The sequence below is a fragment of the Bidens hawaiensis genome, unplaced genomic scaffold (assembly GCF_021521415.1).
Source record: "Bidens hawaiensis isolate Kalapana, Puna unplaced genomic scaffold, B.hawaiensis_p1.1 tig00005195_1, whole genome shotgun sequence".
Lineage (NCBI taxonomy): Eukaryota > Viridiplantae > Streptophyta > Magnoliopsida > Asterales > Asteraceae > Bidens > Bidens hawaiensis.
In genome coordinates, this window is record NW_027491335.1 from 1,851,275 (window position 1) to 1,923,363 (window position 72,089).

At 39.0% G+C, this 72,089-nt stretch overlaps 5 protein-coding genes, 1 long non-coding RNA gene and 1 pseudogene across 8 annotated transcripts; 3 read left to right on the forward strand and 4 right to left on the reverse strand.

Annotated features, from left to right (window-relative positions):
- Positions 1–15,921: 15,921 nt before the first annotated feature.
- LOC143629391 (root phototropism protein 3-like) lies at positions 15,922–18,219 on the reverse strand. The gene is made up of 4 exons (XM_077098677.1): positions 18,134–18,219; positions 17,963–18,032; positions 16,709–17,869; positions 15,922–16,440 (listed from the first exon to the last, which is right to left on the reverse strand). The coding sequence occupies exons 1-4, from the start codon at positions 18,217–18,219 to the stop codon at positions 15,922–15,924; spliced, it is 1,836 nt and encodes a 611-aa protein (XP_076954792.1).
- A 5,822-nt stretch (positions 18,220–24,041) lies between these two features.
- LOC143629441 (2-oxoglutarate-dependent dioxygenase 19-like) lies at positions 24,042–26,277 on the reverse strand. Its single transcript, XM_077098713.1, has 4 exons — positions 25,945–26,277; positions 25,613–25,848; positions 24,571–24,901; positions 24,042–24,454 (listed from the first exon to the last, which is right to left on the reverse strand). The coding sequence occupies exons 1-4, from the start codon at positions 26,158–26,160 to the stop codon at positions 24,209–24,211; spliced, it is 1,029 nt and encodes a 342-aa protein (XP_076954828.1). The 5' UTR covers positions 26,161–26,277; the 3' UTR covers positions 24,042–24,208.
- Positions 26,278–28,352: 2,075 nt separating this feature from the next.
- Positions 28,353–32,688, reverse strand: LOC143629392 (2-oxoglutarate-dependent dioxygenase 19-like; annotated as a pseudogene). The gene is made up of 5 exons (XR_013152940.1): positions 32,669–32,688; positions 30,904–30,997; positions 30,574–30,807; positions 28,756–29,092; positions 28,353–28,651 (listed from the first exon to the last, which is right to left on the reverse strand). The product of XR_013152940.1 is annotated as a 2-oxoglutarate-dependent dioxygenase 19-like (transcript).
- Positions 32,689–34,413: 1,725 nt separating this feature from the next.
- Positions 34,414–36,154, reverse strand: LOC143629502 (uncharacterized). The gene has a single exon (XM_077098771.1). The coding sequence runs from the start codon at positions 35,924–35,926 to the stop codon at positions 34,847–34,849; it is 1,080 nt and encodes a 359-aa protein (XP_076954886.1). The 5' UTR covers positions 35,927–36,154; the 3' UTR covers positions 34,414–34,846.
- Positions 36,155–49,345: 13,191 nt separating this feature from the next.
- Positions 49,346–51,408, forward strand: LOC143629442 (uncharacterized). Its single transcript, XR_013152953.1, has 4 exons — positions 49,346–49,781; positions 49,887–49,955; positions 50,564–50,953; positions 51,345–51,408. It is a non-coding gene; the product is annotated as an uncharacterized LOC143629442 (long non-coding RNA).
- Positions 51,409–52,240: 832 nt separating this feature from the next.
- LOC143629443 (limonoid 21-O-acetyltransferse-like) lies at positions 52,241–53,728 on the forward strand. Of its 2 annotated transcripts, XM_077098715.1 has the most exons (2): positions 52,241–52,734; positions 52,768–53,728. In XM_077098715.1, the coding sequence occupies exons 1-2, from the start codon at positions 52,403–52,405 to the stop codon at positions 53,666–53,668; spliced, it is 1,233 nt and encodes a 410-aa protein (XP_076954830.1). In that variant the 5' UTR covers positions 52,241–52,402; the 3' UTR covers positions 53,669–53,728. The 2 variants fall into 2 exon arrangements, with proteins under 2 accessions (XP_076954830.1, XP_076954829.1); XM_077098714.1 differs by having other exon boundaries at positions 52,241–53,728.
- A 1,772-nt stretch (positions 53,729–55,500) lies between these two features.
- Positions 55,501–56,775, forward strand: LOC143629393 (limonoid 21-O-acetyltransferse-like). Its single transcript, XM_077098679.1, has one exon. It carries the CDS (start codon positions 55,510–55,512, stop codon positions 56,773–56,775), a length of 1,266 nt encoding a protein of 421 aa, XP_076954794.1. The 5' UTR covers positions 55,501–55,509.
- The last annotated feature ends 15,314 nt before the right edge of the window (positions 56,776–72,089 follow it).

A 72,089-nucleotide genomic window follows, 5' to 3' on the forward strand; every position in this document is an offset into this window, starting at 1 on the left:
TTATATCTGTAATTATTTTTTTTAATATTTGCTTAGAATAATTACAAACGTTACTATCCTCTATATATAACCTCTCCCTAACATACCATTTCTTCAACAATTTCATTCCAAAATGGCTTCAACCACCCTCATAATCTTCACCCTTCTCGCCGCTCTCTTTGTGTCAGGTGACCTCCAAACCGCCTCGGCACGACGTCTCTTGACCCCCTCACTACCACTACCACTACCACTACCACCATTGCCTCCGTTTATCCCCACAATTCCCAACTTTCCTTTTCCCATTGGCACCCCTTCCGGACCCTCCACCATACCGCCTTTCATCAGGATATTCTCTCCTCCCGTAGCTGGAACCGTTCATCCTTGAAGCTACCTACGTATGTAGGCTACATTTATGATCCATCTTGCTATAATGTACTTTCATTATGTAATGTTTTGAGTGTTATGATAATTGTGTATTGGAACACGTATGTTGAATTTCTTTGTTTTATTTGTTATGACGTAACATGTAGATTCTAAGTTATTGTTTACGTACCTTTTATTCCTTTTTAATTGTAATTTGATCAGCCCATTACAATGTTTAACGGGTAATGATTTTATTAGTTATTAAATTATATGTAATGTTATACGTAGCTAACAAAATTGTAACTTGATCTACATTTATGTTTTTATGCATCTTAGGCCAGCTATGAGTTACGGTGGGTGAGATATGAAAATTAGAGTGACATCACATAGGCATCATGTGTGCAAAAGTTTTTGACTTTTTTCACTATTCTTTAGGAGCATTCTCATCACTTATCGTATCTCAAAATCTAAGGGGGTGTTTGGGATTGCTTATTTTCATTAACTTATAACTTATTAACTTTTTAAAAAATAATAAGGTTTTGAGATTGCTTAATTGTGAGAGGAAAAGTTTTATAAGTTACAATATTGTAACTTATTAACTTAATAAAAAGTTATTAGGGAGTAAAATAAGGAATCCCAAACACCCCCTAAAATTACACTCATATAAATTACAATCTCTCTCCTACTAACTTACACTTACCGTAATGATAAAATTACACTCAAATAAATTACAATTTCTCTCATTCACTCACAATCATTTTTTAAAATATATTAAAACTTTCACAATTACTTTTCAAATATAAAAAAAATCGTTGTATTTTATCTTTCATTCACTCACAACACCCTAAATTACTCCCTATATTATAAAAACCTCCTCATTCATTGTATTTGATGAACGAATTGTGAATGCTCCTGGGTACGTTGTGGGAATACGAAAAGCTAGGGGTGTGCTGAGTAATATAAAAATGAAAAGAAATGACGAGCTGAAACGAAAAGATTAATTAACTACTATATCAGTTATTAATTAAAAATAAATAAATTGAACAATAGAGCCCCCACCCCAAAAGGATCACGACATCTTGCCCATCCGACAACTAACCATTAACTTTTTAGTTTCTTGACAAAACCATTAACTTTTTAGTTTATTGCTGTCACTACAAAGCAAAATTAAATGAACAAGAAAAAGTTTTTAACTAAAATGGGTTGGATGGAAAAAGTATTAAATAAGTTATTATAAATAAGTTACTAAAAAAAATAAGTACAATTTACTAAAATAAGTTATTATAAAAAAAATAAGTACAATTTATACACCATCTTAATAAATAAATACAATTTATATTATAATTTTTTACTAAAATAATATAAGTTATATTATACACCATCTTAATAAATAAGTTATTTACTAAAATAGGTTATTTTCTCTCTCTTATACACCATCTTTAAATAAGTACAATTTATATTATAATTTTTTGAATACAATATAAAATTTCGTCGCAACAAAATTTATATTGTAATGTCAAAGCAAAAAAATATGCTTGTGAAATCTATAAAAAGGAATTTGGTATTGGTTCAACCGACACAGGTACCAATGTTGTTCATTTGGAATTTGCTCAGATTGCCATGGTATCGTTACATTGCCGTTACAGCGCCGACACTCATATAGCTCACGATACCAAAAGTAATACTCAAATGTTTTTTTTTTCAAATTAACAAACGTAAGTCATCTTTGCGGTATTAAAATATAAGGATGCAACTAAGATTAAAAAAAAAAGCAAAGAAAACTATAAAGATCGTGATTCTAACTTTTAGTGTTTTTACTTCATTTCGTTCTTTTAAGTTCATGTGTTTTGTTTTGATAATATTTTCAAATCAAATTTTAAACATCCCTAATATATATTTAAAAAAAAATAATACATGGAGTAGAAAAATACAACAGTGACAAAAAATAATAATAACAATAACAACAACAACAACAATAATAATAATAATAATAATAATAAAACTAAAATATGATCGTATAAAACTCGTAACTTCACTAACTTTTACACAAAAATGTCAATTTTATTACTTTTCAATATATATTTTTCTATATTGTACTTGAGTCAAAATATATAATATAAATTATTCTTATTCATTAATATTAGAAGTGAGAAAATAAGAAAAGACAAATTTAAAAGAAGAAAGATAAAAAAACCCTATTTTAGTAAGCACTTTTCAAATCACCCATTCTAATAAATACTTTTTTTACCCAACTTATTTTAATAAAAAAAACTCCCCAAATAAGCCCATAGATGATGAGCTCCTACACGAGTCATGTTAGCAATATTCCAACTCAAGACGGACATAATGCAAACCCTAGCAATATTCCAACTCAAGACGGACATAATGCAAACCCGTTTAACCCAAGTTGTTTTAAATTATTGTTTTACATTCATGTATTAATATTTTAAAACTATAACTTTAAAATAAAAAAATTCAAATGTGTAAAATTCGTTCACATTTTTATAATAAAATTTATATCAATTTCTCATATAAATTTTATGTTCGTGTGTTGTGTTAAAAATTCACAACCAAATTTGGGCCCTCATGAAAGACAAATTACCATCTAAAGACTTAAAATAGTTATAAATATTATACAAGCATGCATCATCCAAAGCACTACTACACTAGCACTTCATAAACTCAAAAAGATTAGCATGGTCATTAAGATCTTATGCTACCTACGCTTGATCCCACCCCTTCATTATAATCTTTGACCCTGCACAAAGTCAACACACCTTGTATAACCCTATCAAACACAACACACCAAAACATACACAAGGAACACACATATCGAAGCAGTATATCATATACTTCCATAGCATAGATATTGTTTAATAACTTACCAAAAGCATTCTTGAACTACCTATTCTTTGTTAAAAAAGGGACTGTTTGACCTGCAAAAGTCAACAAACTCTTCTTAAATATGTGTTTTCAAAGTACTTATCAATCATCAGAATCACACAATCAGTTGATTTAACTAAAAATAGTTCGGTAATTTTACATGCATTTATCTTGACTCTAAATAATCAAAACAGACCCGGCTCCGAGAACGGTTAAAAATTTTTGGGCCGAAGGAGAAAACTTTTTGGTCCTCAATAAAAATAAGTATTTTGTTTGACTTAAACAATTTAATTTTTAAATAAGCGTTAGTTTTTTAGGCCTTATGATTTGGTGGTGTAAAAAACTACTTTTTTAATAAAAATAGGGTTAAAATGTCTCAAGCGGGGTTAAAACTCACAACTTTTTGGTTGAAAGTCACACCCATTTGCCACTAAACCAAGCAAAACCAGTGGTTGTGTAATTAGGCTAAGGGTAATGGGGCTTGGTTGAGCCCCAAGTTATCCAATCAAAACCCGACAAGTAGGCGATGACATGGCCTTGGATTAAGCCCCTGGAGCAAGCCCCATAGAGTGTGGTGGGGCTTGATTGATCACCCCCAAGTATTTAATTCGCCCCATGTTCAAAGGCTTGTTCAAGCCCAGTGGTCCGGACCACTTGGGCCATCCGCGCCCCTGATCACTTGAGGGGTGTAGTGATGTGCGCGAGCCACCTCACCCGCCACCTGGATCGCGACCCTCCCTTCACCCCCATTACCCACAGCCTTAAGTTTAAACATTATATATGTATATTGTTTTTCATAAAAAAATATATATAATTTTTTAAAAAAAAAATTCCGGGCCTATCCTTGTGTCGGGCCAGGGTCCGGGGTCCGTCAATCACCCGGCCCTCCCTTATAGCCGGCATTTATCTAAACCATGCGCTTATAAACAAACTGATCATTTAGTAAAACGTTCGTGGACAAATTTGTTTATTCAATAAAAAACGATTTTAGTTAAATTAACAAACGCAACACATGTCCTGTTTGTTTATTAGCTTGATTTCGTTCGTTTACTTTCATCTACATATTTATTTAAAATTTAACAATAGCAGATATAGCCTACATATAGCCTACGCTAAGGGATGACCCGCTATCCCTCAACTTTCTTGGTGATGTAGTTTCTTGGTGAACTACATCACCAATGTATTTTTTTTCCTTTCATTTTATATATCAGCTACCACTAAACAAAACTTTTTTAACCTACCACTAAACAAAACTTTTTTAACTGAACCAAAAAAAAAAGGTTGATATGTCCTACACTCCTACCTTCCAACGTTTCCTCTATTTTCTCTAAATCTGTCACTAGTTAGTTAAGGATTAAAAAAACATAATACCTTATTTGTCGGATTAGACCCAAACACCATCCTTTCATTCTTGATGAAGTCTCAACATGTTAAACGAGAAAGCAGTCTTTTCACCCAACTTCTCAAAATGCACCAAGTACTCATCCGAGTCCATTTTCTTAATAATCTTTCCAACCCACCATCCATCATTATCAAAAGCGTCAACAACCTCGGACAAACGGAAGTCAATGACGTTAAACTCCCTTGTTTGTGGTCGGATTACATCAGTGGATAAGATCTCTCTCAAGGGCCCAGAGTTGTCGTCTTCAATAAGGGTCCTGTACTGGACAATGTACTCGTTGCTAGAGATCCGAGAGATGATGTTTGCTGGTGAAGAGGTAGGTCCCAGCAGAGCCCAGTTGGACCCGCAACACTCACCTTGAAGAGGGACGTCTGCGCAAAGACCAACTGGTTCCGCAGGACCCACCATGCTCAGAGAGATGAAGACCTTACGCGCAGTACGCAAGTTGTTCCCGCAGGAAAAGCCTCCCAATGGTGAAGTACCCCGCCTGTTCCCGCAGCTGCGGATACAAGCCATCAGGGAAGGCTACCCGCACTAATAGCAAGGCTGCACGCACAAGGCACTAACTCTCAATAATTCAGTAATGTCACCTGAAGAAGGAATGAGCAAGGCGGGAATACTCCCGCCCAAATGAGCCAGTCTGTACGCTTCTGGAGGATCTTTTGTACTATACCCGCCAAGGTATGGACAAAATAGACAAGATCTGACCAAAGCAGCCCATGAACCAATCACAGGGTGACAGCTCACTGACAACAGTACGACGAGCAGCACGCTCTAGTACTTAATGTCACTATCAGCCGCTGCCTACTCACCAACCCTCATCGTGGCACGTACATAGCCTGCAGTTGGTGGAAAAGGAATAGTACACAGCCGGCCATGTCACTATCAGCCGCTGCCTACCCACCAACCACCAGCATGGCACGTGCGTAGCCCACAGTTGGTAGAAAAGGAATATTATACAGCTGGCTGTACCTGCTTGGAAACCTACCTTCGGCTATAAATACTCCAACACCTTGGAACGGTATCATGATCTTATCATATACTATCTTATACCATCACATATCTTATCTGCTCTAGCTATTTCTCTTAATATACATTTATATTCAGAGCAATCTAGTCTGATTCTCACGCCGGAGGGTGGTCACAAGGAGGTACCCCCCCTTCTCAGTGACGAGCTCACGGTGTCTGTTTTGCAGGTCATCAGAAGAATAACCATCTTTGCCGGACCTAACCCTCGTGGGAAACATCTACTTGACCCTAAGATTATCCGTAATCTGCCGGGGTCACTTAGTGTTTCTTCATTGGCGCCATCCGTGCATAAAAGCTAGAACTAATTCTTTTTCAGTTTTTTCAAAACCTCTGGAAAGATGGTTAAGGTTACTCCGGTGCCAAAGCCAACGAGTGACCAAGAAACTCCGGTAACCACAACCCCAGCTACTGGGGGGAACACCGGCGAGTACACAATATTTATGAACACTACCCCGGTTACCCAAGCCGGGGCAAGTGCAGTAAATAATCCTCCCCTGGGATTCACCGATACCCAGTTGGAGAGACAACAGACGAGGCTCCCCCGCCAAACACTTGATCAAGTTAAAGCGTGGGCGGAAGCACGTCAGAAGGAATTCCAAGCTGAGTTGGATGAACGCTTACGTTCACTCCAACAGGCTGACGAAATCGGAAGCACTCGACAACAGCTCAACATGAGTAATGAGTGCGAGTATGATAAAGATTGGGAAGAATCTGACAGTAACGCAAACCCGCGCCATAGGGCGAAAGGGAAGCGTAAACAAGCAGATTTCCACAGAAGAAATTTTGGAGAAACCTTTAAACCAAAAAACGCGGGTGGAAACCCACGTGACTTCTCTAAAACCTTCAGACCAACTGTTGCAAATGCGGGAACGTCCAAATTTGCAAGGGACATTGCGGAAGCAATTGCCCCGAAAAGTGCCAAACAAATGTCCAACATAGGCACATATGATGGTATATCTGACCCAGACGATCATTTGAACAGATTCATAGCGGGGGCAACCGTCAGCAATTGGACGGAACCCACGTGGTGTTACATGTTCCAAATGAGGCTTGTTGGGGCACCTAGAGCGTGGTTCGACCGTCTACCGGTCCACCACATCTACGATTGGGCAGACTTCCAGCAAAAGTTCAGCCAACACTTCAGTCAACAAAGAAAGTATACCGAAGAGCAATGGACGATCCTCAACTGCATCCGAGAGGAATATGAGTCTTTACTAGACTTCATCACGCGCTTCAATTCAAAGAAGCTAAGTCTGGGCACTATTAGCGAAGATCTTGTCCGCGCTGCTTTCATCCAGGGCGCGGAATACCCAAAGCTCATCCGCACCTTAACGGGTAAAGATGGCATGCCATCCACGTGGGATGCCATCATGACAGCAGCTAAATGCTTCGCGGAAACGGAAAAGCAACTGGGTAGAGATCTTCCCCAGAGTACAAACCTCTACACTCAAAAAACAAGAGAAAACAACGTCCTTACCGCCCGACAAAACAAAAAGAGGAAGCTTGGTATTTGGCAGTCAAGGGTAAACTTTCGCACCTCATCCGGCTCGCACCCTCGGTTAGGCGGAAAGGATAACATGTAGTCGTCGAACCGGAACTCCAGACGGACGCCACTCACCAAAAGCGTCACCGAGATATTTGCCACCGAGAGGCTCCCATGGCCAGAGGCTCCAATAATCCGACAGCGGCCAAACGCTGATCAAAGCAAATCCTGACTTCCACAGGACAAAAGGCCACACCACGGAGGAATGCGTAGCCTTGAAGGACGTCGTCGAAGCATTCGTCAGAAATGGGAAACTCACTCACCTCGTGGCGTAATGGACGCTAAGCAGGCTACTGCGTATAGAACCCCAGTTGGGGAAAACACGGATGAAACTGCAGCTTCAATGTTGGAGACTACATACTGCGTAAACAACGAGATTCCGAACCAGGTGCATATCGGCTCGAAAGGCTCGATGACACCCCCATCCCAAGAACATGGAAGGGAGCTCAATTACACAGGCTGCATGTAGATAAATTCCAAACTTGTAAAGAAAAGGCCTAGAGCCACTTCTAATGGAAATGATTCTCCAAATCACATTGACGCTGATAGTCTTACATTTATACTTATGAACTTTTCAGATTGATATGCCGGTATTCACCGCATAAATAAGTGGGGAAGTAAGTCGTTGCGTGTGGAAGGCGAAAAAACCCGCATAAACACAAAACGGCAAAAATTTATAAGGAAAACCTTCACGCAGGTCAGTTATAGGTGAAGTTTGGTCATCCCACTAAATGAAAGTGACGGTCCTACCCGCACAACCATGATAGAGGAAACTGAACATTAACCTATTGACAACCGCGCATCGAAAGGTTAACTTATTCAAAACACTGATATGCCGGTATTCACCGCATAAATAAGTGGGGAAGTAAGTCGTTGCGTGTGGAAGGCGGCAAAACCCGCATAAACACAAAACGGCAAAAATTTCTAAGGAAAAGATGAGGAAAACCTTCACGCAGGTCAGTTATAGGTGAAGTTTGGTCATCCCACTAAATGAAAGTGACGGTCCTACCCGCACAACCATGATAGAGGAAACTGAACATTAACCTATTGACAACCGCGCGTCGAAAGGTTAACTTATTCAAAACACTGACATGCCGGTATTCACCGCATAAATAAGTGGGGAAGTAAGTCGTTGCGTGTGGAAGGCGGCAAAACCCGCATAAACACAAAACGGCAAAAATTTCTAAGGAAAAGATGAGGAAAACCTTCACGCAGGTCAGTTATAGGTGAAGATTGGTCATCCCACTAAATGAAAGTGACGGTCCTACCCGCACAATCATGATAGAGGAAACTGAACACTAACCTATTGACAACCACGCGTCGAAAGGTTAACTTATCCAAAACACTTGGAAAATTGTTAAGTTAAACTAAAGTATGCACGAGCGAATCATATATTGTTTATGAGGCAAAACAAGTGCCAAATTAAACTATAATATGCATGAGCAAGTCATATAACGTTTATAAAGCAAGTCAAAAAGATTCAAAAAGATTCAAAGATTCAAAAATAAGAGGGAATATACCCCCTTACCTTGGTAACCAAGAAACCGTAAGACAAGTGCGGGTACAGTGTCAAGGCGAAACCCTTCACATACTTAGCACCTGCAGGGAATTGAAGCCAAGAATGCCTTGGTAACCAAGAAACCGTAAGACAAGTGCGGGTACAGTGTCAAGGCGAAACCCTTCACATACTTAGCACCTGCAGGGAATTGAGGCCAAGAATACCTTGGAAGTCAAGTAACTATAAGACGAGTGCGGGTACAGTGTTAAGGCGAAACCCTTCACATACTTAGCACTTACAGAGAATTAAAACCAAGAAAGATCTTCTGGGCCATGCTTGTGGAAAGGGAAATAACATCCCCGCATAGCGGGAACGTTGAGAACTAGATTGTTTAAAGCTCCAAGATGGAATTGGTTGTTTAACATAATTGATCACTATGTCTAAAACTACCAAAACCTCGTGGAGAATCTATATAAGTGAAACTCAACGCTCCTGACTTGCGAGGAGGTTACACACCTACCCGCATCATACCCAAAGATCAATCAGAAAAGTCGGGAATTTCTGCACGTGACATTAGGAAAACCGCGGGAAGAATCACCACGGAAAACCTTAAAACTAAAAACCCTTTTCAAAACCCTTTGCTTAAGTCCAAAAGTTCACCTCACTTATTAACAATTCATGAGAAGAACACTGGACTGGGGGGACTTGAAGAGGTAGGTCCCAGTAGAGCCCAGTTGGACCCGCAACACTCATCTTGAAGAGGGACGTCTGCGCAAAGACCAACTGGTTCTGCAGGACCCACCATGCTCAGAGAGATGAAGACCTTACGCGCAGTACGCAAGCTGTTCCCGCAGGAAAAACCTCCCAATGGTGAAGTACCCCGCCTGTTCCCGCAGCTGCGGATACAAGCCATCAGGGAAGGCTACCCGCACTAATAGCAAGGCTACACGCACAAGGCACTAACTCTCAATAATTCAGTAATGTCACCTGAAGAAGGAATGAGCAAGGCGGGAATACTCCCGCCCAAATGAGCCAGTCCGTACGCTTCTGGAGGATCTTTTGTACTATACCCGCCAAGGTATTGACAAAATAGACAAGATCTAACCAAAGCAGCTCATGAACCAATCACAGGGTGACATCTCACTGACAACAGTACGACGAGCAGCACGCTCTAGTACTTAATGTCACTATCAGCCGCTGCCTACTCACCAACCCTCATCGTGGCACGTACATAGCCTGCAGTTGGTGGAAAAGGAATAGTACACAGCCGGCCATGTCACTATCAGCCGCTGCCTACCCACCAACCACCAGCATGGCACGTGCGTAGCCCACAGTTGGTAGAAAAGAGACTCGTTTAGTTAACCTACTTGAATTCCACGCTATTATTAGATCGATCGCAAACATTTCTGGAACCTCTAGCAAAAGAACAAATAGTCAATTTTGAAAGAACTTATTGTCAACCTCTTTCAGATATGAATCCATCTGCAGGGGCGGCTCTAGAGGTGTGCGAGCCGCACCCTCGTCCGGGGCACTATTTCGGTAGAGGGCACAAAATTTTTAAGAATATATTAGTTTTTTTAAACATTAACAAGTGAAATTAAGCAAATGGCTTGTGAAATAATAAGAAAAAGAGAAGGAAAAAAAGACTAAACAAAGAAAAAGAAACATTGCCGGAAAATTTTCCTGTGGGTTTTGATGTTGCAACCAGAAGTTGGAGATGAAAGCATGAGTAACAGTATTATTTTATTATTATTTTGTACTGTACTTTTTCAAAATGGGCCTTTTCCTCCTTTTTTTTTTCTTTTTTAAATAATCAAAGTTAAAGTAATTTGTCAATTTTACTTGAGTTAGTGACATAGTTTGTGATTATACTCCATAATTCATCTTAAAATTATTAGATTTTAATCTGTTTAAAGTTATTCGGGCATTTTTTTTCGTACTCTATTTAGTAATGATTAGGTAGAGCACTCACTTTACTAGTGAAAGATAGGGGTTCAAACCTCACTACCACCAATTTATATGGGAGATATGAGGGATGACTCTGGCTTGCCATGGTTCGAGTCTTGATCTCACTCGGTTTTACCGGCTCCTCGCTGTCGTGCCGTTTGGCGGGCGTGTGGTCGGGTTTTATCCGGTGAATCCCTCAACAGGTGGACCGCTAGGGGCTCCGTCCGTCTGGACTAGTGGCCAGCTTGGGCTACCTTTAGCCAATGGGGGCCGCGTACGGAGTACCGGTGTTACTTAGTTGGCCGTTCAAAAAAAAAAAGTAAAGATTAGGTTATTGGGCACAAACCAAAAGCTATCTGGCAAAGAATGTTGGGAGATCTTTACGAATAACCGGTTAGGCGTTAGCTACTAATGTGCTTGATTTAATTACTTTATTTTTTATATTTACTGGTATAACTTTATTTTCGTTTAATAAAATTAGTTTATATATTCATTACTCGTTAGGGCATACGGGCCTTTTTGATTTCAACTCGGCCGAGGTACATAATTTCTCGGAGACGCTCCTGTCTATATGATTCATAAGGGAAGAACTTGCATTAGCATCTCAATTTCAATTCAAACATGGGTTTGATTCACACTTCATGTTCTGAGAAATCTTTACCATCCGAAAAGAGGAAAAAACAGAGTCTTTGTCTAAATAAATGCGTTGAGAAATTACAAATGTATAGAACTTTTCAACGAGATAACGCTTATTTAATTATTGGTTTTCTCATGATGATAAATGACTTACTTGACTCAACTGTTAGAGTATTGCTTTATGGCGAATTTTCGATTATGTATGTACTAGATTGTTAAAAGCAATGTTGTAAAAGTAGGAAGACCGAGTACTCTTCGAGTACTAGCTACAAGGTATGTCATCGAGACGAGTTTATGTAAAATCCGCCTAGTTACTAAGAATCGGTCAAATATGGTCAACCTTAGCCAGAACCACATCTTATCGGTGAACTTGAACCGATTTTGACTAAAAAAAATAAAAAATGATTCGTAATTCAATAATATTAACGAACAAATGCCATTTTTAATTAATTATTGGTAACTTTTAGAATATTTTATTATTTAAAATGTATTTCTTTTATTTATATTGATATTCAACTATTTTGTTATAAATATCAGTAAAATTATGATATTTGATATATATAACATCCGAAAATTAATTTCCTAAATATTTACCATGTCCGAGTACTCCCCGAGTAATCCGAGTACACCCAACTCCCCACTCGGCCGCCTAGCGACTTTTACAACATTGGTTAAAAGTTTAGTTTATTTTTAATTTAGCACTTTTTATGTTGATTTTTCAATTATGTGTGTACTAGACTGTTAAAAAGTGTAGGATTTTTTTCCCTCCTCATTCGTATAAATAGAATAAGTTGAATTCAACTTGAATTAGAATAAGGCATTGGAATTGGTTTATTTAAATTCAGTTTACAAATTTCGTGATTTTCTTATAACCTAAAATTCAATATATTCGACTCCATGAACATCCTAAACTCATTTCAAGCTTCACTTTCATCTATTTGACATTCACCTTGGCTTGCTTCTTCTCTGTGACGACTCACACTTCCCCGCTAACCAAAGTTAAATGGCATATAACATATTTATGTTTTGGTACTTATTTAAATGTGTATACATCAAGAATTCAAGATCCACGTTTGAAGACAATTTATTTAAGGTAAAAATATCTAATTTTTAGAGAGAGATTCCAAATATATCCCTCTAAATTCAGTCTTCGCCTCTACGTTAGAAAATCGAGACATCATGTTTCTTGACCTGTCGCCTCCGTGATCTTAGCTCGATACCCATGGTGGGGAGGCGACGAGTTTTGAGCTAACATAGTGGGGAGACAACGAGTTTTTAGCTAATATGGCAGGGAGATAGCGAGATAAGAAACACATCTTCTCAATTTTCTAACATATAAACGAAGACGAGTTGTAAATGAACAAATAAAACATTTGAATTTTAAATGAACATAAATGAAGAATTTTCGCAATTTTCCCCATATTCAAATAAAATAATATACTAAATGAACACTTTTCAATTTTCATTAATATCATTTTATTTTATTGCCAAGGCCTATTCCTAGTCTGTCCAACTTCCAGCCCTACATGCATGGTAGAGTAGAGTAATCTCGATACCAGGTACAGTTCTAGACCCAGCGCCGCCCATCTCGATAAGGCTGAGGCCTGAGGGGTGTGGGGGCTTTAATGGGGGCTCCAATCAATAATATTATGACGTGTGGCAGAGAGAGAAACTAGATAAGGGGGGTGTTGGAGCCCCCGTTGGAGCCCCTGGCCCTGGTGTGGAGGGGCTCCAGCCTCCAGCGAATTTTTTTTTATTTTTTTATAAATATATTCAAACAACGTATTATCCGTCCGTTGCAAGTTGTTTTTTCGGTGGACACGTCTTTTTGGTCCCGTAGCTTCACCGTGTGATTCTTGTGTCTCCGGAACAACAAAGTTAGGAGACGGTTGTGTGTTGGATGGTTGAAAGCCGGATGATTATTGCGGCTCCGAATAAAACATCGGTTGGTACGGTGACGACCATAAATCGTCGTCAATATAATCTGAATCAAGGTTTGGGTACCAATTTCCAGCCATTTTTTTTAAAAAAAGTTGAGAAGATGAATTGATTTTTTGGTGAAGGTTTGAAGTTGTGGTATAAAAATGGGTGAAATGAGGTATTATTTAGGATTTTTTTTTTTTTAATTTAATAAGAGCCCAACGGCTCTTTTTCTAAAATTCAACAAGCTCCTCTCTCTCTTCTCCCGCTAACAGGCTCACGCCTGCATGGGTTTTCGCGTTAGCGCCCCGGTGGTGTGGTGTTAGCGCCTGGGGGCGCGAGCGGAGGGGCTCTAGCGCCTCCGTTGAAGCCCCACACCCCTCAGCCTAAGAGGGTATGTTGCCACTTTTGGCATGTCAGGAGTTTTTCCATAAATAAGTAAAATATTTAGTTTCAGATGAATTTTATTAATATGGTGGTATTCTATTACTAATCGTAATAGGGTGGTGTTGGTTTCTTTTGGTATGTCTAGCTCCTTGCTAGTTGTTGCTAGTCGAGGGTGTATGTTGATTTCTATTCACGTTATATTATATTGCTTTTGTTGGTCGTTAAAACAAAAGATGAATTTTATTAAAATGGATGTATTTATTTACTTTTAACAAAAGTTGCAAAAGTCGTTAGGTGGCCGACTGAGGAGTTGGGTGTATTCGAAGTACTCGAGGGTACTCAGACATGGTAAATATAAAGAAAATTAGTTTTTAGTTATTATATATATGTCAAATATCATAAATTTACTAATATTTATAACAATATACGTGAATATCAATATAAATAAAAAAAAATACACTTTTAAATAATAAAATATTCTAAATATTACTATTAATTAATTAAAATAATGATATTTGTTCTTTAATATTACTGAAATACGAATTATGTTTTATTTTTTTAAGTCAAAATCGGTCCAAGTTCACCGATAAGATATGGTTCCGGCTGAGGTTGACCACATTTGACCGATTCTTAGTAAATAGGCGGATTTACAGAAACTCGCCTCAGCGACATACCTTGTAGCGAGTACTCGAAGAGTACTCAGCCTTATAATCCTACTTTTACAACATTGAAGTTTTAACAAATACAATAGTTTTTTTCCCTTACGATATTATTGGATAATGCAATTTATTTTCGTTCAAAATGTTTTTTAACTAGAATTGCAAAGAATCGTTAAACCGTATCGAAAATAGGCATAAATATAGGGATGACAAGGGGTCGGGTTTAGGTATTCTCAAACTCATAGACGGTTATTAAAGTCTGCACCAAACCCGTTGGGTTTTAATCGGGTAATTACCCGTCGGGTTTCGGTTTTTCTCATTGGGTTTCCTATCGGGTTTTGATAAAATACTCGTCGGGTATATCCGGCCGAGTTTTGACAAAATATAGCTAATCGATTACATATATTGTTACCATAAAATTAAAATATCTCAAATAATTGACATAAACAAATTTCAACAAATAATATATTTGGAATATAGTATATATATAATATAATAAGCTATATCGGGTACAACATGTATATAATCGGATAAATGGGTTAATGTTATCGAGTAATCAGGTATATTAGAATTCCCAAACCCGTCCCAAACTGCGAAAAAATTCAAAACTACTCCCAAATCTGTCCCAAACCTTAAGGGGTCGAGTATTATCCGTCTCATTTATGTCAGGTTCGGGTTTTCCGATCGGGTTTTGGTTTCATTGCCATCCCTACCTGAATAGCTTGAACCAATGACGCACGTTAAGTCGCAAAAATTAAAACGAAACATAAAACACGAAAAATAATACGTAAAACATATAATAGAATAACTAACGTAGATCAATAATACGATGAATTAAATACATTTCCAGGTGTTTTTTAACAGCTAATATATTTTGCGTGTACATATTTCACTCATTGTATCAATTGAGACAAGAACTCACAAACTTTTTGGTTGTAAGACATACACCTTTACAACTAGACTAAACTAGTGGTTTTACATTTTCTCATGCTACTTATTTTGTAAGTTAAAAGATTGAATATTTAATTTTTATTTAAAATACCAATATGATCAATATTGGTATTTGTTTAATTAAATAGAAATGAACTAAGGAGTGAGATGTGGATGTTTAATATAGATGAAGTAAGGAACAAAATTTAAGGTTAAAGATGAGTTTTAGTGTATATATAGAAAAAAGAAAAATAATAGAATGCTAATGTTATTTTTTATTTTTCTAGCCAAGTCCCTGCCCCGCGCCCTCTCTAGCGCCCCACTTTGGTGGTGTTAGCGCGTAGCTGAGGTAGCACCAATTCAATAACGTCCAGGTTAGAGTCCATAACGCATAGCAAGTGAAAAGTGGTTTTGGCTTTTTGTTTGCAAATCTTGCACCGATGATAAGTCTTCACTTTGAATAAATAATTTAGTCGTTCTTTACTTCTACATTGAACGTTAACATGCATTTTATCATAAGATTAATCACATATCCGTAATCACAAACAACAAATGCATTTCGAGATGAAGAGAGAAATGTACGTGTAACAATCAGAAATAATTTCTTTTTATGTTAATTAACTAGTATAATGATTGCCCAAGTCTACATATAAGCAAGCAAACGGAATATTAATAAACGTATTTTGTGATACCACATCTAGATATAGGCTCTTGATCGAGGTCATAACCAAGATCGAACATAGCTTCATGAAACCGAATTTCTCCACCTTTTTGGTGTTTTTATAGCCGGTGACCCGCTTCCTGCTTTCTCAATCGTTGTAATCTTAGTCATCTTGACCAACTTTTTCCAACTACTTGACCATGCCGATTTGTGTTTAAAGTCGGTCACCTTATCGAATTGTTGTTGCAGACCCTCCATATCGTGTTGAAGTTCTAAGTACTTTGTTTTGACGGTTTCTAGATCAGATTTGAGGGCACTTATGTCCTTTTTAGCATTTTCCCATCCGTCTTGAAACAATTGTGGTGTTTCTTCAAATAATGTTTTCGTATTTGGAATAACTGGTTGGTAGTTGTGGTCACGAGAGGAGGCATTGGCTAACGCGTTATTGAGCTTTATTTGCTCAGAGAGGATGACTTGGATCGCGATTCTAACGGGAAGTCTTTCGTTTTGAGCAGCATGTGCACATGCTTCCATTGAGAGCTTTTGGCAGTCCATGAGTCGACATAGCCTCGTTCGTTCATGTTCCGAGAGCATAGGATGAGCCTACAAGTAGAACATGTATCTATGTACTTAAAACTTATTAAATCATATTAGAAAAAAATACAAATAATTTGACTTAATTTGGGTTCATATATGCATTGGATTTGATTAAAAGAGTTTAAAATCATTTATTAACAGTCTAACTAAAAATTTTTCTATACCAAACCATTCGCCCTTAAAACAAAAGGCCGGGCGGTACAAAGATCAGTCTAAGACTCTAAGTTGTAACTATCCGGCCTGTTGTTATGCAATATTTATAGAATACGAGTACCTTTAGATAAGAATCAATAGCGCAATATAAGCCATCATCGCAACTTCTTGCTGATCCTGGCAAAGCCCGAGCCAAGGCTTGAAACTTTGTCAATGAAAGGTTTTCATCGCGTGAAACCTCTGCAAGATAACTATCAACGAGCCTAGCAACTATCGGTTTTGCATTCACCACTGGATTCGTTAGAGGGCCTGAGACATCTATCGGTCCTTGAATTAAAAATTGCTCCAAAAGTCGTTGACAAAGATCGACATCGTACGTTGTCTCATTTTTATTATAACACGGAATCAAAAGATCCGACAATGTAGCCTTTTCGAGCTGCATCCCAGCTCGTTTCTCGAGCTCTATAACTAAAGCCGGAGACACATTAACCATATTCGCGACTCTTAACAACCGCAACAGAAAGCTACATGAAACACTATCGTTTTGTGGCGGGATTATGCTAATTAAGCTCTCGACAATCGTTCCTTGATCTTTTCTTTCAAGGCTGGAATAAGGGTCATCTCTTTTCGCTGCTGTGATCGCACGCGGCCCACAATTCCATTTACTCGCACCGCCATCTTCACCTGGACCGGGCGAACCATCTTTCATCATTCCAGGAAGCAACTTCATCGCGTAATGCATGATCCCAGCCCCGACCAATTCGTGTTTCATCCCTTTGGCTTTGACCGCGGTAATAACCCGAACAAAATGATCGATTCTAAGAACCGAAACATCTTCACACCACCGATCAAGACTCGTATTCGGATCCGAACCTTTGGGTTTACCAGTGGATTCCACGCACGCTTTCCAAGCAATCGATTCGCTACACCGCCTAACGATTTGTAGGTTTTCGGCCCATGGAGACAATTCTTCACAACTTCTAAGCACCGAAATAGAATCCTCCCATGAAGATAACGCCACATAGTTTATAAAAGCTTCCGTTTTAACGATTAAATTCCCTTCTTCAAGATCCTCTGTCATCTCGAGATGCTCTGCTGCGCATCTCAGGGCCGCGATTGATCCGGCTGCCAGATCAATCGCGACCCCATAGCAGAACTTTGCTGCTAGCTCGAAAGCTTCGGGCCCACCGGGCAATTCATTCAGACTCACCTTCCTTAATTCAGTTTCTCTTGATTCATACACTATTCTGTTTATTTTCCCACTCTTTGAAAGTAGAGGAAACTTTAAAATGAAAATAATAAACATAAAGCATTAGTTAAGGATCAATCTTTAAAAATAAAAACCAAATTCATCAAACTTTTATAAAGTCTTTACCTTATGCAAATGGAAGCTAAATTCACCAACTTGAACTATCAAATCACTAGGGATATCAGTTAAAACATACCTGTTTATTTAACCAGAAATGTTAATAGAATTAACTAACCAAATTTTGCTTATTTAATTTAGAACATATATGGGATTGAATTAATAATATATTTTGCTTACCAAGATTGACCTCTTTGTTCAAACATGTTAGGATTCAGATTGATGTAGCTTCGTTCTGTAATGGATTCAGATTGTGAGTCCCACATGATGAAACTTTAAAAAAATTTGCTGGAAAACTTTGTTTGAAGAAGTGACGGTTGAAGTACAAGGGGAGAGAATGGTGGATGATAAAATAAAACAAAGAAAGGGAAGCCCCACAGGAATGTATGTATCTGGAAATGTGGGATCACAAACATAGATGTTTCCTGAAATGATTACATAGCTAGAAGAACAAATATTATTAAATGTATAAATGTGGTAAGTTTCCTTAATTTTGGGGTTATAGAAACAAATGTCCCACATATCTTGAAACAAAACATAAATACGGTGTAAAAACAACTAGGCTTTAATTATCATATACAACTTGTTTAGTAAAATGTTTGTGTTTTGATTGGCCTGTTTAACTTATTAAATCAAAAAAATGTCGACCTATTTATGACACGTGGAATCCATTTTGTTTATGACTCGTCAACCAGATTAGCACATTTACCATTTGATGTATGATTGTCAACCCGTCAACCTATATGACATACTTAGACAAGTGGGTTAATAAGTTGCGTTCAGCTTACACGAATTTAAGTGTTTGCAGGGCAAGATTAAGTTTTTGACACCAACAAAAAAATATGGGTCGTGTTCGGGTTGAACACATCAATTTTCCCATCAGAGAGGTTTCCCCTAGGCCTAGTGCTACCCCATTGAACTCACATGTTTGTTGGTATATGAAATGAGGGTCATGAATGAACGTGCACTGTATGCCCTCTAACTCGTATCAACCTATACTTTTATGTCTCATTCAGTTTAAAGTAACTGTTCAAATAGTTTGATGACACTAAAATCCGTATAGTTGCCTAGTGCTACTGCGACTACTCTTGTTTGTTCTTGTTGCTAGTGATGCAACTTTTTATATTATTAATATTGTTGTCGCTGTTGTTAGTGGTCTTACTTCTCTTGTTGTCGCTCTTGTTATCGTTGCTAATGTGTTGTTAATTATTGATTTTGTTGTTGCTGATGCTATTCTGGTTGATTTCGTTGTTATTGGCGGTGTTGTTGCTCTTGTGGGTGGTGTAATGCTCTTATCAGTGTTGTTACTTTGTTGTTGTTGCTGCTGTTGTCGTTGTGGTTATTGCTGACCCATCTTGTTGCTAAAACCAATCCTACCTCGATAAATGGGATACTAGATCACGAGGATGTTGATTTTAGGAAGAATGATGTCGGTTATATCGATCGATCACCACCTATATCCATATAATGGTAACTCTAGAGACTATATCCCAATAAGCAAGTTAAAATCCTTGAAGTTGAGAGATTGTACATTGGATTTGTTTGGTTTTGCCTTTCCCTTGTAGCCATAGTTAAATGTAATTTGCGTGTGGACAATTTCTTGTATTTTCTCTGAGGAATATATGTTACACAATTTCAATATTCGATTGCCTTATCTTTTATACTCAATTCATTGATCAATACATAAGTTGAACTTGTATTTCGAAAAGGATGTTGAAACAGTGTCAAAAAGTAGTCGGAGTAGTCATAAACAATGTTGATGGCCTTCAGCGGACGTGTCGAATATGTATGCAATTATTCGTGACAAAATCACACCACCAGATATGGAGACCAGATTTGGTGGTTTGGTAGTTAATATTTTTTCTTTTCTAAACTAACGATATAATCATCATTTTAAGTAAACTAACACCAAAACAAACACCCATCCATAACAAACACAAAAGTGTAATTGATATTAACAAACAGTTGAGATTATATTTGTAACTTCTTAATGTTTTTACTCACATTTAAATATTTTCCATTTACATCCTATTGGATTACTAGTTCGTATTTATCATAAACTCTTTTACGGGGCTAAGCTGTATCATTAAGAGGTTTGACTGTTTAAGAGGTAGCCATATAAATGGTTCAATATTATTCTTAAACTTACCCATTAAGAGGCCCATAAGCCATTAAGATGTGACTTTTAAGTAAACCGAACACACTTTATTTCTGACTGGTTCAATGGCTTTCTCTTAATGAAATCGTTAAAAGGGTACCATGGTCTCCACTTAAAAGATTTGATAACAGAAGTCCCCAACAGGATATTTAATTGGGGTCAAGACTCAAGAGTTCCAGTTTTAATGGTTTCGGTCCTGTTTCCAGTCCTAGGACCACTAACAGCCCTCTGCCGGCATGTAGTTCCTCTTTTTTAATAAGATTGTTTTGAATATGAATAGAATGAAACAAACATATAGAAATTTGAGAATCATTAACTTATAAAAAAAGGGAGATTTAAACAGGAAAGTGTGGTTTAAATATTAGCCACACATGGATTAATACTTTAATATTAATTTTAATGATGGCCCATTGGCTATTGGATCTTGAATTTGATGATGGTGGAGGAAATCATTACTTGATTTGTCTGTAATTATCATTATATATTGACTCAAGATTTCAATGTATACATACTCGTTATTTTGAATGTATACATATATAATTTTTTTCTGAACATGTGACTGTTACGCATTTAAGCTAGATGTAAAACCTATTAAATGGGCTGCTACGCATCTATTCTATGCTAGATACAAAACCTATCAAAAATACGCTTTGATACATTTTGATAGGTTTTACCTCTAGTTTAGATGCGTAACAACCGCATATTCCTTTTCCCCTTCTATATTCTAGAGAGGGCCTAATAAGTCATTAACCATATGCTATTAGTTCATTAATCATCTAACCATTTAACCCGATCATCGTTGTGCTAATGAATTGTGTCATATAAGCATAAGCTTGTATTTTAACGGGACCGTTTTTACATGTTGTACATGGTCTTCGAAAAAAAGTTTCGGTGTATGTTGCGGGGTCACCATTCTCACAGCCACACCATAACACATAGCTTAGAATCAAGTCAATTCCGGGTTTACTAATTTGTCTCAAATCAATAAATCATAAGTGACTAGTTTAATCATGACTAGCAATTGATACATATGTGATGTTCATTAGCCTTAATATATTTATTCAATATTTTGTCATGATGGTTAAGTATACAGGTAACAGAGCACGAGAACGTAGAACATGGCTTGAAAAGGCTGCGAGTGAACATAAAAGGAAATCTCGTTGTTTTTGAGATAAGATTTTGAGTCAACTAACAATTGGTGTTTAAATAACTTATCTTATTGCATAGTAACTTGAAATTGAAATTTTCTGTCCATTTAACTTTCTTTTTATATCTTTTTATTTAACAATCTAAGGGCTTTTTTATATACATTAATATTCAGTTATGCCCAGAAATTACATGTTGGATAACATGTTAGAATTAAACGTTTTGTTACAAATGTTAATATACCACAATTACGTACAACACATTATCGACACACAGTTTCTTAAAATAATCCTGACACATACGACTCTACATTTCTCCAGACACCGAAGTTGTTGCCGCCTACGTCACTCTCGGAACGTAGTGCCCAAGCCCGCTTATTTGCACCGAGTTGTTGCTTGTTGTTGGCCAATAGACTGCACCGGCAAGGATCTAGAACTAGTTCGTCTTTAAATTTAAATCGATTCAAGAACTTACCTTTCGGGCTATGAATGTTGCACTCAAATTAACCTGACGTTAACAAAGAATTACCCAATTTCTTAAGCTTGTCAAATAACAGATTCGTAATGATTGAAACTGACATCTAAAAGAAAATTTTGCAAATGATTAAAGTTCTCGAAGGTGTTCAAAAACTAAAAGTGTTGGCCCTAATTGATAATCTTTGCGATAGATTTGATAATAAGAAAAAGATGAACAAAGATTGAACAAACAAACCATTTGATTGAAAATTTGAACTTATTGAATCTTTTAATTGAATACAATACATCACCAACTTGTACGTTCGTTAAAGTCATGACCTTTCAAACTAAACCCTAATTTCACATATGTTCATGGAAGTTATAACCTTCCATCTTGACACATTTACAGACTATATTAAAGCACAAACAATATATTTTTGACTATTTATTATACGACCCCTTATACTCCTGATGACGAGTGATTAACACTACACTCACCCTCTTAATCAAGATAATCTCCTTCAAGATTCGCTTACAGCAACTAGGTTCCTCGTCCTCATCCTGGATCATGTTCGACTCCTCTCTTCTTTCCCAATTTAGACATTCATTCCTATAATGTCCAAATTCATTGCATTTGTGACACCTTGCGTGGCTCTTGTCCTATTGCACTCCACTATCGCCTCGACCTTTTGTTGACGTCCGACCTTTTCTCGTCCATGCCCAAAGTTCTCCCGATTTGAGTTTCCACAACCGCAATGCTCACACTTCTTGTGTTTATCCTCCCGTTTTCCATCTGCTCCACTAAATAGTAATTTACCACACATCTTCTTCCTTATTTTGCTTCTTTGCGTGTTCCTGGAAAGCCTTTAATCTCTCAACCGCTTATCGAAATGGCATCGTGTTAAGTTCAAGAAACTGTTCAATTGATGCAACAATTTGAATAAACTTTTCTGGTACACCTACAACCCAAAAGTTTTCGAACCAAACATTTTTCATACATTATATGCTCAAGACTGCTTGCTTGTGTTGCAATTTGACTGACCTTTCCTGCATAGACATCGAGTGATTCACCAACATTCATTTTCACTCAAGTGTCTCAATACGTGCCTCCTTAACCCTATCTACTCCCACATGTCGTACCTCTAGCTAGCGCGTGCCAAATTTCTTGAAGTAAGATTAGCAATTTGTAATACCATGTTTTTAGGAATTGCTTGGTATAGTAATGCAATTGTTGTATTATTCTTTTTCTTATCGACTTCAGTGTCCGCTTTTGGTTCAATCGATTCCCATATTCCGTGGACATTAAAGAGTGATTTAACCTTTATTGCCCAAATGGTATAAGTTGTTTCATTAAGAATCGGGCATTGGAAAACCAATGATGTCCCTCCATGCTTTGTTGTTGCAACTTCTTTGTCTTTCGACTAAACCATTTTCTGTGCCTTCTTTTTTACTATTCTGGCTAACTTTTCTTTCTTCCTTCAAATACTAATCTGGTCAACTTCTATATTTATATCTCTTAACCCAAATAAAAGTAATCCTACTAATTATACTTGTACAATAATTCATAAAAACAAGCGGGGTTTCTACTACCTTCTCTAATTGACACCATAAAAACAATGACTAGATATTTTTCTATTTCCTACTCTAACCAATCTGATCGAACATAAGAATTAGAAAGACACTTATCTGGATTTTTTGGTAATGTTTCTTGAATCAAACTTTATTGGTTGTTGATTCGTTCTTGGATTGCCTTTTGTTTCAATTTGGGAGTCTTTAACAAAATTCCCTAGTTTGTTGGAACATATTAAATTTTATCATAATCTTGGATTTCTGATTCATGTTATACCCAAATGAACCACCACCGCTTATAATCCTATGTCGTTGGATATATCCACCCTATCACGGGTGGCCGATAGTGTTGTGGGGTGAAGCAAGAACTTGAGGCCAAAGAAATAGTGCTCACATTTGTAAAAAAAGAACAATAATGATGATATACGCACACATCATTATGTTAGTTGGACATGTGGGGTAGATAGGAACTTCGTTTAGCCTAAACAGAATGTCGACGGGAGCCAGTGGATCATGCAAAATATTGATTTGTGACTTGCATGTGTTATATTTATGTTTCCAAGATTGTTCATACAGGGTATGAGTGATAGCATCTACTATACCGGGAATATCAATGAATCCGATTATTGCAATTGATCAGGATACCCTTTTTTAGTTTCTAGGGTCTATTTCTTAGTTCAAGATTAGCCTGTTTGTTTATGTGTTGCAACTCGGATCAAGACTGTTAATTATATAAGCGTTGCAACCTGGATCAAGACTCGGGAACATATTGGGAAATGTTAGACACTGACTAACCTAACAAAAATAGGAGACCAGATTTGTGGCATCCTACAATATAAAATACTACTTTTTAATTTGATTATTGTAACCGACTAGTTGGTTACATTGACATCAGTTCAGAGCATATAAAATATATATATTTGTTCTTCAAAGCCGAACCTTATCCAAACAAGTTTTTCCAACTATACGGTTGCCTTGTTGCATTTTAAGATACTCCTCGTATTTCATCGGAATATAAGCCGACGGACATCTTTCCTTAGTCACCAATGTATGAGCTGGCTCCACCACCGCGTCCAGTGCTGGTCCATTGACCACAACAACTGATAATCTTGTAACCGCACTATTCAAGGTTGCGCGATGCTCCACACTCTGATACTTCCTGTTACTTAAAATCTGCAACCAACAATTTATTTATTTATTTATTTTTATGATTCTTTTTTTATTATTATTTTAAGGAAAACTATCATTAACATAGTTGTTGATAAGTAAACGGAACTTGGCACACGAACCTGAAGTTGGTCTGCAGTGTTGACTAGGAACGAGTTTGGAAGATTGTTGTTCACATTGACCCATTTCCCCTTTAGCTTGATTTGAAGCCCGTCTACGCCGTTGTTTATCAGTAGTGTGAGCAGGCCGTGGTCCGAATGAGGTGGCAACCCTATTGCCAGTTCGGGTTGTGGGCAAGGAGGGTAAAGATTGACCACAAATACTTGTAAACCAGATTCCAATTTCCAAGTTTTTTCTACATAAGATGGGTCGAGTCCTAGGCTTGTTGATATGCCATTAAGTAACCCTTTTACTACTTCTCTTGTTCTCTTGGAGTACTCCAACAAAACTTCCCTGTAACATAAGTGGATTGACTTTGACTTTTAAGGTCAAACCTAATTAAAGTGCATGCATGGTAGCTTAGAATCCCGTGTATTACACAGGTAAAGCTTTAGACCCGAAGCAAGTCAAGATTTATCTAAAACATATCTAAACATAGATACATTTTAAAATTTATGTTTAGACTATCAAATTAAGTGAAACAAATTCTGTCATGGTGCTTAGTATTGTTTGTAATATGGTGTTTGGCACTGTTTGCAATGGTTTGATAAGTTATTTAACTTAATAATTGCAATTGGGTAGTTTCAACCGGTAACTACATTTTATAATACTTTAAATATAAATGAGTTGTTGACTTTCCTGAATAAATGACATTAAGGGGGTGTTTGGGATTGTTTATTTTCACCAACTTATAACTTATTAACTTTTTGAGAAGGAATAAGGTGTTTGGGATTGCTTTTAATGTGAGATGAAAAAGTTTATAAGTCACACTTTTATAACTTATTAACTTAATGAATAGTTATAAGGAGGTAAAATAAGGAATCTCAAACACCCAATAAATTCTAAATGTGTGCGGGTAATTAGAGTAGATGTTTTTATACACGAACAAAAAAATGAGTTATGCTCGGGTTGAAAGGGTCGGTCCACTAGTAATCATCAACCCAACATTAACATCCAAGCCTTAAAACTTCATATCACAATTAAATAAAAATAGGGATCACATACCTGAAACCTAAGGGTTTGTTTGGGCAGTTAAACTCCGGGTGTACTATAACCTTGAGAAAATCCCTCCAGTAGAAGATTTCATCCTTTTGGGAATTAAAGCTTGTTCCATATCTAATGGGATCAAGAACACCCTTTTCTTCAAACTCTTTCTTCTCTTCATCCGACATATCGAAAAATTCAACCGATTTTTCAATCACCATGCCCATCAAACTCTCTGGGACACCATGATTAATCACCTAAACATTTTAAAATTTATTAATAAGACTTCAAAAACAAGTTGCACATATAGTTTTAGTGACTGGTTCAATCTTTTGAAGATAGGTAGCAAGTACCTGGAAAAATCCCCAATCTTTGCATGCGATATCGAGTTCCTGAATCACTTGGGACCGTAGATCAGGATCAGCAGATGTTAGTAAGGCAAAATCAATGGTGGGGATTGCATTTTGAAGATCTGAAGCAGGGGACTCGGTTGAGTTTACCGAGTAGGTGTAGATTGATGGAATGCGAAGGAGATCAGGTGATTCGGCTAAAGATTTAACTGAATTCATCTTCAAACTCTCAATACAAGTTTGGTAAGCTGGTAAGACAAAGTTGTGCGATTATAATATGCTCCATAAAACATGTAACAAGATTAATGTCACATGTGATAATCATCTTCACAATAAATGTCTTGTCAAGTACTCACATAGATAAAGCCAAAATCGAAACAAGTGACAGATGATGGCAAAACTGCCAAAATTATTTGAATTCTTTGATATTATTCTATATTTGTTGAGTATGGAGTATTAAAATTAACCAAAATTTCATATTAATATACACTTTCAGATCAAGAATACACATAAACATAATCACATAAATAATGTACCGAACTAACTTAACTCATGCGTAGCAATTTTAAAATCCCTCCACTTAGAATCTATGAGGTTCACTCAACTTGAGTGTCAAAATATAAATTTGATACATAAATTAATCCTATTAACACACGTAATATATGAAGGGCGGTTCAAAAAGCTTGTGGATTGAAGCTTACTTGAAAATAGATTGCCCAAATTCTGCTCGGGCTGATTTGGTTTGTAAACTAATTTTAAATTTAATATTAAAACACATACTAAATATTAAATTTAATTTAAACAAGATATCTTGTTGAGCCATGAGCAGGCTCGAGCTTTTTATAAGAATTGCACTAGCTCAAGTTTCAGCTTGAGCATGGCTGCATGCTTCGTCAACTTCAAGTCCGAGCCGGAGCTTAAAGTATTATCATTTACATGTTGCAAACAATGAGTTTAATTAGATAGTTGTTTCGATTAAGTGGAGATTAATTCAACAGAAAGGAGAAAAGGATAATTATAATAAAGGATTTTATATGTGAGGAGATTTCATTTTGTTTTGATATCATATGCATATATACCAGTATATTTTTGACGCATGAGACTTGGTCTCTTCTACATGAAAAATGATAATTCTACATGAAAAATGACAAGTCCCAACTCGTTCGGTGTACTAATATAGTAACATATATCTATCACGACCACATTAAAAAGGACTTCATCCACATTACATGTTCAAATACGGTGTCACGATGATTTCTAGAAGGTTGAAAAAGCAAACCTAAATAACAACATTATCAATGTATGTCAAACTTAAAACAATTATATGATGTTTGTCGAGAATGCGTTTAATCAAGGTTGATGCTGTATCACAAACAAGAAACATGCAGTTTAGAACAAGTCATAATAGACCCAACAATTATGCATTAAGACCATTCAACTTGCATAACTCATATTAGAGAAGATGACATCAAAGATCATGCCAAGTCAAGTAGTTGTAAAAAGACCACTCTACAAAATGAACTACATAATTAATGTGAGAGGTAGTTTTATACACAACACAAAATTTTCCCTTGACAATCTTGGTAAGGATTTTATGAGTCAACATTACAAACCCGACCGTTTCAAAAATTCTTGGGTCCGCCACACCACATCCCATATCAACAAAACAACAACGGACGAGGCTTTTCCACCCTGTCATGGGTGACGCAATAGTGTTGTGAGGTGAAGCAAGTTCTTGAAGCCAAATGAATATATAGTGCCCACATTACTAAAAAGAACAATAATGATGATACACACACACATCAAAACATTGGTTGGACATGTGGGGACAAAGTCGGGACACAAAGAACAAATAGGAGCTTCGATTAGGGTAAATGGAACGTCAAAAATAGTGGGTCATGTTAAATATTGATTTGTGACTTGCCTATTCTAAGGATTATCAGATTATGTTACCGATATACGTTTTTGCAACCCGGATCAAGACTTGAGAACATATTGTGAAATGTTAGACGCAGACTAACCTAACAACAATAGGAGACCAGATTTTGTGGTATCTTATTTTGGAAAAATTGCTAAGCATGTGAATGCATGTGTTGAGAATCAGCACGTCTTCGTTCCTTTTGCTTTCGATACATTTTGGTCTCTAGCCCTCGATGCTGCTACGTTTCTGAAAAGAATTCAGCGGCCGGGTCGTGCACAGTAACTCAACGATACTGAAGAACGATAACTTTATTTTTAGTATGATCAGTTTTGTCATCCAAAAAGGGTGGCGGCGCAGCTTGTTGCTCGCTTACCTGTCTCTCTATTATAATTGGTTCCTTTTATTATAAAATTATATAAAAACACACAAAAAAAACAACAAAACAATAGCATAAAAATACTACTTTTTAATTTGATTTTTGTAGCTTACTAGTTGGTTACAATATTGGCATTAGTTCACAACATAAAACATACATGTTGGTCCTTCAAAGCCGAACCCTATCCAAACAAGTTTTCCCAACTATAGGATTGCCTTGTTGCATTCCAAGATATTCCTTGTACTTCATCGGCATATAAGCCGGCTGGCATTTTTCCTCACTCACCAACTTATGAGCCGGCTCCACCAGCGCGTCTAGTGCTGGTCCATGGTCACAGCAATAGATAATCTTGTAACTGCATTATTCAAGGTTGCGCGATGCTCCACACTCGGATACTTCCCATTACTAAAAATCTGCAACCAAATTTTTTTCATGATTCTTTTTTTTATGAATGCTATCATTAACACAGTTGATGATAACATTAACTAATAAGTAATAAGCAAATGGAACTTGGTACACGTAACTGAAGTTGATCTGCGGTGTTGACTAGGAACGAGTTTGGAATATTGTTTTTCACACTGACCCATTTCCCCTTGTGCTTGATTTGAAGCCCGTCTACACCGTTGTTGATGAGCTGTGTGAGCAGGCCATGGTCTGAATGAGGTGGAAACCCGATTGCGAGTTCGGGTTGTGGGCAAGGAGGGTAAAGATTGACTGTAAGTACTTGTAAACCAGATTCCAATTTCAAAGTTTTTTCTACATAAGATGGGTCGAGTCCTAGGTTTGTTGATATGCCGTTAAGCAACTCTTTTACCACTTCTCTTGTTCTCTTTGAGTACTCCAATAAAACTTCCCTGCAACATGCATATATGTGTTGATTGACTCTGATTTTTTATTGTCAAACATAATAATATGTAAATTCAAACTTGCATTTGACAGTTGATTTATGTTCGGTTTGTGTGCCTATCTTTTTATAAATAATTTAAAAGTTTAAAAATATGTAAGTAATTTAAATGAAAATAAGTTAGCATTTAGTATGCGGTAATGAGAATCGACTGATTTATTACATGGGAATGAAAAAAGTGGTGTTTGGTTGATTATTATTAAATTCTTTACAATATATAAAATTAAAATCTAAAAAATATATAAATATTATAAACGAATAATATAAAACAACCCCAAAATATGGGGAAAATAACTAGCATGATCATACCCCATTTCGAGTTTGGGTTGATCTACGTAACCCGTTTAACTAACGTCCACTTGACAACTTGTTTAATTTAAGATGTGAACCCACTAACCCATTTAACTCATTTTTGTAACCAGTGGCGGATCCAGAATTTATAGTCAGTGGGGGGCAAAAATGGGTCGGGTCGGGTAAAAAAATACTTCATTTCATTATCAGACTTCTAGTAATGTAATTTATATGGGTAACAAATTAATTGGTGAGTTTTTTAGTTAACCAGTAAATAAGAATTTATTTTATTTCTAGTTAACGATTCATATGTACACCAAGAAAAGATGCCATGTATTTCCTATTTATAAAGGTTGAATGATTAAATGTATAAAGAGTGATATAAAAAGTTAACCTACTTATCTCATAAATAAATGAAAACAATAAATGTTGTTAATATTATAACTATATTTTATAAAAATGTTATTAATATCAAATAACTAAAATTAAGAACAAGCTCAATCTGATTATTAAATTTTAATTATATTAATAGCATGATTATGATTAATATTTAAAACAAAATCAAATTTTAATAAGTGGCCTTTTTCAATAGATTAATTTTTTCTTTCTAATTAAAAAAAGTACAAATGAAATTTATTGTTTTTTAACGTTTTCCCATTCCTACAATATCTTCTTCTTCCCCACTTTCTCTTTCTTTCCTACACTTCTTCTCTGCAACTTTTTTTCTTCTTTTCAATATTTTTCACAAATAAAAGGGCACACTAAACACAAAGAAGTGGACATTTTATGAATTATATAGAATTTTGTCATGATAAATGAACTTTCTATACCATAGATCCATAGTTGAGTGGGGGGTCTTTACCCCTCCTCACATACAAGTGCATCCGCCAATGTTTGTAACTCACCAACCCAGTGCCCCATTAACACGTTTAAACTTCATTATTGCTCAACAACCCATTTGGCACGTTTAGATAAACTGGGTTAAATGGGTCGCGTTCGGTTTACACATTTTTAAGTATGCGAATAATTAAGGTTGATGTTTTAGACACGAACAAAATGCGGGTCGTATACAGTTAGCCCCTGAGATTAGTTCTGGAAAGCCTAATCAGCCTTCATATTATAACTGAAAATAGCTATAACCTGAAACCAAAGGGCTTGTTCGGGCAGTTAAACTCCGGGTGTACAATAACCTTGAGAAAATCTCTCCAGTACAAGATTTCATCCTTCTAGTAATTGAAGCTTGTTCCATATCTGATTGGATCAAGAACACTCTTTTCTTCAAACTCTTTCTTCTCATCATCAGTCAAATCAAAAAATTCACGCGATTTCAATCACCATGTTCATCAAAGTCTCAGGGACACCATGATTAATCACCTAAACATTTTAAAATTCAATAAAAAAAATTTTAAAACAAGCTTCACACATAGTTTTAGTGACTGGCTCAATCTTTGTATAATAGATATAAAGTACCCGGAAAAATCCCCAGTCTTTGCATGCGATATCAAGCTCGTGGATCACTTGGGACCGAATATCGGGATCAGCAGAAGTGAGTAAGGAAAAATCACTTTATAGCATAAAGTAAAGTGATAATACTAGTTCATATGTGAACCAACACTTGTTCACTAGTGAAATTATGTTAATCAAATGCATAAAGTAATATGTAAATTGCCATATTAAGTGAGAAATAGTATTTTGTTCAAGCGTGATATTAATTAATATTGAAGAGAACCTAGTTGAATGCACGTTGTTAGTTTACGTGTGAACCCAACACTGAGTGAGTTTCACATGTAAAATAACATTATGTATTGCGCTAGAGTTTTCATATTATTTTGGGTTAAAACTAACTTAAATTCACATGTAAACTACTACATGGTTTCAGTTTCAATCAACACATGTGATTAACACTAGTTCTTCATTCACATGTGAATTGAAGCTGGGTTGTGAATTTAAACTAATATTACTCATTCAACTAGGTTTTTCATATGTTAATGAGAATAAAATTTAATGTAAGTTCACATGTCAATTGCTATTTATTTCTCATTTTATTCATTGTTGACTCATGAATTTCTCATTTTATTCAGTGTTAACACATGAAACTATATATAAACTAATTGACGCATTAGATCGATCAGCATATGTTCTCTGTTCACATGTGAGTTAAGGATGGGTTGAAGTATCACTCTAATACCTAAGAGCACTATCAGTATGTGCTTTATAAACATGTGAGTGAGTTTTTTAAATTATATGATATGGTTATGAGTGATTGTAACTAGATGAGAAAGAAAATGTTATATGAGAAATTTACACCTGGGTTTGCACTGTTCATCTTGTATAATTTTTTTTAACTATCTAAAAATGGTTGTGAGTAGAGTATAAAGAAAAAATAATGATCAATGTATAAAAATATTATTTAATTAAGCATAAGAGAGAAAATGTAGTGATTTTTAGTTTATTTATATGAATATGGATAGTGAATGTATTGGGAATGCTCTAAGACATTAACGCTTTGCTCTAGGGGACTTGTAGATGTCACCAAATTCTAGACCAAAACTTGTGGCCTCTGAGCCGTCGCCGATCAACCCATTAGATTGTTCTTTGTGGAGCGGTAAAGAGGGGCAAATGGGCGGTAATGAGGTGGTACACCACCGAGGGCCGGTTTGATAGGGTGGGGTTGTGGCTAGGCCAGGTGGCATAGGGGAGTTGTTGTCGGACCTTCATTCCAATGGTCTTATGACCATTTCGATAATTTATTTTTCATTTTTCTCTTAAACCCTACTACAAACATATCATTCTTCTCTATAAACTAACAAATTTCCTCAAAATATGGATTGACTCATATTCGACACCCGACTATACACACAACTTTTATTATCCTAAACCCGGCTCTACTCCGTATCCGGATTCAGAAGATGAAGTGATATTTGCTACGGTTTAAGAGGCTGCTTAGCTCTTAGTAGAGAATTGTGAAAGCTCACAACCACGAAAAAGGCGACATCCACTTAAACGGGACTATCAAAATGCTCATGACAAGTTGATAAGAGATTATTCTTTTACAGACGTGACTTTTGATCTAAAAAGATTTTGGCGTCCTTTTTGGATGAGTTGCCAACTATTTTTATGAATTATTGGTGATTTAGAACGCGGGTATTAATATTTTCAACAAGAGGACACGATATGTAAACCAAGATTTTCTCCTATGTAAAAATGCACGTCGGCTATTCGTCAACTGGCATACGGGACTACAAGCGACTCCATGGAAAACTATTTGCATATGTCGGAAACAGTGGCTCGTGAGACCCTTTACATGTTCTGCGAATGTGAGTATTATTATTAAGTTTTAGTTATTGTTATAAATATTATTAGGTATTATTGAACTTTATGGTAATAAATATTCGAGGCCGACTCGAGGTGACATACAAAAAATATGTGAGGTTCATCAATAACGTCACAGTTTTCCCGGTGCTTGGTAGCCTCGATTTCACACACTGGCATTGGGAAGCCTGCCTAGTTGCTTGGCAGGGTCAATATCATCGATGTGATCATGATGGTCCAATAATAATACTTGAGGCAGTCGCATCATCTGATCTCTGGATATGCCATGCGTTTTTTGATATGCTTGGCGCAAACAATGTTATAGCGGTCATACATTCGTCTCCTATATTTTAACGACATCATAGACGGACTTGACCCGACTCCTCATTTTCCACAAATGATGTCAACTACGAATATGTATATTATATAGCCGACAATATTTACCCGGAGTGGGCAACTTTGGTGCTTAGTTTTACATACTCGAATGCCAATCAATGATAGTATTTCAAGAAAAAACATGGGTCGTCAAGAAATAACATCGAAAGGGCATAGTATTAAAGAAACGTTGGTTTCGTTAAAAATAAGCTCGCTCGTATTCACCAAAAGCATAAATTAAGAAACATAATGTATATTTTCGTTATCTTACATAATATGATACTGAAGGGCTTAGGCAGAGCTTTAGTTTGTTTTTAATGTTTTTAAATTTTATTTAAGCATTGTTATATTATTATTTACTTTTTATTTTATTTTTTTCACAAAAATAAGAAAAGAGTTTAAAGCCCTTCAAGACATCAAATTAACCACAACGGGTCAACATAGAGGTGTACAAAATCGGGTATTCTCAGGAATTGGAACCGGGTATAGTCAACAAAAAGTCAAAACTGGGTCCGGGTAGGAACCGGTTTCGGGTATAGTCTGGTATTTGACCGGTTTCATCGGGTTTTGGGGAGGGTAGAGTTGAGTTTTGACCGAGTATTGGCAGAACTGGTTCCACCGGGTCTGGGTCGTTTCCGGTAGGGTAGGGTCGGGTCCGGTTCCAAGTAGGAACCGCTAGGTCAGGTCCAGAACCAGTTCTTTTGTGCACCTCTATGGCAACATAGGCTTAGAGCTTTGAAGCCCTTAGTGTCTATGTAGCAATAGCATGACACTCTAGGGTCAACCTAATTTTTCTCGAGAAACTCAACCCTCATATCATATATCTATATATATATATATGTTATGTTGATGCATCTATTTATCCGTATACTAACTTGACTATACTGATGCGACTATGATATTCACATCCGCTTTTTCAGTTCGGGAAGACAAAGAACGGCACAACACAACCAGCAAATTCGTTTCAAACCGAAATTTCTCACCCTCCGCACTTATTTTCGGAACCCTCCGCACTTATTTTCGGAACCCGTTACAAAATCCCTATAGCAACAATAGGAACCTAATAAATGACCCCTAGAATGAAAGTCATAACCAATTCCGAATACACCCACCTTGGTTATAACCTAAAGCTACCTATTCAACTAAAACAAATAATAATATTATTATTTAGTGTTGTTAGTTGACCAAAATAGATGGCCAGCCAACTTTTGATAAGAACGGGTTGGAAGTGAAGGCAACCCATTTGTTTTTTTCTGCCATTGAAAGGAACCTGTCATTTGGTACTTTTATGACCCTTTACACCCTACTCCATGAATGTAAATTACAAGCCACTCCATTCATTCCAGAATAAGAATATCTTGAACCGGAAGACAACACAGGAAGGATAAACATGTAATTTTAACATCAAAGGGTATTATCGGAATTTTAATTTTAAAATAATTATTCCGGTTACCTGAAACTTAAGAGCTTGTTCACATTGTCAAACTCCGGTACCACATACAACCAAAATAGGAAAAAAAAAAACTACAAATAATAATTGGTAACAGCAAACTGTGCACTTATAATTTGTGTTCCTCCTTTAAGAAACAAAACATTCATGTTTAATGTTTACAACCATCGTTTTTATATTTATACCAAAGCTAAAAATAAAAAATAAACAAGAAGATTCTCACCTTACTGAGAGATCTTCTAGATACCTGAAACTTGAGACCAAGATGTTCACGAACTAGTGTTCTACGGGACGATTATTAACCGTCCGATCAACTTTACCCATTTCGAATCCCAAATTGCCATCAATGGATTGTATCTGAACATTGTGGCGAGCAGAATAATAATTATTATTGTTTTGTATATCCGATCTAACCCTACAAGCTTCATAATCATTCAAGGAAACCGATCTTCTCATAATTACAAAATCATTAGTACCACTCCCACCAACAATTTCCCTTTTATTATTTTCATCTTCATCAATTACCCGAATCGTCAAATCAGAACTCTGATTATTATTATTATTATTATCATTATCTTCCCTTGGTATTTCGCCTTCATCGTCATCCTCAGTTATCGAAATCGCAATATGTGTTTCTTCAGTTTGCCCCAAATCATCCGAATTCGTTGTATTCGTATTTTTAACAATTCCAGCCCGACACAACGGGCAATTCGTGTGTGATCTAAGCCAAGTGTCAATACACGGGACGTGAAACGCGTGATTACACTTGGGTAATAACCGGAGTGTCTCGTCGTCTTGAAACTCACTCAAACAAACCGAACACGACGTGCTATCGACTAATCCATCGGATTTTTTGTACTTGACAACCGTGATTGCGCTTATAACCGACGGTTGTAAACCAATGGTTCTGATGTACCAGATAGGGTGATCAAGAACGTCTTGATCAAGAAACTCGTCATGAGTTTGAGTTTCTTGATCAAGATCATCATCAGGTCGCGCCGGCGCAGTATTGTTGTCGCGCCGTCGCGACCTGTACCAGACAGTATAGAATTTATAAAAAGTGTAAAGAAGGAAAAAGGAAAAAGTGAGAATGAGAATCACTAGGGAGATTTTGAGGGGGAGGCTTAGTGACGAGTGGTGGTGTTGCGGGGGTGTTAAAATATTGTACCCGCCTTCGGGTGGAGGCGGGTACAAATTAGTGGTGTTACAGTTTGATGGACAAATCAAAGAGCATATAGGCATACAATAACCGGTAGGGTTTTTCACTTGATCGCATTGAGGCACGCAAGGATCGTCAACTACGGTGGTATTCAATGGTTCTTCGAATATTATCCGGTAGAGACGGTAAGCCGCCATCGAAGAACGATTGTTTATTGCAGATTTTGCATGAGAAAATTCGTTGTTGAAGGGTTTAAGTTTGGTGGATTGAATTGAATTTAGAGGATCTGATCTTCAAAAACAATTCACGTGTAAATCGGGTAAAGATAAACATTCAAAAGTCAAATTCAAAAACCTCATAAGTTTGTATTTGGAGAGAGTTTTATAATACACACTACCGATTCAAGATAGGTAGGATAATATATATATATATATATATATATATATATAATCTTAGTTAATACTAGGATTGAAGGAGTTATGATACAATTGGTATTGTAGGATTAGATAAATGCTTTAAATTATTTTAACGAAAAAGAAGCGCATTAAATTATTTTTGATCGGTTTAATGACTTAATTATAGCAACTTTAATTAAGGAGAAAAAATTGAAATTATAATTAGGTAGCTTTGTTTAGGGTGTTTTGACGGTTCGGTTTTGTGTTTGATTTTTTATATTGACAAAATAAGAAATCGAACCGAATTTGGAAAGCTTAAAACTGAAGTGAAAACAAATTCGGATTTGGTTTAGATTTAGTTTATTCTATTGAGTAAACTGAATATGTATATTTTTAGTTATATGTTTCTTTTTTTTTAATATTGTATGTTATTATTTGTTATTGGATTGAGTTTGTCGTAACAAAATTGGTATGGTATAATTGACTTGATTGAATGACAAAACTTAGATAATAAATATTGATACTCAGTTATTTAGTTTTGTTAGGCCGAGTTACGATTTTAAAACTAAAAGCCTAATTAACTTTGACTGAATCAAACTTAAAAGGGCTGAAACGAAGAAGGTGGAGAAACATGCTAAAGCTTGCGAAGAGAACCAACATGTTTTTGTCCCTCTGGCTTTTGTACATTTGGCTCATTGGCACCGGAAGCTATCCGTTTCCTAACCAGGGTCCAGCAGGTTGTGCATAGCAATGTGTGATGTGTCGACTCCAAAGGGGCAGGGGTATGTCTTTAGCAGGTTAGGGTTTGCAATTCAGAAAGAGGTGGCGGCGCAACTTGTTGTCCGCCTACCTGCTATATTGATGTAATATCTATGTTTCTATATATTGTAGTTGATTTAAAAAAAAAAAAAAACTTAAAATCAAATATTTAATTTTGTTCGGTTTCAAATTGTTTGTTTAATTGGTTTGAAATTGAATAGTGAGCGACACAAGCTTCTTTTATCTTGTTTTTAAACTAAAACTATCATTATTGTTATATTTTGAAGAATGTACATTAGTAATTTCGTACTGATTTTTATTTAATAGATTGTTTTATTTTAAAGTAAATTAAAAAGTCGGAGACGTTAGGTGACTATTATTTTTTTTTGTGGACTGTGGAAGCGTATGCGTACATGAAGTTAGTTGAGCAACACTCATTTGACTTTTTCATAGTTAGTAAAATATAATGTGACAAGGATTTGACGAGACAATATGGACAATATTTTAATCTATCTTCTAAAAATTCTACAAAATTAACTAAAATTATTAAAAAAATATGAAAAATAAAATTTATTAACCTAAAAAATCAACCTATTAATAATGGTGAAAGGTATGTGTTAAAGGAGTTGATTTTTGGTTGTTAAATTAACCTTAAATATCATTTTTTTTTTCACATATTACTATATAAAATTGCAGGATATATTCTTTTATTTCTCTCAACTTCGTGTCACGCCAACACCATATCGTATTCCACTACACTTTATTCTAGATTTAAAAAAAAATACTTTACTATTTGTTTCCCTATTTTTTTTAAGTTAAATAATATTTTTAATATAACTAAATTTAAATTAAAGTTTATTACAACAAAAACTATTCTAAAAAAATTACCAACTAAAACTAAATTTCGTGTACTTATGGTTGTCAAGTATCATACCATGTTAATAGTAAAACTTAGAAAATGTAAAAAATAAATACTTTTTTAGAAAACATTTTTATCAAAAACTTATACAGGATGTTCAAATAAAAAAATTATATAAACCCGTGTGTTCAAATTTTATTAATAAAATTAATGTTATTAAACAAATATTGATTTAGATGGTTAATTAATAAAAAATTTTAAACTAATTTTTTAATTTTTTAAGCGGTGTATTAGGCATGGATAATCCCCGCCTTCTTCATCATCGGGAGACCCCAATTTGAGAGGTTTGGTGCACCCACGGTACCGTTGGCCACCTCTGATTTGGTGTCAGTTAATCGGGAAGCATACCCGATTTGCCTAAATGGAGAATAAGGTAACATCTTTAACGATTCATTTGTTGTAATCTTTAGATTTTTTTTATTCAATTAAAATTACTATTTTTTGGCTTTAACTATTAAATTGATATAGTTATTATAGACTTCTATTGATTTAGAGAGTAAATTTGGTTCTACATACACAGTCCTTTAGTTCAAATGTGAATATGATTAAACCAAATTGTTTTTTTTATGAAAACCATAATTGTCGATAGCGTTTATAGCAGGCGCCTATAGAGAATAGCGTAGTGAGGCGGACATGTGCCGCTACAAGGCACTTCGCGACAAAATAGCGACTTCTGATGGCTAATTTTGGCGTTGGAACTGGATTTATTGCGAAAACCTACCGGAAAAAAGGAAGAAGATAGTGCGGCTAAAGGAAGAAGAAAAAGCGACGTAACATGCGTTTTACACTTTTATAGGTTATTTTAAGTATAAGAATTTTATTATTAAATCCCTCTATCTTTTACTAGTTTTATTTAGTCCCTAAAACTTATAAATTTATATATAAAAGATGTAAAATTAGTTTCTGTATCTTGAAATTTAACCACCTCTATCTTCACTAGTTTACAGTTATTTTTTAAACTTATAAATTTATACATAAAAATTATAATACAAACATTAAATATATAAAACCATAAAAATATATAAAACACAAATAGCAGGCGCTATTTACCGTTATTCGTTGCGTAGAGTATAGGTGACTCGTCTCTATTTACCGCTATTCGCTATTGGCAACTATAATGACAACACATATTATTCGAATGTACTCTTAAATCGCACTTTTTCTACAACCATGGATTTAAACTCTCATTTAAAAGAAAATTTTTTTTTATCTAGCATCTTATTATCGTTAACACAAAGATCATTTAGTTAAGAGCTATCGGCCTATCATTATGTTGCTTTATAAAGATAAACAAATTTTAAAATTGAGTAAATTAGAGATTTTATCTATTATCTATACTCAATCGTAATTTGGGTCTTCTTTACTAATCACATGATATGCCCATTAAGTTAAAAAATCTATCTATAATATATATAAACGAAAACATAGAAATCACATGTGTCGCGATGTGGTTGCTCCCTATTTTTTTGGAGTCACCAGATTTGCTTGATTTTTAAATAGAGGCTTCTTATGCATTTGATCCGAATTTATGGGTATGGGTCTTACCAAACCCAAATGAAATTAACGTGCTAAATGTGAGAATCAAGTAGAGTAATTATATATACAAGTAGAGTAATTATGTAATTACATCATAGATGTAATAGATGTAATTACATAATTACTCTACTTGTATATAATTACTCTATTTGATTCTCATGTTTAGCACGTTAATTTCATTTGTATTTGATCCAAACCCTAAATAAATAAATTGAGATGTAATAACTAAACAAATAGATAAATCTTTTATTTATTCTAATTCAATTCCGCAATTCTTTGTCTAGTAAAAAAAGTTTTTTCGAATTCAAATGTCTCTCTCATTCTAATCCAAATGCTTTGGTCAATTGAAAAGCTTTGAATTTTGAAACATGTTAGGACAATAACCAAATCAGTTTTTTTTTAACGGCAAACTACATTAGTCCTGAATTACGTCATTTTTCTATTAGTTTAATGCCAAAATATTGAAACCGTTATTTTCCACCGATAGACATAAGATACTACCATTGGACCGATTATCCAACTTACATGTTTATGCTAGTTATTACTTGAAGAGGTAGGTCCCAGCAGAGCCCAGTTGGACCCGCAAGACTCACCTCAAACAGAGACGTCTGCGCAGTCAGACCCGCAAGACTCACCTCAAAGAGGGACGTCTGCGCGGTCGGACCCGCAAGACTCACCTTAGAGGGACGTCTGCGCAAAGACCAACTGGATCCGCAGGACCCACCATGCTCAGAGACGCGACTTCCTTACGCGCAGTACGCAAGCTGCTCCCGCAGGAAACGCCTCCCAATGGTCGACGTACTCCGCCTGTTCCCGCAGCTACGGATACTAGCCATCAGGGAAGGCTACCCGCACAGCAAGGCTACACGCACAAGGCACTAACTCTCAAATAATTCAGTAGTCACCTGAAGAAGGAATGAGCAAGCCGGGAACACTCCCGCCCAAAGCCGGGAACACTCCCGCCCAAATGAGCCAGTCCGTACGATACTGGAGGATCTTTTGTACTGTACCTGCCAAGGTATGGACAAAAGATCTGACCAAAGCTACGACAGCTCACTGACAACAGTACGACGGGCAGCACGCTCTAGTACTTAAAGTCACTATCAGCCGCTGCCTACTCACCAACCCCTGTCGAAGCACGTCCATAGCCTGCAGTTTGTGGAAAAGGAATAGTACACAGCCGGCCTGGTCACTATCAGCCGCTGCCTACCCACCAACCATCAGCATGGCACGTGCGTAGCCCACAGTTGGTAGAACATGAATACTATTCAGCGGGCTGTACCTGCTTGGAAACCTACCTTCGGCTATAAATACTCCAACACCTTGGAACGGTATCATCATCTTATTATTATCTTATATCTCCATATATTATCTGATATCTGCTCTAGTCATTTCTCTTAATATACACTTATATTCAAGAGCAATCTAGTCTGATTCTCACGCCGGAGGGTGGTCACAAGGAGGTACCCCCCTTCTCAGTGACGAGCTCACGGTGTCTGTTTTGCAGGTCATCGGAAGAATAACCATCTTGCCGGACACAACCCTCGTGGGAAACATCTATTTAACCCCCAGATTATCCGTAATCTGCCCGGGGTCGATTAGTGTTTCTTCATTGGCGCCATCCGTGCATAAAAGCTAGAACTTATTCTCAGTTATTTCAAACTTCTGGAAAGATGGTTAAGGTTACTCCGTTTCCAAGGCCAACGAGTGACCAAGAAACCCCGGTAAACACAACCCCAACTACTGGGGGGAACACCGGCGAGTACACAATATTTACGAACACTACCCCGGTTACCCAAGCCGGGGCAAGTGCAGTAAATTTTACGAACACTACCCCGGTTACCCGAGCCGGGGCAAGTGCAGTAAACAATCATTCACTGGGATTCACCAATGCCCAGTTGGAGAGACAACAGACGAGGCTCCCCCGTCAAACACTCGATCAAGTTAAAGCGTGGGCCGAAGCACGTCAGAAGGAATTCTAAGCTGAGTTGGATGAACGCTTGCGTTCACTCCAACAGGCTGACGAATTCGGAAGCACTCAACAGCTCAACATGAGCAGTGAGTGCGAGTACTCGGACGATGATCGGGAGGAATCCGACACCGACGCAAACCCTCGCCATAGGGCAAAAGGGAAGCGTAAGGAAACGGACTTCCAACCGACAAGGAATTTCGGAGACATCTTCAAACCAAGGAACGCGGGGGGAAACCCATGCGACTTCTCCAAAACCTTTAGACCAACTGCTGCAAATGCGGGAACGTCCAAGTTTGCAAGGGACATTGCGGAAGCAATCGCCCCAAGAAGTGCCAAACAGATGTCCAACATCGGCACTTATGATGGTATATCCGACTCAGACGATCATTTGAACAGATTCATAGCGGGGGCAACCGTCAGCAACTGGACGGAACGCACGTGGTGTTATATGTTCCAGATGACGCTGGTTGGAGCGGCTAGAGCGTGGTTTGACCGTCTACCGGTCCACCACATCTACGATTGGGCGGACTTCCAACAGAAGTTCAGCCAACACTTCAGTCAACAAAGAAAGTACACTGAAGAGCAATGGACGATCCTCAACTGCATCCGAGAGGAAGATGAATCTTTGCTAGACTTCATCACTCGCTTCAACTCAAAGAAGCTGAGTCTGGGCGCTATTAGCGAAGATCTTGTTCGCGCTGCTTTCATCCAGGGCGCGAAAGATCCAGAGCTCATCCGCACCTTAACGGGTAAAGACGGCATGCCATCCACATGGGATGCCATCATGACAGCAGCTAAACGCTTCGCGGAAACGGAAAAGCAACTGGGTAGAGATCTTCCCCAAAGCACAAACCTCTACACCCAGAAAATAAGAGAAAACAACGTCCTTACCGCCCGACTAAACAAAAAGAGGAAGCTAGGTATTTGGCAGTCAAGGGTAAACTTTGACACCTCATCCGGCTCGCACCCTCGGTTAGGCGGAAAGGACAACATGCAATCGTCGAACCGGAACTCCAGATGGACGCCACTCACCAAAAGCGTCACCGAGATATTCGCCACTGAGAGGCTCCCATGGCCAGAGGCTCCAATTATCCGACAGCGTCCAAACGCTGATCAAAGCAAATTCTGTGACTTCCACAGGACAAGAGGCCACACCACCGAGGAATGCTTAGACTTGAAGGACATCGTCGAAGCATTTGTCAGAGATGGGACGCTCACGCACCTCGTGGCGTAATGAACGCTGAGCAGGCTAATGCGTGTTGAACCCCAGTTGGGAAAAACACGAAACTGCAGCTTCAATGTTGGAGACTACATACTGCGTAAACAACGAGATTCCGAACCAAGTGCATATCGGCTCGAAAGGCTCGATGACACTCCCATCCCAATAACATGTAAGGGAGCTCAATTACACAGGCTGCATGTAGATCAATTCCAAACTTGTAAAGAAAAGGCCCAGAGCCACTTCTAATGGAAATGATTCTCCTTATCACATTGACGCTGATAATCTTACATTTATACTTATAAACTTTCCACACTTATATGCCGGTATTCACCGCATAAATAAGTGGGGAAGTAAGTCGTTGCGTGTGGACGGCGGCAAGACCCGCATAAACACAAAAAACGGCAAAAATTTCTAACAGATGAGGACAACCTTCACGCAGGTCAGTTATAGGTAAAGTTCGGTCATCCCACTAAATGATAGTGCCGGTCCTATCCGCACAATCATGATAGAGGAAATTGAACTTTAACCTATTGACAGCCGCGCGTCGAAAGGTTTAACTTATCCAAAACACTGATATGCCGGTATTCACCGCATAAATAAGTGGAGACGTCGTTGCGTGTGGACGGCGGCAAAACCCGCATAAACACAAAAAACGGCAAACCTTCACGCAGGTCAGTTATAGGTAAAGATTGGTCATCCCAATAAATGAAAGTGACGGTCCTACCCGCACAATCATGATAGAGGAAACTGAACACTAACCTATTGACAACCGCGCGTCGAACGGTTTACTAATTCAACACTGATATGCCGGTATTCACCGCATAAATAAGTGGAGACGTCGTTGTGTGTGGACGGCGGCAAAACCCGCATAAACACAAAAAAAAAACGGCAAACCTTCACGCAGGTCAGTCATAGGTGAAGATTGGTCATCCCACTAAATGAAAGTGACGGTCCTACCCGCACAATCATAATAGAGGAAACTGAACACTAACCTATTGACTACCGCGCGTCGAACGGTTAACTTATTCAAAACACTTGGAAAATTGCTAAGTTAAACTAAAGTATGCACGAGCGAATCATATATTGTTTATGCGGCAAAACAAGTGCCAAATTAACCTATAATATGCATGAGCAAGTCATATAACGGTTATAAAGCAAGTCATCCAGTGAAAGTGGCGGTCCTACCCGCACAAACATTTATATTTCATAAAAAATTCAAACATTACAAGAATGGTCGGGTATCTACCCGCCTATAGAAATATAAATCTATCCTAACGGTGGGAAGGGATCTCAAGGTTCAAACTTCAGGATCATTCCCTCCAAACCCACTTGTACCCGCACCATCAATTGGCTGTGGCGGTTCAAGGAAAGTCTTGAGAATGGTCAGTCCATCATCAGCAGCAGCAATCTCGTTCACCTTCTCCACCAGCGGATGCGGGAAGGCAGCATACTGGTTCACTGCTTGGTCATAAGCAGCTTCAGTATCCACTTCATATAGAGGGAAGTTGGAAGGCGGGATGCCCTTCTCAACAAACCCTAGACCAAGCAGGAAGCCAGCCTTTTCCCCATCCTCATGAGAAGCGTTGAGGGCTGCGCTCATGGCATCGTCATAAGATGTGTTCGTGAAGACTTGATGCACAACCTACAACAAGAAAAAATACAAGTATCAAAACCTCTTCTAAGCACAAAGAAAAGCGTAAAGATATTATGAAGCTATGCATACCTGCGACAACGCTTCTCGTAGAAGCCATTCCTTGGTAATCAGAGCTTCTTGGAGGGCAGCTTGAGCTTGGTTGCGGGCGCGTTCGGCTTCATTTTTGTTAAGGTTGGCAAGCAACACTTCCTTAGCAGCAGCCTCTTCAACGCCCTTCAGCTTACGCTCAGTATGGTCAAGCATATCCCTGTGATCCAAGATCTCTTGAAGCTTCTTGGCGTCTTCCATAGCCAAAGCATCATGAGTTTGCTGAAGCCTCTCTAGTTTGGCCTTAAGCTCCTCATTTTCGGCGCGCAGAGGTTCAGCAACGGCTTCAGTCTTGGTGGCCCTCTCGGTCGCGTTCCGCGCAGTTTCCTTGGCCAACCGAAGCTGTTCGTTAACAGCTTGGGTAGCCTTGGAACGGGCCTCGAGCCGGGCCTGCACTTCAACCTCGAGGGCCTTGAAGGCCTTTTCCTTCTCCACAGCAATTGCGGAAAGTCTCCTGTTCTTCTCCCGGATAGCCCGTGCCTGAGCCACTTCTTGGATACGCGCAGCCTTTAACTTGTCGTTTTCACGACAAAGCAACTCGATGCGCGGCTGCATCCGGGCAAGGAGAATCCGAAGCTCATTTGTCAGCCTACCCTCCTGGTAGCTAGACATGGCTTCCCCCAACGCACCACTTGAGGCCGCGTGACGCGCCCACTCGACGCAGTCCACAGCCGTCCGAAGGGTTGTTCCCCGGCGGATGTTCCACCGTGGAACATACACCTCATTCGAATCCGACACTGCAAAGACAAAAAGCGGTTAGGAAAAGATGATACAAAAAAAAAATTCAAAAAGATTCAAAAAGATTCAAAAGTAAGCGGGACTTTACCCCCTTACCTTGGCAACCAAGTAACTATAAGACGGGTGCGGGTACAGTGTCAAGGCAAAACCCTTCACATACTTAGCACCCGCAGGGAATTGAAGCCAAGAATACCTCGGCAACCAAGTAACTATAAGACGGGTGCGGGTACAGTGTCAAGGCAAAACCCTTCACATACTTAGCACCCGCAGGGCATTGAAGCCAGGAATACCTTGGAAGTAAAGTAACTATAAGACGAGTGCGGGTACAGTGTCAAGGCGAAACCCTTCACATTCTTAGCACTCCGCAGGGAATTGAAACCAAGAAGGATCTTCTGGGCCATGCTTGCGGAAAGGGATATAACATTCCGCATAGCGGGAACGTTGAGAACTAGATTGTTGGAAGCTCCAAGATGGAATTGGTTGTTTAACATAATTGATCACTATGTTTAAAACTACCAAAACCCCGTGGAGAATCTACACAAATGAAACTCAACGCTCCCGACGTGCGAGGAGGTTACACACCTACCCGCATCATACCCAAAGATCAAGCAGAACAGTGGGAAATTCTGCACGTGACATTAGGAAACCCGCGGGAAGAATCCCCGCAGAGATCTTAAAACTAAACCCTTTTCAAAACCCCTTTGCTTAAGTCCAAAAGTTCACCTCACTTATTAACAATTCATGAGAAGAACATTGGACTGGGGGGACTTGAAGAGGTAGGTCCCAGCAGAGCCCAGTTGGACCCGCAAGACTCACCTCAAACAGAGACGTCTGCGCAGTCGGACCCGCAAGACTCACCTCAAAGAGGGACGTCTGCGCGGTTGGACCCGCAAGACTCACCTTAGAGGGACGTCTGCGCAAAGACCAACTGGATCCGCAGGATCCACCATGCTCAGAGACGCGACGTCCTTACGCGCAGTACGCAAGCTGCTCCCGCAGGAAACACCTCCCAATGGTCGACGTACTCCGCCTGTTCCCGCAGCTACGGATACTAGCCATCAGGGAAGGCTACCCGCACAGCAAGGCTACACGCACAAGGCACTAACTCTCAAATAATTCAGTAGTCACCTGAAGAAGGAATGAGCAAGCCGGGAACACTCCCGCCCAAAGCCGGGAACACTCCCGCCCAAATGAGCCAGTCCGTACGATACTGGAGGATCTTTTGTACTGTACCTGCCAAGGTATGGACAAAAGATCTGACCAAAGCTACGACAGCTCACTGACAACAGTACGACGGGCAGCACGCTCTAGTACTTAAAGTCACTATCAGCCGCTGCCTACTCACCAACCCCTGTCGGGGCACGTCCATAGCCTGCAGTTGGTGGAAAAGGAATAGTACACAGCCGGCCGGGTCACTATCAGCCGCTGCCTACCCACCAACCATCAGCATGGCACGTGCGTAGCCCACAGTTGGTAGAACATGAATACTATTCAGCCGGCTGTACCTGCTTGGAAACCTACCTTCGGCTATAAATACTCCAACACCTTGGAACAGTATCATCATCTTATTATCATCTTATATCTCCATATATTATCTGATATCTGCTCTAGTCATTTCTCTTAATATACACTTATATTCAAGAGCAATCTAGTCTGATTCTCACGCCGGAGGGTGGTCACAAGGAGGTACCCCCCCTTCTCAGTGACGAGCTCACGGTGTCTGTTTTGCAGGTCATCGGAAGAATAACCATCTTGCCGGACACAACCCTCGTGGGAAACATCTATTTAACCCCCAGATTATCCATAATCTGCCCGGGGTCTTTCTTCATTACTAGAAGTCAAAGTAGCAAAAACTTCCAAATTGTATGAAAATTAAAAGCTACTTTTAAGGCACTGCCATTTACAATTATTTCAATTTTAGTCATTTACTCCATTTTGCCAGTGATTTATAATATTTTAAGGAGAGTAGCATTGAAGTTGTAACTTCAAATTGAAGACAAGTTAATTAATTTGTTCTGCGGAGAAGCTCTTATATTAATTATATTTTTCTTTCCTTTTTTTTTCGGGGAATCTTAGCCCCCATTGAAGTCTATTTGCTTTTGCAATTCCTGTCCTTTGAATTAGTGAAAAGTTGTGAAATCCTAAGAGATTCGTTTTGACTTTAATAGTGTATATATATAACTAGCTTTTGAACCCCTGTATTACACGGGATTTATGAAATAATAAAAATAAAAAAAATCCATAATCTAAAAGAAATGAACAGAATTATAGGTAAAAAGAAGATAAAATATATAGTATAAACAATAAGAAGTCTAAAATCTCAAATTTGCAAATTTGATTATTATATATATAATATTTACAAAAATTGATTTGACCAATTACCCGTGGATAACTAAATGAGATGAGAGATTAGAGAATTAAAAGAGAAATTATAACTCATTTTTCAAAACTGTTTTGTCTCATGACCTATGAATATGTAGGATAAATAAGATGAGAAATTAAAGAATTTGAAATGAAATTATAACCCATTTGCCAAAATTATTTTGGCTCATGACCAATGGATAGTTGAGATGAATGAGATGATAAATTAGAGAATTATAAAGGAAATTATAACTCATTTGTTAATATGGTTTTGCTCCATAACCCATGGATAGGTAGGATGAGTGATAAGAGAGATTAGGCCTAGAATGAATGTGGGATTGCCACATCATCCTCATTATTTTCTTTTATTAATATAGTTAGATAGTTAGATGAGTGTATGGGTCGTTTTGACCCCTTTAATTTAAGTTGTATTTTGGCTATTATAACTTTATAAAAATAGTACGGATTATTTTGACCCATTTAACGAGCTATTTTGTTTATTATATCATCATAAAAGTGGGTATGGGTCGTTTGGCTCATTGAACAAGCTATTTTGGTTGTTATAACTTGTAACGGTCCAACCAATTACATGTTCGTCACGAGGAACATATCTTCCTAATTTTGTAAATTTGTAATGTAATTTGAAGTTTGTGAATTTGTAGCTGCATTTAATGAAATAAATGTAATTTGTAGATTTATGGAACTTAGTTTTGCTAGAAATAATACATTGTATCCTTTTTCAATTGAACAAAGTTAGTGATAGAATATTGTCGCAAATTTATAAAGGGATCCAACGGTATTCCATCACAAATGTGAAATCTTGCCGGAGTAATGAGAAGCTGATCGGAGAAATATCATTCAATAAAAAAACCATTTGGCATCCGTCACAAGATTACTCATGATTTTCTGTCAGAAAAGGATTTCCCACGTGCCTTTTGCCAAAGGACCATTACTGACATATATTTTTGATGGAATCAGTTGTCAGTTATACTACAGTTTTCTTGTAGTCGACGTAGGAAGAAAGACGCGACAATGATGAGAGGATAGGGGCCGGGCCGGGACGAATCTTTTGAAGATGAAAGAACTTGTTTGGGCAATGAAAGTAAGTGTAGCACAAGAACATGGAGAAAAAAATAACATTAGACATAACAAACGTCAAGAACCATTGTAATTAAATTGTATAGTTAACTTTGATAAAAACAATAGGTTTACAATAAATAAACTTAATTATCTATAACACCTTTTATAACAAATAAATAAATAAATATTTAAGACACAAAATATCGAACCATAGTTGTTCCAAGCAAAATTTATGATTAATGATGGATCTTATCTATAGGTAAAGTTAAAATATAATGGGAGATAAAAATGAGAAGTGTGAGAAGAATTTATAATCATACAAAAAACACTTTAAAAATAAATTCAAAAAAAAAATCATAACTCAAAATATAAATATAATACGAAAAAAATTAAAAAACTAAAATGTTTCCGTCATCATTCTCGTTCAAAAAAAAATTATAAAAAATTAAAAAATTCTGACGAAAAGACACAATGCAAGATCAAAGACAAATCCCAATTATAACTAAAAATGACACAATAGATCGCAAAACATAACACAATGTCGAACAAAATATAGCACAACGTTGAGTAATATAATACAATATAAAGAAAAAAGACACAATGTCAAGGAAAAAAGACACAATCAATGACGAAATAAACACAAAACACAATGATAAACAAAAAGACACAACGACTTTTTTCACTTACCATTGTGTTTTTTTTATGAGAACCAGAAACATGGTGGAAACATTTTTGTGTTTTTACTTTTTTCGTTTTTTTATTAAATTTTGAGTTATGATTTATTTATTTATTTTTAATTTTCTTTTTAAGGAGTTTTTTTGTCTGACTATAAATTCTCTCATCCTTCTAATTTTTATTCCTCTTTAAATAACTTAGCCCTCTAATCTATTAGCAAAGTTGATCCATATTTATACAATTCTAACCTTTTCCGCAATATTTTACTTTATAAAGCCAACGTAATGCCTTTATTTCTTCAAAACTTGCAAGGAACACATAACTTGTAAAACAAAATCCTCTACTGGTTAGTAGTTACTAAGCCATCAAAACCTCTAACAAATTCTAACATATATGCATCATCATTTTGTTATCCTTTTGAAACCGTTTTGGAAAATTAACTTGCACCATGAGCCCATCAAGTTCGTCAGCATCTTATGGGGTCCGAACCTTTGCCACAACTTTGATGCACCGTTATAGAGCTAGCTCAAAGACCGCGACTAGTATTAATCCTGGCTATCAGCATATTAAGTTCGGATATGATATTAGCAGTTCAAGGCACCACCCCTTAAGTATGTTTAGTGGCGGTTCAATTGAAAGGAGTGAGTCGAAAATGTGCATCTCTTCACCTTTAGAATTATTTTTTAGTTTTTTTTAAATTAGTTGAATTACATTGAAAAAAATTGTTTTTCTCTTTGATGAATGGCTTAATTAACGTAGGGAAGATGAAAGTAACTTGAAGGTTCAACCATCTGATCCAGATCCTCCAAGGGGCAACATCTTTTCTTGGTATATATACACTTTCAGCTTTACTCAAAAGTCGAAACAAACCATTTTTACTACGGTTGTGTCTTTTTTTTAATGCGCAACTAAACCGCTAATTATGGTTTACGGAATCAACAACCAAAATTATCGAGTTTGATGGTTTGACGATTTGATTGTTCGGTTTTGATGGTTTGAACCAATTTTTTTTTTTATATTTAGCCTACGCTTTACACATGTATATTAGTTTGATTGTTTTCTTAACCCCATTACTTTTCAAGGTTTTTTGTGCCGACTAAATTCAGAATAAAAGATTTTTATTAACATTTAACACAAACCAAGCAACATCTAGATAATGGCTAGTTTTACATGTCTATTTTTAAGAAGGTTAAAAACTTAAAACTCAATGACTATATTTGTAGAAAGATGAGTAAAAGTGTTTAGTTTGGGGATTTTCCTTATTCAATCTCCTAGATAAATGTTTTGCAGGTCTACTTAAACCCATAAAATATGTATGTGTTAATCGTAAACCCTTTTGATCTGTGAGCTGACCAATCTTACCATCTTAACACCTCTTAATCTGGTGGACTAACATATATCATAACAAATAGTGAACTAACAAAGATCATGTGCAGGGTAAAATGGTTATTGGGCTCTACGATACCCTTATTGTTCTCATTTTGGAAGCAAAAATGGGATTCCATGCTAACGCTAGAAGGCAAGCAAATCGAAATTAATGTGGTTATACTTCATTGATCATACATGATGGTTTAGTAACTTTAGTTTCAATAAACAAATATAATATATAGATGATGATCATTTCAGGTAAGGTTGAAGGGGTTGTTAAAGAGGCGGAGGAAGTGGCAGAGGCAGTTGAAAAGGTTGCATCTACGACAGAAAAGTTATCGGCTAAGGTTGCAGAGAGGCTAGACAATGGTGAACTGAAAGAAGTTGCTTTAATGGCAGAACATGTATCTAATGTCATTGTTAAGGATGCTAGAATGACTGAAGATTTCATTCACAAGGTACTTAACAACAAACAATTAATTTTTCTATGGCATTATCAGCTCTTTTACATATTATGAATATGTTGAATATTTGGGTTTTGTTCAATCTCATGCGGGTCGGTCCTTTTAAAAGTAAACACACACAATACATGGTTTTAACACACATTTGTGTCCGATGAGACAAAAAACCCATAACATTTTCACTTTCAGATCACTAAAACAAAAAGAAAATCACCAAAATAGGCCAATTTAACCATTTTGTTTTACAAAAATATCTTTGACTTTTTTATTGATCAAAACAGCGTTGACCTTCTGCTCATGCGCCAATTTTAATCTTCTATGCCAAAAGGATTAAGTGGAATCTATATGTTGAATTTTTACATCCCATTTGATAATATAGTCCTTGTAGGTTGGTGATGTTAAGCAAGACTTGAGGGACTTGGAGGCTATGTTGGAACCAATCATCAGTAAAATAGAAGATAAAAAGTAGACAATGAACATATTTTTATAAAATTTCTTATTTCAAAATTGTACTTTTATTGCACCGTGTCATGCGTGATGACAATTTCAGTATTATCTATGTATATTGTTAATGTAACTGGATTTACAAACTAATACCAAAGGAAATCATATCAAGGGATGATACAAGTTAGGAGATGAGTGCATTCTTGTATAAACTTATGTGAATTCCGATCCTTTGAAATATGATGAACTGATGAAGTACCCATGTTTGAAGTTTTTGACTCAGTAAAGGGTCACCAATAACTTTTACCAAGCAGCAAAACAATGTTAATCAGAACAAGTTTTGTGGGTTAGATGAAATTCGATCCCTTGTTACTCACGTATATGTCGATCTTGACTATAACATTATCATTGACCTTAGATCGAGCATCCAAAACACCAAACCTCATAATCCAGCATATGTCATGTCAAATTTCAAACATCATTAAAAAAACATTCATTTCTTCTACGACACTATAAAATTTCAAACACGGTGAAAAATATTAATTAAAAATAATATATATAAATATGTCATGTGGCCTCTGGCCCATAAGAAGAAGTTTAACCAAAATAAAACATAAAGTAAATGTTTAAGCGACTGGAAAACTATGAAACATAATCGGGCCCAAACCGAACTAGGATATAATTAAGGTTCAACAGCTAGAGTTTACATCTGTTCTTACAAAATATCTCCAGAGTTATACTTGACTTATTGTCATGTACACGATATAGAAAATATACGCATACAACTTTTTTGAAGTCCTTATCATGTGGAATATTCAACTAGCTTGGATAAGATTATCACTTCCTCATTAAACCATAAATGTCATATGCCAGAAATATAATAAATAGATAGGAAATTGATATGTACTTAACATAGATAAGATTGCTGTTGTGTGAATATAATTCCATAAGACATAAGCCAAATCTTTTGACTAAAACATCTATCACTACCTCATTGAAACCATGGGGATTAAGATTCAATCCATTCAGATCATAAAACCATCAAAGCCGACCCCCGAAAATCTACGCCACTTCAAGCTATCGTTCTTGGATCAACTAGCTCCGTCTGCATATATTAATCCGATCTTTTACTACAGAACCACTGGTGAGGTTAACATCTCAGATAGATGTGATCAGCTGGCCAACTCTTTATCAGAGGTCTTAAACTTGTACTATCCACTAGCTGGCAGACTCACAGAAGATGGACTGGAAGTTGATCGTAATGATCAAGGGGTCAAGTATTTGGTCGCTCAAGCGAGTACAAGCTTGGATGATTTTCTCAAATTAGGCCCCAGGTTCGACAACATTAATCAGCTCATAGGCGCAAGGGATCAAGACACAACCTGGTTGGTAACGGTGCAGGTCAGCGTGTTTGCTTGTGGTGCACTTGTTATTGGTGTGAGTGCTTCACATCATGTCACGGACGGATGCAACCTAGTAAGGTTTATTAACCAGTGGGCGAACATGAACCGTGAGGGAGCTAATAACGGTGCCTTTGCGCCTACTTTTGATAATCTGGATCATATGTTCACACCAATGAGTAATTCATCACCTGGGCACTCATCCGATCCTGTTGATCAAGAAGCCGTGATCGTGACAAAAAGGTTTCGGTTTAATGGGAGTTCAATATCAAAGCTAAGAGCAAAAACCGGTTCATTGAATGGTGAACATTCTCGGGTAACATTGGTTACTTCACTTATATGGAAGGCTTTGATCACCGTTGACATAATCAAAAGTGGGAGCTTAAGGGATTGTATGTTGACGGTTGCAATCAATTTTAGAGGAAAGGCAAGCTCACCTGTATCGAATAGCTCGTTTGGTAACGTATGGGCTCCCTATCCAATCTGTTTTTTGCACAACGAAACCAGATCCCAGTTTGGTGATCTTGTGACTTTGATAGAAGACACGACACGAAAAGTTATTGCGTGGGTTCAAAAAGCAAGTGGTGAAGATATATGCATATTTGCAAAGGAGGGTTATGCTTTGGTTGATCAAGAATTGAAGCAAAAGAGGTTTTGCATTTTTACAAGTTGGTGTAGGTTTCCTATTTACGAGGCGGATTTCGGTTGGGGTAAGCCCTATTGGGTAAATGAAGCTAAAGGATCACTTGAGATGGTGTCTTTAATGGATGACAAAAATGGTGACGGAATTGAAGCTTGGGTTAGTTTGAACCAGAAGGAAATGTATGCGTTTGAACGCGATCAAGACATCTTAGACTTCACCTCCTAAATAACTGCTATAACATACTGTTAGTTTCATGTATGTATATCTCATCTCCATTCCAATAAAGTTTTATATCTTTCATATGCTATTTTGGTATTAGTCACAAACATAATTTGATTTTTTATTTGTTAGTTAGGGCTAACAAATATTGTGTCATGTAAGCGGATTGAAATTGATAGCATGAACTCGGCCCCTGTATCGCCCATGTATATATTCGTGTCTCACAGAATGGCAAGTCAAATCTGGATACCATTGGGTTAAATGTCCGTTGATTGATTACATAAGACATGTGCAAGATCCAAAAAAACGAGAAACAAATGTATGTGTTTGAACTCGGTCACGGCATCGTAGGCTTTAGCTCCTAAATAACTGTCATTGTTAACATTATAGTAGTTCAAGTTTGAATGGGTCAGTCAAGGAGGATCACGTTTTTAGCATTTAAGTTAAATAAGGCTTTATAGCGAACATATCTCTGTCACTAGTGCTAGAGGAATTCGAACATCTTAATGGATGAGTAGCAACAAATTAGAATAATTAGAGACTGTCACCTCATATTTAACAATGTACATGGAGAACTAAGCAAATTGATAGAGGCACCCGAGGAGAAGTATCAAAAGGTTTTTTTTTTTTTTAAGTGAAACGACTACATTATATATTTAAAAGCATAAAAATAATTAATCAGCTTCACTAATTTAAAATAATGATTAAAATTGCGTAAATAAAATAAAAGCATGTTTTACATTGTGTTGAATAAGAAATTACAGTCAATTGTTAAATAATATAGAGAGAATAATTATTAAACTTAAAAATATTCTGTAGTTTAATTTCATTTTTATAAACTAAAGTTAAAAACACACACACAGTTTTTTTATATATTCCAGTGAAAAAACACATTTTGATTATTATTTTCATATTATTTAATAATGTTTATCTAAAACCTAAAAAGTTATTTACATTTTGGTTATTATGTACAAAATAAAAACCAGGAACAAATATATATATATATATATAAATTATATTTTTAGAACGACAACTATTTTATTATAAAACTACATAGAAAACAAGTAGATAGGGCGATTTATCAATACAAATCTATCAAACAAAAAACTACAACAAAAATGAAGAAATTAGACAAAGATAAATCAAGCGAACCACAATAAAAATGAAGATCCAACAAAATCGATACAAAAGCCTTCTCGTATAAACTAAGCCGAGGACCCGCTATACAATATAAGTGAAAAACAAATATTGCCACGCGTTCTCCGTCACAAAATGCCTTAACCCCATTTTCATCATACTCTTTTCCAATCATTTTCATGAAACCAAAACCACAAACCGAATGGCCAAACCAAACCACCCGTAGCACAGTTACCGAGCCAGCCAAAGTATCCGAACCCCCAAAGCGCACAATTACGCCCTGAGTACCCTTAATGTTCCGTTCATTTTAATTTATGAATGCATGCTTTTTTGTTTTTTTTTTCAATCACATTCACACGCATTATTTTAGTCCGACAGTCAATAGTCGTTTTTTTTAATATCAGAAATGTGGCCAAAATCAAAAGCTATTGCACTTTTGGTGTAAAAAGAAATCCATTTTGTATCCCCTGGTTGGGTATTTCTACACGTATCGTTTTTGCCAACCCTGTTGTGACAAATTTGGTCAAACAAAAGTTCCCAACCTCGGTTCTCTAAAACAGTAAAACTTGAAAAATAATACAACTTTCCTATTAAGTATGTATATATATATTCAACAGGTACTATAAAATTAATACACCTAACTTGGATTACACTTATATAAGACATACACCAAGAAGCATCTATCATTTCCTCATTAAAAGTTTAAAACCATGGAGATTAAGATACGATCCACTCAGTTCATAAAACCATCAAAGCCAACGCCCGAATATTTACGTCACTTCAAGCTATCGTTCTTGGATCAAATAGCTCCGTCTTCATATATTAATCCAGTCTTCTTCTACAGGACCGATGGTGAGGTTAACATCTCAGATATATGTGGTCAGTTGGCCAACTCTTTATCAGAGGTCTTGAATTTATTCTACCCATTAGCTGGCAGACTCACAGAAGATGGGCTCGAAGTTGATTGCAATGATCAAGGGGTCAAGTTTTTGGTGGCTCAAGTGACTACAAGCCTGGATGATTTTCTCAAAATAGGTCCCGGGTTTGATATCATGGCTCGACTCATAGGTGCAAGGGATCAAGACACAAACTGCTTGGTAACGGCACAGGTCAACGTGTTTGCTTGTGGTGCACTTTCTATTGGTGTCAGTGCTTCACATCAAGTCACTGATGGATGTAACCTAGTCAGGTTTATTAACCAGTGGGCGAGCATGAACCGCGAGGGTGGAGACAATGGTGCCTTTGCACCTACTTTTGATAATCTTGATCATATGTTTGTACCGACGAAAAGTTTATTATTTCAAGACTCATCCATTCATGTTGAGAAAGAAGACATGATTGTGACAAAAAGGTTTCGGTTTAATGCGAGTTTGATATCGAAGCTGAGAGCGAAAACCGGTTTAATGAATGGTGAACATTCTAGGGTAACATTGGTGGCTTCTTTAATATGGAAGGCTCTTATTGCCATTGACCAAGTGAAATGTGGGATTGCTAGGAACTGTTTATTGGCCCCTGCCATGAATTTTAGAGGAAAGGTATGCTCACCCGTGTCGAAAACCTCATTTGGTAATGTGTGGGCTCCATATCCGATTTGGTTTTTGCATCACGAAAACAAATGCGAGTTTGGTGATGTTGTGGCTCTGATAGAAGACACAACAAGAAGTGTTATCATGTGGCTTCAAGAAGCAAGTGGTGAAGAGATATGTAGGCATGCAAAGGCAAACTATGCTTTGGTTTATGAAGAATTGAAGCAAAAGAAGTTTAGCATGTTTACAAGTTGGTGTCGGTTTCCGATGTATGAGGTGGATTTCGGTTGGGGTAAGCCCGACTGGGTGAGTTCAGTTGGAAGTTCAGCTGAGTTGGTGACTTTAATGGATGACAAAGATGGTGATGGAATTGAAGCTTGGGTTAGCTTGAACCCGAAAGACATGTATCCGTTTGAACGCAATCACGACATCTTAGACTTCACCTTCTAAATTTGTGTTTAAATTATTCTAATGTTGTTGTTGTTGTTGTTGTTGTATGTTCAATCTACATCCAAGTAAACATTTATTTGTGTTAAAGATATCAATTTTAATCCAGACAGTACATCTAAAACGATATAACTCATACATGCATGATTTATGTAACCGGCCAGTTTATCAATTTCGGTCATAGGGGTTAACAAGTCAAACTGATAAGGTTGATGCTTGTGTAATGCGTTATAAACTAATAATCAACTTACAAATGGTGACAAATGAGTTGGTGTAAACGTGTTTAATAAAATTTAAATGAATTGACATATAATACTTATAAATAAGACATTTTTGTAAGTTCTTTAATTTATTATAATATGGAACAACGTTGACGATTCGAACCGTTTACTTTTAACAAACCATAATACCCACTGCCCCTTTAAAATCAAAGATACCCTAATGGCCTAATCATGTTACATCCTAATCTTGTTACATATGGAGACTAAGACAGGAAACGCAACTAATTGGCTTCCTAAACCAAGTGGTGAATAATAAATATATAAATCGGCAAACCCATGATATAGTGAGGTTGGTGGCGAATTCAAATAAAACATGCTCCTTTGCCATTCCTGGTTAAATGTCTGGCGATATCATAATGTAAATCTTTACACGAGACAGGTTTGTTACATCGAATTATTATTGTTGAAATCCTCAAAATGGTCATTTTGACCGAAAGAATTCCAAGACTAGCAATGATGATTTTCAAAAGACATCCAAAATAGTCATTCATAAGTAATTTCAGACTCCAAGTCATAAGTCGGTGAATGTGTGGGACCAATGTTGACAAGCTGTTCATAGTGGTTATGTTTCCTAATTATATTGTGATTATAATAGGTAATATCTTTGTTGGGAGGGGTTATCCTAAAATGATGAGTGTGTCTAAAAAGTGTAAAAAGTAATCTGGATTGTTAGATCTTGGTAGTCAATGGTCAAGATGGAAGGATGGATACAGATGAGGTGTGTTATATTTTTATACTTATTTTATAACTCTCTAGGGGCATAATTGTCTAGTGTATTTTGTTATATATGGAAACCTTATAAATCTATAATTATTATATTTTATTCCAAATTTAAAACACAAAAACAAAAACATCATATATTATGGTGTGTTTTAGATCAAATTTTAATCAAAATTTAAAAGCAACACCAAATTTTAATCAAGATTTAAAACACAACACCAAGAAATAAAACACATTTTCTTGAGCATTATAAACTAAAACACAGCTACAACAAAAAAAACACATAATATTCAAGAACTAAAACACATTATCTTGAACATCCTAACCAATTATGAACAAAAACACTATATTCTTGGTTCAAACACAGTTATGATACAACCAACATTCATGAACAAAACACACACTGAATTACAAAATTACAATGAACGAAAACACTTTTGATAACATAGTTACAATGAAAAAAACACAATAATATAATTACAACTAAAATTTCAATTTTTCAGAACTTCTAATAACTAAAAAGTTGTAAATGTAAAAACAAATAACTAAAATTTAGATCCACTAAAACACACTATCTTTGAATGTCATAAACTATATTACAGTGTGCTTTAGTTCTTCATAATTCTAACCAACGTCTTTTTGTTCCTTTATCAAATTAGACTTTGAACGATTACAATAACCATAAGCACTATATACAAACTAAGAATTAAAGAACCATAACCAACATTCATGAACAAAAACGCGTTGTACAAACTACGAATTAAAAGATCATAACCAACCTTATTGAACAAAAAACACAATACGCCCATGAACAAAAACACTATATACAAACTATGAACTAAAACGACACATAAACAAAACAAACACATCACCAACAACAACTCAATCACTTTGACTATATATGAACTCCAACACACTAGCTCTGTAGTTGGTTTTAACTTGCGAAATGCGCTCCGTTAGGTTTGGTCAAAAAAAAAAAAGAAATATGTGCCATAAACAAAAACAAAATAATATAATTTCCATATTGCATTTATTTTCTTATTTGAAGATCAGCATCGGCTTGAAAAAAAATAAATAAATAGATAAAATAAAACTCACTATTTGAATTAACAATCACCAACATATGAAAAAAAATTCAGAAAGTAACATACCAATAAAAAACTACAGAACAAAAAGAAAGAAAGAAATAACCGATTCACCAATCTACCCATATTCCGGCCTGTTAACATCAGCTCCGGCGAGTTTGTTTCATGACCTTTTTATTATTAACAACAACCGTTCGTACTTCATATCGACTCATGAAGCTCCTGACGTAACATTTAAGAGCTAGTCGGCGCTTTACACCGTCGAGTTGGACGGTTCCGAGAGTATCTCGATTAACGCCATACGGATGTGTTAATTACAGTCTGTCGGTTTCTCATTCCGTTGACCTAATCAGCATCGCATCGTACAACGATCGACCTTGGAGCGGTGAGTTTCACCATCTGGAAATAGATATTGATGTTTTACGACGACCTTATCTAAATAATCGGTGGACTGCGCATTATAATACAGTTGAAGAGGTAGGTCCCAGCAGAGCCCAGTTGGACCCGCAAGACTCACCTTGAACAGGGACGTCTGCGCAACGACCAACTGCTCCAGCAGGACCCACCATGCTCAGAGAAACTTACGCGCAGTACGCCAGCTGTACCTGCAGAGAAAGCCTCCCAATGGTGAAGTACCCCGCCTGTTCCCGCAGCTGCGGATACAAGCCATCAGGGAAGGCTACCCGCACTAACAGCAAGGCTACACGCACAAGGCATTAGCTACTTCAGTAGTCACATGAAGGAATGAGCAAGGCGGGAATACTCCCGCCTAAATGAGCCAGTCCGTATGCTTCTGGAAGATCTTTCGTACTATACCTACTAAGGTATGGGCAGAACAGACGATTTGACCAGAACAGCCCATGAACCAATCACAGGGTGACAGCTCACCGACAACAGTACGAGGAGGAGCACCCTCTAGTACTGTATGTCACTATTAGCCGCTGCCTACTCACCAACCCTTACGATGGGACGTGCGCAGCCTACAGTTGGTGGAACAGTGCGTAGCCGACAGTAAAGGAACAGTGTACAGCCGACCTTGTTACTGTCGGCCGTAGCCTATCCACCAACCAGCATGGCCTGTGCGTAGTCCACTGTTGGTGGAACAGGAATACTATTCAGCCGGCTGTACCTTCTAGGAAACCTACATTCGGCTATAAATACTCCAACACCTTGGAATGGTAAGAACATCATCTGATATCTCAATCTTATCTAGCAATTTCTTAATATACACTTATATTCAGAGCAATCTAGTCTGATTCTCACGCCGGAGGGTGGTCACAAGGAGGAACCCCCCCTTCTCAGTGACGAGCTTACGGTGTCTGTTTTGCAGGTCCCCTGAAGAAAAACCTTCTCTGCTGGACCTCATCCTCGTGGGAAACATTACTTAACCCCCAGATTATCTATAATCTGCCCAGGGTTCATCTAGTGTTTCTTCATTGGCGCCATCCGTGCATAAAGAACTAATTATTAGTTTTTTCAAAAGTTCTGAAGAAATGGTTAATGTTACTCCGGTCCCAAGGCCAGTAATCGACCAAGAAACCCCGGTGACCACAACCCCAGCAACTGGGGGGAACACCGACGGTTATACAAATCTTACGAACACTACCCCGGTTACCCAAGCCGGGGCAAGTGCAGTAAATATTCCACTGGGGTTCACTGATGCCCAGTTGGAAAAACGAACGAGGGTCCCTCGCCAAACACTAGATCAAGTTAAGGCGTGGGCCGAAGCACGTCAGAGAGAGTTCCAAGCTAAATTGGATGAACGCTTGCGTTCAGTTCAACAGTCTGACGAATTCGGCAGTACTCGCCAACATCTCAATATGAACAGTGAGTGCGAGTACTCAGACGATGAGAGGGAAGAATCCGATACCGACGCAAACCCTCGCCATAAGGCGAAAGGGAAGCGTAAGGAAACGGACTTCCAACCGAAAAGGAATTTTGGGGAAGCCTTTAAACCAACGAATGCGGAGAGAAACCCGCGTGACTTCTCCAAAACCTTTAGACCAACTGCTACAAATGCAGGAAAGTCAAAGTTCGCAAGGGACATTGCGGAAGCAATCGCCCCGAGAAGTGCCAAACAAATGTCCAACATTGGCACTTATGATGGTCTATCCGACCCAGACGACCACTTGAACAGATTCATTGCGGGGGCAACCTTCAGTAACTGGACGGAACCCACGTGGTGTTATATGTTCCAGATGACTCTGGTCGGAGCGGCCAGGGCATGGTTCGATCGTTTACCGGTCCACCACATATATGATTGGACGGACTTTCAAAACAAGTTCAGCCAACACTTCAGCCAACAAAGGAAATATACTGAAGAACAGTGGACGATCCTCAACTGCGTCAGAGAGGAGGATGAATCTTTACTAGACTTCATCACTCGCTTCAACTCCAAAAAGATAAGTCTGGGCAACATAAGTGAAGATCTTGTTCGCGCCGCTTTCATCCAGGGCGCCGAATACCCAGAGCTTATCCGCACATTGACGGGTAAGGACGGCATGCCATCCACATGGGATGCCATCATGACGGCAGCCAAGCGCTTTGCCGAGACGGAGAAGCAACTGGGAAGGGATCTTCCCCAGAGTACACACCTCTACACGCAAAGGACCAGAGAAAACAATGTTCGGATCGCCCGGCAGAACAAAAAGAGGAAGCTAGGTATTTGGCAGTCAAGGGTAAACTTTGACACCTCATCCAGCTCTCACCCTCTTGTTGGCGGAAGAAATAACACACACCCTTCAAGCCAAAAACACCGGTGGACGCCACTCACCAAAAGCGTCACGGAGATATTTGCCACTGAAAAGCTACCATGGCCGAAAGCTCCAATGATCCGGCAGCGACCTAATGCGGATCAGAGCAAATCCTGTGACTTCCACGGGACAAAAGGTCATGGTACGGAAGAGTGTACATCCTTGAAGGATATTGTTGAAGCATTCGTCAAGGATGGAAGACTGGCACACCTGGTGGCATCAATCAAGAAGGGAGGAAGGAACGACAACCGGTACCGAGGCAACGGACGAAAGCCCGTTGACATCAGCATCAACATGGTTCATGGTAACATCAGAGGAAGAAAAAGGCGAACGCCAGAACCATGTGCGTGGAAGGAAGCTGAGGTGCGCTTCCCGCGAGTGCCAGGAGGACCCAGCAAAGAAGGCCCTATCGTCATCAAAAGCCAGCTGGGGCACTACATCACCTCTCGCACTCTTGCTGACAACGGCTCCTCGTCAACGGTGATGTACAGGCAGTTCTTCGACAAGCTAGATGACGAAGACAAGGAACGCCTGGAAACGATCTGCGCCTCGATGGAAGGGTTTGATGGCAGCACAAACACCCCCCTGGGTATCCTATCTTTCCCCGTCACTCTTACGGATGGGAAACACTCCCGCACAGAAGATGTGGACTTTGTCGTGATGAGGAAGCCACACCACACATACGACATTCTCTTCGGGAGAGACGGGATGGCAAGATTCAACGCCGTGGTATCCTCAGTCCACGGCATGATGGGATGGCCAACAGCTGAGGGTGTAGCGATGATCACCGGCATTCCCCAGGTATGCATCGCATCTGTCTCATCTAAACCCAAACCAAAGATGGCTAAATCAACCATCACCGAACAAGAAAGATGGGCCTTCAACGGCAAGTACCCTGACCAGGCCGTCTCCATTGGCCCAACAATTGTTGATCCTACACGCACCTTACTCAAGCGCTTATTACAAAAAAACGCTGACATCTTCGCGTGGACACCAGCTGACATGACTGGTGTACCCCGAAGTAAGGCAGAGCATAAGCTCAAATGCGATCCGGCTGTTACGCCGATCGTACAAAAGCGCAGAGTAATGGGGCCAGAACAAACTAACGCGTGTAGAACCCAAGTCAAGGAACTCCTTGACGCAGGCATCGTACGCGTTAGTAGATATCAAACTTGGGTTGCAAATCCCGTTATGGTACCGAAGAATAACAAACAATGGCGCATGTGCATAGATTTCAAGGACTTGAACAAAGCATGCCCCAAAGATTGTTATCCGTTACCCGAAATTGATCTTAAGGTGGACTCGTTGGCACCTTTCCGCCTTAAATGCTTCCTGGACGGTTATAAGGGGTACCATCAAATACACATGGCCGTTGATGATCAGGACAAAACCGCTTTTCGGACGCCCGATGGCACATTTTGTTACCAAATGATGCCATTCGGACTTAAGAATGCCGGGTCCACATACCAACGCCTGATGGACAACCAGTTTCATGCCCAAATTGGGAGGAACTTGGAAGTCTACATGGATGACTTGGTCATCAAAAGCCCTGACCCAGAAGCGATGTTGAAAGACATCGAAGAGACTTTCAACACGCTTAGGAAGATAAACATGAAGCTCAACCCGAGCAAATGTGCCTTTGGAATGGAAGAAGGGAAGTTCTTGGGGGTCATCGTCACTAAAGATGGCTTCAGAGCGAACCCTGAAAAGGTCGAAGCCATTATCAAAATGGAATCACCTACTACCATCAAACAGGCTCAGACACTGAATGGACGACTAGTGGCACTTAATCGCTTTTTGGCAAACCACGCGGATAAGTCGTTTCCCTTCGTGTCAACGTTGAGAAACTGTTTAAAGAAAACGCACTTCCGCTGGACACCAGAAGCGGAAGCAGCTTTTCAGGAGATTCGGTCACGCTTGATCGAACTCCCAACACTCACAGCACCAGAAGCGGGAGAGGAGTTAATCCTATACCTTTCCGCAACAGATAGAGCAACCGGGGCAGTCCTGCTAGTAGAGCGAAAAGGCATCCAGATGCCAATCTATTATGTCAGTCGTATCCTAACAGACGTAGAAACCCGGTACTCTACCCTCGAAAAATTAGTCTTAGCACTTATACACGCTTCACGCAGGTTAAGACGATATTTCCAGGGTCACCCAATCACCATTCTCTCCAACTTCAAACTTGCAAACGTTCTAGGCAAACCCGAGTTATCGGGACGCCTAGCCAAATGGGCAATTGAGTTGGGGGAGTACGCGATAAAGTATAAGCCAAGACCAGCCATAAAAGGCCAGGTTTTGGCCGACTATATTGCGGAAGTGCCTGCATCGCGGGAAAAAGAGTGCCAGGAAGAGGCTCAACCCTCTCCAGCACAAGACATCAATGATGTCTGGCGACTCTACACTGATGGAGCAGCCAGTAACGAGGGTTCAGGCGCAGGGCTGAAACTAACCAACCCAGCAGGCCAAGAATACACTTACGATATTCGACTGGATTTTCCAAGTACGAATAACGAAGCCGAGTATGAGGCATTCTTGGCTGGGCTGAGAATTGCGCGTAAGATGGGAGTGAAAAACTTGGAAGCCCACGTGGATTCCATGTTAGTAGCCAATCAAATCAATGGGACGTACACGGCCGTGAACGACACAATGGCCCTGTACCTCGCACAAGCAAAATCCCTTATGCGCGATTTCAACGACTGCAAAGTCATACACGTCAAGCGAAGTGAAAACAAATCTGCGGATGCGTTAAGCAAGCTTGCATCGTTAGCCTTCACCCACTTAGGAAAGGACATCCGCATTGAACTCCTCGAGACACCTTCGGTCCCGCACAAGGAAATTTGTGTCATCCAAACCGGCACAGAAACATGGATGACACCAATAATAAAATACCTTGCGGCAGGTACACTACCAGAGTCAAAAACATAGGCAAGAAAACTACGCTGTAAAGCACTGAATTATCAACTCATCGATGACATCCTTTACAGACGTAACTTTCTTGGCCCACTCTTAGGATGCGTGGACAACCAAGATGCTGACTACCTCCTAAGGGAAGTACACGAAGGCATCTGTGGAGTACACGCAGGTCCCCGCGCTGTTGTAGCTAAGCTAAACAACGCGGGATACTTTTGGCCGGGGATGCATACGGATGCGCTGGCATACATCAGAAAATGCAGGTCTTGCCAGCTTTACGCACCCAACACGCACCGCCCGAAGAATGAACTTGTTCCAGTCACCTCTTCATGGCCATTTCAGAAGTGGGCCATCGATGTGACAGGCCCATTTCCTACAGCAGCAGGAAATGTTCAGTTCCTAGTGGTAGCCATCGACTACTTCACCAAGTGGATAGAAGCAAAACCCTTAGCCCAAACAACCGCGAAACATATCAAAAAATTTATTTGGGAATTTATTATTTGTCGTTTTGGACTTCCACAGAATTTGGTGAGCGATAACGGCACCAACTTTGCTGACAAGAAGCTACAACAGTGGCTGAAAGAACTTCAAATCACCCACACCTTTACCTCAGTGGCACACCCGCAAGGTAATGGTGAGGTGGAAAGAGCAAATAAGAGCATCGTCGAAGGCATCAAGAAAAGACTCTTGGAACACAGATCCGGCTGGGTGGACGAGCTTCCGCACGTCCTTTGGGCAAACAGAACGCTGAAGAAGGCCAGTACGGGAGAAACCCCGTTCAGCCTCACTTATGGCACTGAAGCCATGGTCCCGGTCGAAATTGGTTTACCCTCACCAAGGGTCTTGATTCAGCCAGAAGACAATGATGCGGAAAGACGGTTGGACCTTATGCTAACCGTGGAACGCAGAGACTTAGCCGCAGTGCGTGAAGAGAACTACAAGCGACAAATGCAAAAGTACTACAACACGCGGGTAAAACTCTGCAACTTCAAAGTAGGAGACTACATACTGCGTAACAACGAGGCTTCGAACCAAGAACGCCCAGGAAAGCTGGCCCCGGTCTGGGAAGGGCCATACATTATCAAAGAAGTCCTGGGAAAGGGCGCATACCGGCTCGAAAGGCTCGATGGCACTCCCATCCCAAGAACATGGAATGGAGCTCAATTACGCAAATGTTATATGTAGATCAATTCCAAACTTGTAAAGAAATGGCCTAGAGCCACTTCTAATGGAAATGATTCTCCTTTCACAATGTGTTGATAGCCTTATCTTTATACTTATGAACTTCCCACACTGATGTGCCGGTATTCACCGCATAAATGGGGGAAGAAGTAAGTCGTTACGTGTGGAAGGCGGCAAAACCCGCATAAATACAACGCTAGAAATCTCAAGTTTTAAGGAAAACCTACACGCAGGTCAGATGTAAGTAAAGTTTAGCCATCCTTGTAAGTGCAAGTGACGGTCTTACCCGCACAATCACGAACAAGGAAGCAAAACTTCAACCTATCATCTACCACGTTCAAAGGTTAACTTATTCTGAACACTTAGAAAATTTCAAAGGAAAAGATGTGGAAAACTTCCACGCAGGTCGGATATAAGTAAAGTTAAGTCATCCTAGTAAGTGTAAGTGACGGTCATACCCGCACAATCATGAAAGAGGAAGCGAAACAAACTTATAATTTGCCACGTTAAAAAGTTAACTTATCTAAGTGCTAAAGAAATTACTAAGTTAGATCAAAACATGCGTAAAATAAACAAGGCAAAGAACTAACACAATCTTTATTTCATCAAATTCAAATATTACAAAGATAGCTATACTAAAGCAAAAAATCTACGCTAATGGTGGAAAGGGATCTTCAGAATCAAGCTTCAGGACCACTTCCACTTGGACCCGCTCCATCAGTAGAGCGTGGTGGTTCAAGGAAAGCTTTAAGGATAGCTAGCCCATCATCAGCAGCAGCGACTTCGTTCACCTTCTCCACCACCGGATGCGGGAAGGCGGCATACTGGTTCAGTGCTTGGTCATAAACAGCTTCAGTATTCACATCGTACAAAGGGAAGTTGGAAGGCGGGATGCCTTTCTCAACGAACCCTAGACCAAGCAGGAAACCGGCCTTTTCCCCATCCTCATGAGAAGCGTTGAGGGCTGCGCTCATAGCATCGTCATAAGACGTCTCTGAAAAGACCCGATGCACAACCTACAAAGAAAAAATACAAGTATCAGAACCTTTTCTATTTACAAAGAAAAGCGTAAAGACATGAAAAGCTTACCCGAGACAACGCTTCTCGAAGAAGCCATTCCTTGGCAACCAGAGCTTCTTGGAGGGCGGCTTGAGCTTGGGTACAGGCGCGTTCGGCTTCACTTTTATTAAGGTTGGCAAGCAACACTTCCTTTGCAGCAGCCTCTTCGACGCCCTTTAGCTTCCGCTCAGTGTGGTCAAGCACGCCCCTCTGGTCCAGGATCTTTTGGAGCTTCTTCGCGTCCTCCATCGCCAAGGCATCATGAGCCTGCTGGAGAGCCTCTAATTTGGCTTTAAGCTCTTCATTCTCCACGCGTAGAGGCTCGGCAACAGCTTCAGCCTTGGTGGCCCTTTCAGTTGCGTTCCTAGCAGTTTCCTTAGCCAGCCGAAGCTGTTCATTAACAGCTTGGGCAGCCTTGGAGCGAGCCTCGAGACGGGCCTGAACCTCAACTTCAAGGGCCTTGAACGCCTTCTCCTTCTCCGCAGCCGCGGCGGAGAGCCTCCTATTCTCCTCCCGGACAGCCCGCGCCTGAGCTACTTCCTGAATGCGAGCTGCTTTTAACTTGTCGTTTTCACGACAAAGCAGCTCGACGCGCGGCTGCATTCGGGCCAGAAGAACCCGAAGCTCATTGCTTAGCCTACCCTCCTGGTAGCTAGCCATGGCTTCCCCCAACGCACCACTGGGAGCAGCGTGACGAGCCCACTCCACGCACTCCACAGGTGTGCGAAGGGTTGTTCCTCGGCGGATGTTCCATCGTGGAACATACACTTCATTGGAATCCGACACTGCAAAAAACAAAAAGCAGTTAGGAAAAGATGATATATAAAATATATATATATATATATATAATAGGCCAAAAGAACCCTACGCACCTGTAGGGTCAATAACAGGCCGATAGCCGCCAAACCCGTCACCTGAACCCAAGGGAAATCCGTCCAAGAGGTCAGGTAGATGGGAAGGAGGCAGAGGTTGGCGAGAAGCCCCATGCGTACCTGAAGGATCGGCCGTCGAGGCCGATGACGGAGGAGGCATGGTGAAGTCCGCCGCGGTCGCCGCTGCGGAGTCCGCAGCAAACGTAACCGCCGGCTCGGTGAAAGAAGCGGTAAAAATGGCACTCACAGCCGGCGGTGACGTCATCACAGCTGGAACAGTCTGCTCAGAGTGAGCAACTGAACCAGCGGAAGCAGGCGCAGGCGCCTGGGTCGTCGCCTCAGGTAGGCTGACCAAGCCTACCGTCATTGGCGGAGAGGTACTCCTCTGCACTCCACCCTGGAATGCGTCAACATCCACGCCTGCACAAAGAAGATAAGTATCAATGATGGAAAACTATGAAGTTAAAAGACAAAGGAAGTTTGTACTTACGGGTTTTCTTGAGCCTGAAAGTGCGGACGGGCGGGGATGAACCCGATGGAGCAGGCCTCTTCACGCCGGTCACCGTTGTTATCCTGGGCTCTCCGGAGGTGACAATCGTTGCAGCCTCCGGAGCGGTCTTATCACCACCGGGATTCCCCGCCACCTCTTCGCTCTCGGTCTCCGAATCAGACCGAGGCGCCGGATCGGCAGTGGAGGCCACCTTCTCCTTCCCCTTCCCGCCGGCAGCCTTCTTCTTCCGCACCAACGGAGGACCATCTGCGGATTCTTCATCAGAACATACGATTAGAGGAATTCCAGCAGAGGTTTCAACATTGAGGGGTCGAGGGTCGAATAGCGCCTTACCTGGCCGCCTGGCGCTAAGGATCTCGTGGCCTAGCGGATAGACCTCCACGAACTGATCCGCCGTTTGTTCTAGGATGGGCAACTCGTTCTCGTCTAGAGCACGAGTACCCATCCGAGCGGGACCGTCAGCCTCCCGCGGGTGCATGAGCGACTGCAAGTCGTTCCCCTCTGAAATAAACAGGAAAGAAGTTAGAAGAGATTCTAAATCAACAAAAAGAAACAAGGCATACCGTAAGGAATAGAGATCGAACCGTATTCGAGGACGATCGGAATCTTTCGCGCATCCGCATTCTTCCACACCCGGCTCATCCCGAGCATCACCATCCCGGACTCCGCAAACCGGTAAACCGGAGATTGGACCCGGGATATCTTCGAGAACCATTCCGCCTCCTGGTAGTTGGAGGCGTGAAGGCTGGGAAGTGCTTGCCCGTTCTTGAATTTCATGGCAAGGGGGATGGCGCGAGCGGAGATGTAGAAGAACTCCCGCTTCCACGAGCGAAGACTGCGCTCGGTTGCGCAAATCTTCAAACCCTTAATTCGGGTTATCAACGTATACCACCCCTGGATGCACCTCCAAGTGTAAAAGGTCATCAGGCGGTCAACATAGGGCTCAATGCCCAGAATCCGGCACACCCACTCGAAGTGCCGAATCTTGGCAATCGCCATCGGGTGCACCTCGGTCAGGTGCACACCGTGCCTCTCCAGGACACGGTACACAAACTTTGTCAATGAGAACCTAAGATTCCCATAAACAAAGAATGCAGCATATACCCCGATCTTGCCTCTGGGGGCATCGTACACCTTCTGATGGGGTTCAGGAAACTCAGGCTCGAGAGACTCGAGCATGAACTTCCTGACGACGTACTGATACAGATCGACAGGCAGAGCACACTGGCACTCGCCAGCAGTACTCTTGTCATCGGCTGTAGATTCAAGATCACGAGACGACATCTTGCAGATGAAAGAAAACGATTTCGAGAAAAGGCTCGACTGAAAAGTTGAGTATTCACCGGAAATCGTTCTAAAGATGAAGAGAAAAGTGAAAGTGTGAATTACAAAGAACCCTCTCCCCCTTTATATACTAATCGCAATTAATGCGATGAATTTAATGCGGAGGAGAGAGAAATCGAAGGTGCAATGAAACTATGATACGTGGCAAAAAGCAAGCTTGCAACAGCTGTTGAAAGGACGCATACCATTAATTTTGCGGCTACGCGCCCGAAAAATCGGGCCCACGCGCCTGAAAAAGCGTCTGGAATGACCAGGTACTGTCACGTCACCATAACTTCCTGCACGTCCTGACACAGTCAGAAGAAACCGTCGCACGACGTTTCAGAGGTTTGGACTGTTCTTATCCTTTCACCAACTCTTCGAATTTCAAAAAGATTCAAAAGTAAGCGGGAAAATACCCCTCACCTTGGCAACCAAGTAACCATAAGACGGGTGCGAGTACAGTGTCAAGGCAAAACCCTTCACATACTTAGCACCCTCAGGGAATTGACGCCAGGAATACCTTGGAAGTAAAGTAACCGTAAGACGAGTGCGGGTACAGTGTCAAGGCAAAACCCTTCACATACTTAGCACTCTGCAGGGAATTCAAACCAAGAAGGATCTTCTGGGCCATGCTTGCGGAAACGGGAATAACATCCCCGCATGACGGGAACGTCGAGAACTATATTGTTTGAAACTCCATGATGGGATTGGTGGTTTTAGCATAATTGATCAATATATTGAAAACTACCAAAACCCCATGGAGAATCCACACAAGTGGGACTCAACGCTCCTGACGTGCGAGGAGGTTACAAACCTACCCGCTTCACACCCAAAGATCAAGCAGAAAATTCGGGAATTTCTGCGTGACATCAGGAAAACCGCGGGAAGAATCACCACGGAAAACCTAAAAACTAAACCCTTTTCAAAACCCCTTGCTAAGTCCAAAAGTTCACCTCACTTATTAATAATTCATGAGAAGAACATTGGACTGGGGGGACTTGAAGAGGTAGGTCCCATCAAAGCCCAGTTGGACCCGCAAAACTCACCTTGAACAGGGACGTCTGCGCAACGACCAACTGCTCCAGCAGGACCCACCATGCTCAGAGAACCTTACGCGCAGTACGCCAGCTGTACCTTCAGGGAAAGCCTCCCAATGGTGAAGTACCCCGCCTGTTCCCGCAGCTGCGGATACAAGCCATCAGGGAAGGCTACCCGCACTAACAGCAAGGCTACACGCACAAGGCATTAGCTACTTCAGTAGTCACATGAAGGAATGAGCAAGGCGGGAATACTCCCGCCTAAATGAGCCAGTCCGTATGCTTCTGGAAGATCTTTCGTACTATACCTACTAAGGTATGGGCAGAACAGACGATTTGACCAGAACAGCCCATGAACCAATCACAGGGTGACAGCTCACCGACAACAGTACGAGGAGGAGCACCCTCTAGTACTGTTTGTCACTATTAGCCGCTGCCTACTCACCAACCCTTACGATGGGACGTGCGCAGCCTACAGTTGGTGGAACAGTGCGTAGCCGACAGTAAAGGAACAGTGTACAGCCGACCTTGTTACTGTCGGCCGTAGCCTATCCACCAACCAGCATGGCCTGTGCGTAGTCCACTGTTGGTGGAACAGGAATACTATTCAGCCGGCTGTACCTTCTAGGAAACCTACCTTCGGCTATAAATACTCCAACACCTTGGAATGGTAAGGACATCATCTGATATCTCAATCTTATCTAGCAATCTCTTAATATACACTTATATTCAGAGCAATCTAGTCTGATTCTCACGCCGGAGGGTGGTCACAAGGAGGAACCCCCCCTTCTCAGTGACGAGCTTACGGTGTCTGTTTTGCAGGTCCCCTGAAGAACAACCTTCTCTGCTAGACCTCATCCTCGTGGGAAACATTACTTAACCCCCAGATTATCTATAATCTGCCCAGGGTTCATCTAGTGTTTCTTCAACAGTATATTATTTTGAAGAAAAGCAAATTGATTGCTTTTGAAGAACCCGAGATGGTGAAAAAGTGAAAAACCAAATTGTTCTGATAGATCTTTATGTTATTGAATATAAAAAAATTTGTAATTCTTAATTAAAATTTACTTAATAATTTCCAAAAATAGAATATCCATTAATACAGATTATAATTCCCAAATTAAAATTTTTTCAATCTAGACGTACTTATCATGTTGTGTTATATTTCATCCAATGGTCAATATTTCTTCCTATACTTTTTATGAAGATTGTCTTTTTATTTTAACCCTACTCTATTTTTGCTAGCAAGTTAGGTTAATCTATATAAACCAAGTCATGGTTAGACATTATGGTGGTGTGGTGTGAGGTGTAACCGAGTTAGGGTTCATCTAGAGACACACACGAGACGTAACCGAGTTAGGGTTCACCTAGATGCAACCGAGTTAGGGTTCACCTAGATGCAACCGAGTTAGGGTTCATCAAGAGTCAAATCGAGTTAGGGTTTGATAGTGTTGTAATCAGTTTTTTGAGTGAGATTTTCTGATTAATATAAACGAGAGTTATTCGTTTAGTTTGTGTGTTGATTATCGATACGGGACTTGAATTGGTATCAGAGCCAATTTCAAGAAATCGATAATC

Excerpts from the sequence above, each read along its gene's own strand:
- LOC143629391 (XM_077098677.1), bottom strand. The coding sequence starts at position 18,219 with ATGTGGGACTCACAATCTGAATCCATTACAGAACGAAGCTACATCAAT. Across the intron at positions 17,870-17,962 it reads TTAGCTTCCATTTGCATAAG|TTTCCTCTACTTTCAAAGAG; the intron begins GTAAAGACTTTA and ends TTCATTTTAAAG. Across the intron at positions 16,441-16,708 it reads CTATTGATTCTTATCTAAAG|GCTCATCCTATGCTCTCGGA; the intron begins GTACTCGTATTC and ends TTCTACTTGTAG.
- LOC143629441 (XM_077098713.1), bottom strand. The coding sequence starts at position 26,160 with ATGAATTCAGTTAAATCTTTAGCCGAATCACCTGATCTCCTTCGCATT. Across the intron at positions 24,902-25,612 it reads AACAAACCCTTAGGTTTCAG|GGAAGTTTTGTTGGAGTACT; the intron begins GTATGTGATCCC and ends CTTATGTTACAG. Across the intron at positions 24,455-24,570 it reads ACACTGCAGACCAACTTCAG|ATTTTAAGTAACAGGAAGTA; the intron begins GTTCGTGTGCCA and ends TGTTGGTTGCAG.
- LOC143629502 (XM_077098771.1), bottom strand. The coding sequence starts at position 35,926 with ATGGCGGCTTACCGTCTCTACCGGATAATATTCGAAGAACCATTGAAT.
- LOC143629443 (XM_077098714.1), top strand. The coding sequence starts at position 52,403 with ATGGGGATTAAGATTCAATCCATTCAGATCATAAAACCATCAAAGCCG.
- LOC143629393 (XM_077098679.1), top strand. The coding sequence starts at position 55,510 with ATGGAGATTAAGATACGATCCACTCAGTTCATAAAACCATCAAAGCCA.